Raw genomic sequence first — 70,488 nt, forward strand, 5'->3', positions numbered from 1 at the left:
CAACTCTGGGTTCCACCAGCTCCAAGGCTGGGGCGGCAGCGCCACCTGGTGGGTCCCGCTGAAACACCTCTACTACCCTTCTCGCCCCACTTCAGGGAGGCAAGTCCCCCACCGGCCCCTTCCTCTGCCTCCAGGGCCCCGTCCCGGAGAAGTTGGAGAGGAGGAGATGGCAGAGCAAGTGCCACCCTAGACTGGCCATTCTCCCAGCCTTCCCTACCCACCACACCGCCCCCCTCCACCCCAGGGAACTTCCTCCTCATATGTCCTAAAGCCGCCATGATGGCAGAGCATCTGAACACCTCCTCTGGGCTTTGTGATGCTGGCAGGGGGTGTGTGGGGCTCACCCCTGTGCACAAGTAAGAGCTTCCTTTAAAGTCTCATCTTGCGTCTTTAAAAACCTCCTGAACTCTGCACATCTTACTCCATCTCATTTCTTTAATATGAAAACGTTTCCTTCCTTTGTGAAAAACAGATGCTCTAGAAAGAGGCGGAGTTCATTCTGTGGCTTCACTGATGCACCCCCGCGGCCAGCCCAGGGGCACCTGTACCCTGGTCTAGGAGGCCGGAACCTAGGGGTACCATCTACACCTGTTTGAACACACAAATCAAACTCCAGCCACGCCGGCAGCCATGCAAATGGACAAGAGGCAGGCGTCACACTTCTCACGGTTCCAGCTTGAACAGGGGACCAGAGATGCCCCCAAAGGGCCCCCGGCCCTGGAGACAGCAGTCAGGCGCCCACAACTCTCTCCTGCAGACCCAGCCACTCTGTTAACATTACCTCTCCCCTGCGGTCCTCCCCCAACCCGGGGAAGCAGCATCCCCACCATGGCCGGCTGGATTGTTACAAATCTTCTTTAATAATCAGTCATCTATGTTTTACAGAACTGTACACAGGGCCCCTCCCCACTCCCCTACAAGGCACAGCCTTACCCACCCATCCCAGGGGACAGAGGACAGGAAAAAGCATCCTCTAGCTTCCCTGGACAGCTCAGGGTCCTGGAGAATGCAGGGCCAGCTCTGTGCCACACCCGGAGGGTTCACCCATCTGATTCCCTAGGCGGCCCAGGGCCAGTCCAGACCCTCTGGCCCAGGCAGTCCCGCTCCAGCCCAGCTCAACTAGGCACTGCTCCCACAGCACGGCCCAGACTGATCTGAGCTGCCCGGGTGGGGCTGGCTCAGGCTGGGGAAGGGGTGCTCTCCTCATGTCAGGTAAAGCCCCCCCACCCCGCTACCTCAACGAAAATGTGAAAATCGAGGACAGTGGAAACAAAGTAGTGGAAACAAAGTTGACCCACGCAGTGGGCAGTCACCCGACAGCCCAGGGCGCCTTATCCACCCCGCCCCCAAGTTTTTAATACACTTCCTCCCGTGCAATATACACAGCCCCCAAGGCAGGTAGAAGCCCAGCCCACCTGTGCAGGGAGCGTCTTCTCGGAGCTGCTAAGACAACCCTGGCAGACAGTGAGCGGAGGAGCCACAGAAGAGCTGGGGCTTAAGGCTGGCGGCAGAAAAGCAAAGGAGAGGGGTCCAGGCCCCAGGACGCCCCCCACTTCCAGCCAGCACAGGACGGACAAGGGGGCTTGGCAGTGAGGTGGGAGGCAGGCCTGGAGGGGGAGCCAGGGAGACCCCTAGGAGCCCTGAGGTTGGGGGACAGGCAGGGAGGTGGGGGCAGCGGCCACTTCAGTACTTGGGGACCTTGCTGTAGTCTTCGGAATGGATGTGCCGGCACAAGGATATGGAGAGGAGCACCCCCAGAAGCTGTCGAGGGAGGAGGCGAGAGTCAGAGTCAGGCCGGGCTGCCCAGGTCCCCAGAGGCCCCAGGTCAACACACGGGACTTGACCTGGATGAAGCTGATCCTCAGCTAGAGCCTCAGGACCAGCCTGTGATGCAGGCGGCAGAGGGGCCGGCGAGGGGCAGCGGGCAGGCCACGCTAGCCGCAGGGCCTCTAGAAGCTGAAGAGCCTCAACCCGCCCCTCCCCGCACTGGAGGCCTGCAGAGCAGGGACGACCCGGGAGGGCAGCATGGGGAGGGTTGGAGGGGATGGGACCCAGACCTCGATGACAGCGACGCCCACACACACGCCAAGGATGATGCCCAGGTTCTCCTGCAGCCAGGCCTGCACCTTCTCCATGCAGCCCTACAAGTGGAGAACACAGCCACGTCACCCCACGATGGGCCACTTCACCCCATCACTCAGAATCCCCAGGAGGGGCCACCCCCAGCCTGGAGGGCCAGCAGAGAGGGGTCTGGGTGTTCCTTGAACGGAGACATTGATGAATACATAGATGAGCGAGCCAGGGGGACTGAGGGTCTGAACCCACTGTGCACCGAGCCCAGCCCTACCCGACAGCCGTCCACGCACCTCCTTGTACACAGGCCACTCGTCGGGGTTGTTGCTGCTCTGGGTCCCATTGCCAGCGGGGGCCTCGCAGAAGCCCGTCTGCGGCGAAATGCTGCTGTCCTCGCTCTTGTTCTTGCAGGAACAGGGGTAGGTGATGTTGATGCGACTCATGAGCTCGGCATTTTCTGTCCAGTTGTAGAAGCTGGCCCAGCCGCAGCACTTCACCTGGGCAGAGGAGGGGACAGGTTGTTCGAGTCCATCGCCCACTCAGCTGGGGTCTTCCCGGACAGGAGCTCAGATCTGCCCCTTCCAGCTGCCCCCAAGCCCGGTCTCGGCCAAACCACCAGGATTAGAGTTTACGCTTCACTTTGGCATTTGTGAGCCACAAGGGATTTAAAGGGGCTCTCGGGATATACCGTAAACGATGAAAACAGGAGGAAACAAAATCAGCAAAAATATAAAGCAGAGCAGGAGGGACGGTCAAGTTGGAAGAAGATGGTCAAGGTATACGGCACGTGAGGCGGGCAGACGGCACACGGCTAAGAGTTTGGGGGCTGGAGTCAGGCTACCGGGTTCAAATCCCATTTCTGCCACCTACCAGCTACTCAACTCTGATCAAAGTGCTGACCTCAACTTCCCCATCTGCAAAATGGAGGGAACAAAGGTTCCTAACTCGGTCTGTTATAAGGACCAAATGAGACGAGGCAGGCAAGGCATCCAGCTCAGGTTGGAGAGCACGGTAATCGCCCGGGTAAGGCCAGTTCCACTTTTCGGCTCTGAGAACATGCTGGAGCTGAGGTTTGGCTCTGAGCTTCCTGGTTGCCAGAGTGAAAGGGGAAACACGGTACATCTACCTTTTTAGAGGAGAAAATGCTCTAGTTCCTGAGGCAAAGAGTCTTTCTGGGGGCTCATGAGGGGGACCCCGAGAGGCTTCAGATCACATGTGGGCTTGAATTCCCGACAGGACTGGGACCTCAGGGACTAAGCCTGTGCCGGGAAATGCCCGGGAAGGCAGAGCAGAGTCGGGGGAGGGTCCTTTCCATTTCTGGCCCTACCCTGTGCACAGGCAAGCCGCTGCACTTCTCTGAGCCCCAATTTCCTCACCGGAGAATGGGGTGATGACAGCCACTCTGCTAGGGCCCCCGGGAGGCTGAAGGGCTAGCATGGGAGAGCTGTGTGACACCTTGCCCAGCGCGAGGTCGCTTCCCCACCTGCTTCCTTCCTATCTCGGGTGGGAAGTGCCTGACCAGCAGCGCGGTGGCCAGCAGAGGGCGTGCCAGGCTCGCTCAGGCGTTCTCCGGCTCCAGGCAGTTTCTAGTCTAGGATTTATTCTTTATGTTGCAGGTGCCTGGCTGCCTCCTCTCCAGCAAGAAAGGCTGGCACCTCAGACCTCTGAGGGGCACCCACAGGCCCTCCCACACCCAAGCAAAATGAGGCAGCTTGCCTTGGTCCTTCGACTGCGCCAGGCAAAGCCCCGCTCACCAGGAGCCCCTGCACTGACGCCCCCGGTGTCTCAGTGGTTGTGCGTGATGATTAAACATCACCACCCACATGCCACATGATAAGTGCCTCGGGCTTTATAAACTCATCTCACGTAAGCATGGGTCAACAGTCCCATTTTATACATGAGGAAACAGGCTCAGAGAAGGCCTGGCCAGGAAGTAGCTGAGTTTTGTATTTCAGCCCTGGGAGCCTGACTCACCCTCTGTTTTCTTACCACCATCCCAAGCAGCATCTGACAGACGTCAAATCACCTAGAGGCCCTGCAAACTGCAGGAATCCCCAAGTCAGTCCACCACCTCCCATGACGGGGTGCTCATCACCTCCCCAGGGACCCGCCTCTGTCCCCAGGCTCCTTGAAGGGTGACACTTGTTCACCCTGGGACACCCCGCTCCCTCTAATCTTAGCAAAGCGTCTCAGCCACTGTGGATCAAACCAAAGGGGGCATGAAAAAGTTTCCCTGTGCTCCTGGAGCCCTCCAGATGCCACAGGCCCCCTGTGTCACCAAAACTCTGTGAAGCACGCAGGCTAGAATGTGTCACCCTCCCTTCTTCCCAGCTCAGATGATGGACATGCCCATGTTGCCGGGACAGAGACCCATCTCTAGTCTCCACGCTCTCCTGGTGTCAGGCTTTCTCGTGCTGTCCTGTCCCTGCCCCTCACATCCCACAGGTCTCCCCAAAGGCAGCCGGCAGGCAGTGCCTGTTGTGTGCAGGGCCCTCTGTGACAGAGGGGGAGCTGCAGCATGGAGAGGGCGGCTCCTGGTCAAGGGCACACATCTGGGACCACCAAAGCGGGGCAGCTGGGGTCCCATCACTGAGGGCGCTTTGCGTGTGTGCTGATTGGTCCATCATCGAGGCAGGCTGGGAACCCAGTCAGTCAGTCAGTCAGTCGTCAGTTGTTTCATCCATCAGTCCGTCATTCATTCATTTAGACAATTGGTCAGTCATTCTGTTAGTCAATCAGCCGGTTTGTCAGTCATTCTGTCAGTTAGTCTGCTTGTTAGTCAGTCAGCCAATCAGTCATTCTGTTAGTCAGTCAGTCATTCTATCAAGCAGTCAGTTAGGCTGTTATTTTGTCAGTCAGTCAGTCAGTCAGTCGTCAGTTGTTTCATCCATCAGTCTGTCATTCATTCATTTAGACAATCGGTCAGTCATTCTGTTAGTCATTCAGCTGGTTTGTCAGTCAGTCTGCTTGTTAGTCAGTCAGCCAATCAGTCATTCTGTTAGTCAGTCAGTCATTCTATCAAGCAGTCAGTCAGTCAGTCAGTCAGTCAGCCAGTCTCTCTCTTTCGCTTTGAGGTGGAACACACACACACACACACCAAAGTGTACAAATTCAGCTTGATGAACTTTGCCACCCATATTGGCATAACCACCACCTGGACCAAGATTTGAATAGAACATTCCTTTCACCCCTGAAGGTTCCCGCGGCTCCTCCCCAAAGGCAGCCTCCACTCGGACCTGCGTCAGCATCTCAGCTCTGGCACCCAGTTTCTTTTTTTTTTTTGATCAAATATTTTTATTTTAGGAATTTAAGGCTAATCAGTAGTAAGAAATCTGACAACATACTTTATTATATCAGCAAATCATAGAATCATTTTCATAGATATGGAAGCTTTCAATAAACGTTAACTTTCATTCCCAATTAAACTAGAAGTAAAATGGAAACAAGGGGATTCCTTGGGGCTGTGCATTTTAGCTGACAACCATTATTTAAAAACTTAAGCTTTCTAACCTTTATGATAAAATACAAGGATTCTGAACCTGCTAACCAGCTGATTGCAAACAGCTGGCCCGGTAACCACATAACTTTCCAGAGAACTAGTTAGCCAGACAAGTTATCCTTTAGCTATAACCACCAAACTCTCTTATGCTACAAAATGCTCAAGACATTCTGCAGACTGTCACGGCACCCGGTTTCTTAACCTCCAGGGGGAGCTGTCAGCACGCCCCAGTCCGGCTTCAGAGGAGAGAGTCGAGGGCTACCTCTGCTTCTGGCCACTTGGGGACAGCCCTGGAGCAGCCTCCAGCGCCCGGGGCCCCTGGGCGAGGAAATGCTGGGGGTGGCAGGAAGCGGGGCGGCTCAGGAGCCCTGCCCCCAACAGATACACACTGACACTCAAACCGCTAACATCGTCTGTCTGTCAGGCACACCCAGGCCCACAGACGACCAGCCACAGACACACAGACACACAGAGGCCAGTCTCCCACGTCCCCTCACCTGAGCCTGCACGTAGTCCCAGGCCTCCTGAAGGCTGTCCTCGTGACCATCCGTGTAGTTCTGAATGAGCTTGGTCACGATGCCGCCCATCTCCTGCTTCAGCTGCAGAGGGGAGAGTGAGGACCGAGGTCAGATTCCCCGAAACCCGCACCCCACCTCCGGTCATATGTGCTTAAGCTGCCTCTCCCCCACTCCCCCCAAACACTGGGGACACGCTCACAGCTCAAAAGCGTTTCGTCACCCATTCCAACCAATTTTCACTTTCCTGGTACTTCCTGGGCACCTTCTCCCCCGGTCACCACGCTAAGCCCAGAGTGGTCAGGGTCAAAAACTCCCACCTGGGCTTCCCTGGCGGCGCAGTGGCTGAGAGTCCGCCTGCCGATGCAGGGGACACGGGTTCGTGCCCCGGTCCGGGAAGATCCCACATGCCGCGGAGCGGCTGGGCCCGTGAGCCATGGCCGCCGAGCCTGCGTGTCCGGAGCCTGTGCTCCGCAACGGGAGAGGCCACAACAGTGAGAGGCCCGCGTACCACACAAAAAAAACAAAAAAAACAAAAAAACCCCTCCCACCTGGCCGTCTCCTCAGTACTCAGCAGCACATGAGCCTTTAGACGGGAATCTGTCCACGTCACTGCTGGAAACCAGCCAGGGCCCCTCACCACGCTCCGGAGGCACGCCGCTGTCTTCTCAACAGCCCACAAGGCCCTACGCCACTTGGCCCTGCTCTTTCCAGACTTCGTGTCCTCTCATTGTCCTCCCTCTATTTCAGTTACACAGGTCTTGCTGTCTTTGTGCGAGGCATACTCCTGCCTCAGGGCCTTTGCACTTGCTGTCCCCTCCGCCTAGGACGCTGTTTCCCCAAATATGAATGCAGCTGACTCTTCCACTTTCTTTACAGCTCTACTCAAATGGCACCTCCTCAGAAAGGCCTTCCTGGACCACCCAGGAAATGTCAGCCCTTCTCTGTCTCCTCCAAGACCCTCCTTATCCTACAAGGGGAAGCATGATATATTTTTCTTCATAGTCTCGTCATTACCTGCTCCCCTGTTTCCAGGATTTATGGTCTCTCTCCCCCACTGGAACATCAGCTCTGCGGGGGCAGGGACTGGGTCTGACCCAGCCTGGCCAGAGTAAGTGTGTGGCGAGCACGGGTAAGGGATGCGTGTGTAACCCCGCCACCTGCCCCACACCAGGGCCCCACAAAGTTTGCATCCCGCCTGTGCTGGGACTCCAGGGTCCCCCATGGAGGAAGAGAGAAGCACCTGCTTTTCACTAACCCCCCAGAGAAAACAGTCATTTACAGTGAAGGCAGGAGCGGGGTGCAGAGATCAAAGGGCTTCAGCCCCCAAGGCCTCTTACTGGGGCTCTGAATAGAGGATCTCACCACCGCAGCTTTTCAGGAGCAAGTCAGCTGTGCAAGGGAGGCAAACCCGAAACCAGCCTAAGAGCTGCGGACACGCTTCCCTCGGCCCAGAGGCCGGGCCCCACCTGCCGACTTTGCCCAGGGGCCTCCCCGGGTGCCCCAGCAGGGACAGGCTGGTCATGGTCACCTGCTGTCCCTGCAGAACCCTGGGGCAAGGTGCCCGAGAGGGGTAGGGGCACCGAAGGGACAGCCCCGCACCTGGTCCTCTGCTGCTGAGAAAGAGGAATTGGGGAGATGAGACAGGTGCCTCCAGGGGGGCGCTTACAGAGCCTGGCTCAGAAGCCCGTGAACAGGGCTTCCGCCAGCTCCTCACGAATGCAGCGCTCAGAGAACCCACATCCTCCAGACCGACCTTCGAGCTGCTGCGGGCCTTCACCAACCCTGCGAGACCAGCCCCACCCCCAGGCAGCCCCACCCTCTGGAACTGCTCTCTGCCCCCTCCCTTTCCATAAAACTCTTAGCGAAGCATCAGTACTTCTTTGGTATCACGCACACGGAGCTCTACAATTTGCAGAGCTTGCCTGTCAGTAATCACAGCAGCTGCAGCTAACTTTGATCTAATGCTTATTATTACCAGCGCCACGCTAAGGACTTTTAATGCAGTATTTCACTTGAATCCTCTGAGCAGACCTATGGCCCAGGTACTGACCTCGTTCCCTCATTATGGAGGCGCAGAAAACGAGGCCCAGAGAGGTTAATTAACTTGCCCAAGGACTCACAGCCAACATGTGAAGAGCTGGGGTTTGGACCCAGGCGCTTCTGATTCCGGAACCCAAGTTTTTACCCATTAAGCTCTATCGGCATTTAAACCACATGGCCGTACCTTGCAGCAGGTCAGAGCAGTTTTAAGGAGGGCCCAGAGAAGCTCAGTGGTTTGCCCATGTCACACAGCGGGGGTTGTCTGCCTGCAGAATCTCAGTCTTTTTGCCCCGACTGTCTCTGCTCCACCTCGACTCCCCGGTGAGCAGATGATCCCTGAGGCGTGGAAAGGAGGGGGTCCCCAGAGGCATGTGCATAGACAGCCATCTCCCCACATCCTCCCACCCACCCTTCCCCACCGACCTGGGCTCTATTTATACCCGGCATGGTTGCCGCAGCAGCACAGACTTCCCTGTTTCAGGCCCCAGAAATGAGAAGGTCATGGAAGCTGGGTGGTTTCCACTGAGGCTGGGTGGTTTCCATGGAAACACCACAACCATCCTCCAGCCCAGAATGGGGCTGAGGGACACAACTGGGCCACGAGGACCATGGCTGCAGGGGCTGGTTCAGCTTGGAGCTGAAGCAAATGCCCAAGAGGCGGTGTCAGGAGCCCAGGGAAGTTACCCTGGCAACCAGGCCATTCCTGAGACAAGAAGGAGCAGGGAGGGAGAGTGAGAAGACACTTGCCATCTCACTTCATCCCTGCTGCAACCTCTCTGTGGTTTCTGCCTGCCCCACAGCTACTCTCCCTTCTTGAAACAGCAGTTCCCTTGCTTAGCAGTAAGCACCCCTCAATCCCTCCATGTGGCTGGGAAGCCCTGCCCCCTTGCTGCCATGGGCAAAGATCCAGGCTGCCACTTAGTGCCTTCCATACCCTGACCACAGCAAGCGGTCTAGGGATGGGCATGTGACCCGAGGTCACACACATGGGCCCTCTATTTCTGCTAATCTGGTGGGATGAGGGCCTGAGCTGCTGGTGGCCACCCCAAGAGCCACTGGGGATAGCTGGCCTGAGGCGGGAGCCAATGGAGGGGAGCAGGGCCGAGCCTGGAGAGGGACAGTCTTGGTGGCAGCCTTTAGAAGCCTGATCCAGCTGAGCCTGCAGCCAGATCTGGCCAGATCTGGGTTGCTTTCACATGTAATAAAGAGTCTTGCCCAGGAATGGCCGCATAATTTACAACCCAGTGCAAAATGAAAATGCAGGACTCCTTATTTCAAAGCGATTACGAATTTCAAGACATCAAACCAAGCATGGCACCCGTCTAAGTGTGGGACACTGTGTGGCTGCTCGGGGTACACACCCAGGAAGCCAGCCCTGGTTCTGCCCAGTGCCATCCTCCCCACTTCCCAGAAGACAAAACCAGGGCTCAGACAGTGAGAACAACTTCCCAAGATTAGACAGCCAGCAAGCAGACGAGATATGACCATAACCTGCCATATGCAGCTCTGGAACCCTGAGATTCTAATCACAGCAGGCCACCCACCATCTCCACCTGGTCTGAGATCCTTCCATCCTCTGGCATGACTCTCTTTCCCCCCAACCCCATGCTGTGCTTTTATGTCACCTTGTAGTGTGACTTTTCTCAGAGAGGTAGAATTAGAAGACACCTTTGAGTCCAACATATCAACCAAACGTAAGAATCCTCCCCATACTTTTCCACGCTCTGCTTAAATGCTCCCTGTGATGGGGACCTCAGTATCACACAAAATAGCACATTGCAGGTTGGGGAGGCTCTTGATACAAGCAATTCATTTTAAGTTGAGCCTAAATGACTTCTACCCATTAGTTTTTATCCTCCCTCTCCCTCCCAAGTCCCAGCTGGGACCACAGAAAACAAATCAAATTGTTCTCTCCCAGGACAAACATCATTCAGATAGTTGAGACTCAACCATGTCCCCCTTTACCCCCTCCTCCCCAGGGTAAGTCTCCAGACTCCTTTGATGGCCCTTTGATGGCCCTTTGTTCAGCCCTCTCTCCATGCTCTAATGTGTCAAATTGCCTCTTACAATGAGGTACCCCCATGCAATGTAAGGGACCCACACCTTCCTGTCCCCTCCCCGGTTTCCCACAGAAGGTGTTGCCAATGCTTTGAGGCTTCATCCTGGGATCCTGGCAAGAAATGAGGACCCTTTGCCCTGGTGAATGTGGAGGGGGTGGCATGTTTACTTTCAGTGACCATCCAAGTCTTTTCTGAGAGTCCGGCTGCAATCTACATAACCAGTTACCCCAGATTTCAGCAGGAGGACGACGTCGTATGCTCCTGGCCCCGCCCCCATAGGCTCCCTGAGGGTGGGGCCTGAGTCAGGTATGGGAGCCATGCACGCAGGTGCTTGAGAGTCTCCGCCCATTGTTCTCCACATTCCTTTCCAGAAGGACAGCCTGGACGCCTTCTTCCCCCCTTCCCAAAAGGGAAGAGGAAGGTCACCATCGCCTCCCCCTGTCCTGGCTCCAGCTGCCTCCCTATGGCAGTAGAAACCCAAGCTAGTGGATCAGGAAGCTTCCATCGCAGGGAAACAGACATCTCAGATGTCTCACAGAGCGGCACTGTCCTCAAGGAACACGTTTCACCACGTGTGCACTCAGTCCTATGCGCATGGCTATTTGGCTACTTTGGGCTTCTTAGGTGGGAGAGGGAAGGAGGAGGGAGGGAATCACAGTTCTCCTGGCTGGCCACCCTCTCTGGGGAGCACACAGCAGTCCAGCCCAGCCAAGGTCACCACCCCCAACCCCCGGCTCCCATCCAGACCCTGCGAGCCCCTTCCCTCCACGCTCTCAGCCCTCAGACCTTCTGCACAAGCCCCTGATATAACCTGTCAGAGCCTCAGTGGTCTCACACGTGCAGGTCAGTGGTGCAGCCTGCGTGAGTGCACCAAACCCAGCTCCCAGCACATGCTGGGAAACAGCTACAAGTTCACCTCCTTCCTCACTGACCTCCCACCCTTCACTGCCTGGAGAGAACAAGTCAGAATCCCAGAGTGTCAGAGCTGGGAATGGCCCAAGAGGTCACCTGAGGCTCAGAGAGGCTGGGTAACATGTTCATGGTCACACAGCAAATAGCGGCGCCCCCCCACCTCAAACCCCGAACACAGGGCCCTGAATCCCAGACCTGTCCTTTTCCCACTAAACGGGGGCTAGATAGTGATCAGATGAGGAAACAGCCAGAGGAATCTTAACTCCACACCTAAATCCTGGTTCCCACAGCCCTTGCTAATACGAACATTAATACTGGTGACAACAGGAACAGCTGCCATTTACTGGGCCCTTACTAGGCATTAGTGAAGTTAGTAATGGTGACAGTAATAATAAACTCTTGCAACAATGCCAGCAAACATCTGCTCTGCACCAGGCGGACACTATGCCCTTCCCATCTGTCAACGCTCTCCAGCCTTGCCACCACGCTATCAGGTGGCCTTTGGGGCCAGTGGGCTCTGGCACTGAGAAACGTTCAGATTTTAGGAAGGGCTGGGAGCTATGTGTCACCCCCCCCCACAATCTCTCCCATTCATATTTCCCAAGGGGCACCTAAAGGGGGTAAACCATGGCCATCAACAAGCTCATTTCTGTTCCGGTTCCATTTTGCCACCAAATGAGTTGCAAATGGTATTTTTGTTTTTCAAAGTGTTTTTTGGACTTTGGAATCGCAGATAAATAGAGCAGACCTGTAGGATTACTGCCATTTGACAAAGGAGGGAACTGAGGCACAGAGAGGCTGAGTAACTTGCCGAGGGTGTCAGAGCAGGGCTCCAGCATGGGCAGTTTGGTTCCGGGGTCCAGGCCCTGGGCCACCACTCTATATTTTCTACAAGCCTTGCAGTCTGGGTTCCCTGCAACCCTGGCAGGGGTGGGGGCCAGCCAGGTCTATTCTCCTCCATTGACAGACACAGAACCCACGGCTTGGAAGGCCTGTGCTTTGCCCAAGGCATCCAGCCTCCCCTGTTGCTGCCCTGGGAACAGTGGCTGCTGGGAGGAAGGACAGATAACGGCCCTGGAGACCACCTCAGGGAGAGCCCAGAGGCTCAGTCCCTCCCACCCGCCCAGGAGCCTGGAGAGCGAAGGAAGATCGGACCCATCGCCTTCCAGAAAGCCTGCTTCCTTCAGCCTCACACAAGTCCCACCTCCCCAACTGGGCCTCATCTGCAGGAATAAACACCACCAGGGCATGTTTAGTCTTCCACTGGGATTTACAATGCGCTAGGAAAGAAAAAATAAATCATTCATTCCAACTCGGGCGATCGAGTGGCGCCAGCACTTCCCCAGCAAAGCCAGGAAATTTCCCCGCTTTCCAGAAAAGGAGGTGGGCCGAGGTGAGGCCAGCTGGGGCTGGGGGCGGGAGGTGTGAGGTGTGGAGCCTGGGGGTTGCGGGGAAGCACAGGAGGGGACGGTGAGGTACCACGACAGACACAGCCTGGACTGGAGTCAGGAGAGCTGATTCTCCAAACAAGCCCTGCTCTGGGGCCGGGGGGCGTCTCTAAGGCATGGCTCCCTGTCAGCGGCCAGGCAGATTATACCAGCTCGAGGGGAGGAGCATGGAGTAGAGGAAGGCGTGGCCTTGGGTCGGAGGGATGGAGATGGAAATCTCTGCTCTGATGCATCTGAGCTGAGTGTGACCGTGGCCCAAAGTCACTGTTTTTCTGGGCCTCAGTTTCTTAAACTTGAAAATGCTCTCAAAACTAAAACGTGCGCCAAGTGACTAGCTCAGCCCCTGGGACGTGGTTGGCGCTCACAGATGGGCACCGTCTTTATTACTGTGAGATGGGGAAACACAGGGGTGAAAAGGTGGACTGCCTGACACCCCTGCCATGTTGACCAGCTTCTGAGTCACAGGAACCGGCTCACTGGGGCCCAGTTCTTAACCACTCTCTTTGTAATGTACCAGTGACTGGGTCCCAGAGAAGCCCCAGGTGTCACAGGGTGGAAATGAAGACCTAATCCCATAGTGCTTGCACTGGAAAAGTAGTTTCCCTTCCCTAAACACTGGCTTTCTGTCTGGCACCAAGCGAACTTCCTTTCATCTACTAAACTGCTATTTCCCCTTTTGCCTTGGCTGCCAGGAAGCTCAGTGTTCAAGTTAGCTTTCAGCTGCTGTTGAGTATGCTGTCCCCTAGCTTCAGGAACAGTGGCCTTCTTCTGTCTCAGTGTGCATTCGGATCTTTCTCATACTGATTTTAGTTGCTCTATGCCTATGTTGGAAGCCAGCTCCAATTTTCCTGGGAAACAGGCTGGGTGGATTATAAATAAGTAAAGCAGATTCAGGTAGGAACCACTATAATGAACATTTCACCAGCATGAACCCAGAAGCCAGGCTGCCAGGGTTCAAATCCTGGTTTTGCCATTTACTAACTGTGTGACCTTTGGCCTGGTGACTTAACCTCTCTGTGCCTCAGCTTCCACATCTGAAAATGAGGGTATTCATACCCATGACCTCAAAGGCTTGCTGTGAGGAACGAATAATTAAATGCAGTACATGCAAAGCGTTTAGTGCCAGGCTTGTTCTAAATTCTATTAAGCATTAGTTGTTGATGTTGCTGTAATGTTTTCTCAGCTTCCTTCCAAGAGAGATCTGTGGCAACTTGACCTTCAAGTGGTAAAATGTACGAGATCACCTGGCCGCTGGCTCTGCCAGCCCAGTCAGTGGACAAGAACTGTAGCCTTGGAGGAAGGCAGGGTCCCAGCCTCAGCTGAGCTGTGGGTGAACTCCGACTGGCCTCAGGGAGCCTGGGCTCTCACCTGGCCTACCCACTGACCACTCTGTCCCCTCACCCCTCACCTGCAGGATGAGGAGGTGAGGCTCAGGGACAAGAAGGAACGTAAAGTGGCTAACACTCTGCCCAGTATCTGGTGTGTGCCGAAGAGGGATTAGGGATGAGGGGTTATCGTCACTACTACCGCTGCTGTCGTTGTTACTCATCTCTCTGGGCATCTGCTTCTCTGCCCATCAACGTAACACTTACACGGCAGAGCTGCTGGGAGGACGAGACAATGTGTATAAAGCTTCTAGAAAATACCACGTGCACGGAGTAGGTGCTCCACAATAACCGTGACAGCCACAATCGACTGGCAGGCCCAATAGTCATCGCCAGCTCCCGCCTCTCTTACGTCTCTGTCTTTAGAGCCTGAAGGCTGGTTACTCACTTTCTCAGCCCCCTTGAAGCTAGGGGTGTGTTAATAACCCAGACTGGGGGAGACTTTTGGGAGGCTTGCTTTTCTGATAAAAGGGGTGGCCGTGGCTGGCACTAGCCCACTCCCTTTCTTCAGGCCACAGCAGCACAGATGTTGTACCTGGTGCTGTGGCAGCCATCTCGTGGCCATGAGGTGAGTGGCAAGATGAAGGAAAGCCGTCACAATGAGGATGCTGAACAGACAGCCAGAACCAGGGCCTCCGAGCTTCCGAACCTGACTTCTGGTTCAGTCAACAACAAATGTCCTTAGAGCTGAAGCCCCAGCATGTCTGATTTTTTACTCCTCAACGCTGAGTGTCTTCCCGCTGACACGGGAATAATGTTTTCATGGACAGTCTCCTCCCTGGGCCTCATCTGTGGATGAGGTGCCGAGAACTGTGCTAAGTGTTTTGCTAAGATAAAGATCATCTCACTGAATCATCACAGAAACCCTGAGAGTTAAATTTATTAATGTCCCCAGTTTACAGAAGGTGAAACAGGCTCAGAGAGGAAAGCAGCTTGCCCACGGCCACACAGCTAGAAAGTAGTGGGATCGAGCCAAGATCTGGGCCCAGCAGCGCCTCCACCGACCTGTACTGTCCTCTCCTCTAAGCTTCTGCCATGTGGCCACAGGGGGCTGGAAGCCTGGGAGGCTGACCTGGCACCTGTGGGTTCCCGGTCTTTCTTTTCTCGGCTGCAACGCATGGCTTGCGGGATCCTAGTTCCCTGACCAGGGATTGAACCCGCACCCCTGGCCGTGAAAGTGTGGAGTCCTAACCACTGCACCGCCAGGAAATTCCCCACCTATGGGTTTCTCTGTGACAACTAAGAGGCCTCTTGTCTAGCCCCCGTCCCAGGCCAACCCTGCCCCCCACCCCACGTGGCTGGTCCAGCCCAGGTCGGGGGGTGGGGACGAGGAGGGTGCTTACCTTGCCCATGTTGAAGTAGAATAAGACCCCAGCAGTCACCTGGGCGATGAGAATCAGGAGGACGAAGGCAAAGTACTGGGAACACAGAGCAGGCACAGAGTCAGCTGGGGGCTCCCACCAAGTCCTACGCGCCGCAGACGCCCTCACCCAGGCTGGGCCGGGGCTCTACTCAGGCCCCTCTGGGCGGGATGAGGGGGGCTGGGCGGGCGGTGGTGGAGGACCGTACTCACCATCCCCAGCAGGCAGCGGACCTCGTTGACAGCACCAATGCAGCCCAGGAAGCCCATGAGCATGGTGAAGCCGCCCACGCCAATGAAGACATACGCCCCCGCCTTGAGCGAGGTGGACGAGGTTTCTGCGGGTGGACAAGAGCATCCGATTCAGCCTATCTCGCCCGTACTAAGTACAAAACCGGGGCAGGGCTGCTACCAAATCCCTGCCTTGGGGTCAGGCTCTGGGGTCGGCCATCCAGCCGGAAGCCTGTTCCTTCACCAGCTCTGGAAGCTGCCTCCCCTAGACGTGCGCCCCACCCCCCATCTATCCTATCCCCACCTCCCAACCGTCCCGCTTTCGTTTTTCTCCTTAGCGCTTACCAGGATTGAAAAGACTCTCGTTCTACCGGCCTATCTCGCTCATTGTCTGCTGCCTCCACAAGCCTGTGGAGGCCCTGCTGAACCCCCCGCCCCCAGAACTGCGTCTGGCACAGCAAAGCGCTGGATGAATAACTGTTGAATGAAAGAACCACAGACTGGCAGGTTCCGCTGAGGCCACAGACGCTGAGGGCCTGCCTCCCTCCTCGTCCGTGACCAAATGCCGGCCTCCCTTGCCCACTCCCTAGTCCTCAGGGGCTTCACATGTGCCGTCTCCTCTCTGCCAGAACTCTACCCAGTAGGTGCCCGCACGGCCATCTCACAGATGAGAAAACTGAGGCTCAGAGAGGCCCACCAGCATGGGCCAGAGCTGGGACTTGGAGACAGGCAACCCCCCAGCGCCACACTCTGCACTGAAGCACCGGGCACGTGTACGGACACAGGCGTGACGCTCATTCATGTGTTCAGCCCCCAAAGATTTACCCGGGGCCCACCGCATGCCAGGCTCTGTGCCACATGCTGGGGACACAGCCGTCAGCCTGCCGAGGTCCCCGCGCCATGAAGCTGATGGGGTGAGGAGTGTCTCTTCTGGCTGTGTGAAGGGTCGGGAAGCTACTGAAGCCGGCTAAGGTCCAGGACATGGGCAGGGAGGGGCCGGGGTGGTGGGGGAAGGCTGGTCTGAGCAGGTGACATGATCGCTCAGCTGAGAATGAAGCAGTCAGCCGAGGGAAGAGCTGAGGAAAAGCATTCCAGGCCGTGGGAACAGCAGGTGCAAAGGCCTGAGGAAGGAGTAAGCTCGGTGTGTTTGGAAAATAAAAAGAAGGTCAGAAAGAACGGATCAGTGTGAGTGAGAGAGGAGTCTGACAGGCGACACGCCTGAGGCGGAGAGACAGGGGCCTAAGGGCAGTGACAGAGCCCCTGGGGTAGGTGGAGGTCAGAAGTTTCGGGGCACTTGACCAGCATTTCCCAAGAATCCCAACGGATCACACAGGGAGAAGCTCATGTCCTTCTCCAGCTCCCTGGTGTGGGGTGCGTGGGGTCCCCTCTACCCTGAGGCTGTGACGCGCTAGGTGGACCAGGGTGGACGCGCCCCCCGGCAGGCAGGGCGCTGCGGGCTCTCTCCCCTGACAGCCCAGGCACTCCAGGGAGGCTGGCGCGGCACTCTCAGGGTGTGGGGTGTTTCCAGAAGGGGGCCTCAGCAGATCAGGAGGACCTCTCAGGGATGCAGACTCCCGGGTCTGTCAGAGCCAGGCAGACTTTCCAGGAGACCGTCTGGAATCTGCATGGTGAATGTGCTTCCCCGATGTCTCGGGCACAGCCAGGGCTGCCACAGTTGCCCGTCAATAGGCTGACTGACCACCATTCCCCGGGGGCACCTCAGAGGGGCTGAGATCCCCACCTTGACCACGGACGGGGCGTTAGGGCCCTTAAGGAATAACGACAAAGCTGGAGTGTGGGTGGGGAGGAAAGTGTGATCCAGCTCCATCCACTTCCTGGGCACAGACAGAATGTTCTGGAGCTCAGGAAAAGCCCTGGCCAGCCCACTCCACTCTCAGGCACCAGGGGAGGGAGGCCCCCCGCTCAGCTCCTCACAGGAGCCCCCAGGAGCCGGACAGAGGCCCCGAGGGGCTGAGTGAGGGGCTTCATTTTTGCTCCAGGCCCTCACCGCCCTGGCTGTCAGCCATCAACCACAGCAGGGGAAGGCCAGCAAAGTTTGCTTTTCTTAAACTTCCTGGGTTTGGGTTCCAACAAGCCCTCCCAGCGAATACTCTACATCAAAAGGCAAGTGGCACTGCCTGGAAATCCACTGTGTGCCGGCCCTGCGAAAGGCCCTTTATCCAAACCATCTTGCTGAATTTCTGCCGTGGCCCAATGAGGGTAGATTTGCACCCTGATCTGTCTGTAAGGGCCCAGAGGCCCAGAGCAGGCAAGAGGCCGCAGACGGGGCCCAAGGGGCAAGGCTGGAGGCTGAGACCCCCACTCGGGTCCTTCTCTTGGGAGGCCAGCCGAGCTGCGGTGTGGCGTCTCTCTTTTCTCAGAAAATTTCATCAATACCAGTCCCTGTCTTCCTCCTGGGTCTCAGGCTGGCCCTGATCTGAGCAACCTGACTTAGGAAGGAGTGGGGTAGCCCGCACACTGCACCAGGCCCTTGGTTTTATTGGGCCTCGGAGGTACCAGCGAGGTGGGGAGGAAGTGGCCCAAACTGAAAGGGACTGAGGAGCACGAGAAGAGGGTGCCACGTAACCCCAGGTTCGCTGCTAACAGGCTCTGACCCCGGGCAAGCCATTTTCTGGGCCTCTATTTTTGGCTCTGTGAAATAAAACTACTTCCTACTTCTTAAAGATGTTCTAAGGTTCAGATGGTGTTATAAACTCATTTAACAATCACTTATGTAGGGTTTACTATTTACTAGAAACTCTTATTAACTCGCCTCATTTCTCATGATAGCCTTATGATATACTGTCTGTTATTGTCCCCATTTCACAGATGAGGAGACACAGAGCGTGGAGTAACTTGCCCAGGGTCACATAGCTTGCAGACAGCAGAACCAGGATGGGAACCCTGGCTGCCCGGCTCCACGGTCTGTGCCCTTAACCACTGTGCTTGATTCCGCTCGTTACGGTGTGAATGCGGGGCGTGCTGCAGAGCCCTGTGGTACAGGGGATGGGGTCTCAGGAGCCATGCCCCCTGGTCCACATCCCAGCTCCCTCACCCTCTAGCTGTGTGTGTGCCCTTGGACAAGTTCCTTCCCTTCCCTTCAATTTCCTCCATTGTAAAATGGGGTTAGTAATGCCTAGCCCCATGGACTCACGGAGAGGATTCAGTTGGTAAGGGAAGAGCCGTGCCATGCAGGCCTGGCACACGATAGGCCCTGGGTTCCCAGATCTGACCTCACCTGCTGTGTGACTCTCAGCGAGTCTTTTTCTCCTCTTCTCTGAGCCTCAGTTTACCCAAGGGTATAGTGACCGGGCTAGCAGATTGGTGTTTTTGAACCCTGGCTGCCCTGGGAACCCCTGGGAAGATTCTTAAAAACCTCAGTGCTGATCTGAAGTCAGATCCCTTAGGGTGGGGCTAGGCCTTGGTATTTGTAAAGGCACTCGGGCGCCTCCAGGGGGCCTCTAAGGCTTGGCCAGCCTGAGGTTCTCAGCCCCGAACAGGGAGGAGCAGCAGGACGTCCCCGGAGCCCCAGTCGGGGTGCAGAGGGCACAAACGCCGTGGGCGGGCTGGGCCTTGAGACTTTGCCCCGAGATGCAGTGCCCGCTGGGTGTGGGCCACAGCCCAGGAAGCGGGAGCCTGGGCCGAGCAGGGCCAAGGGGGATGTGTCCCATGTGGGGAGGGCGTGGGGCTGGAAACCTAAACCTTAGCCCAGAATGGGGAGCAGTCCCAGCAGAAGTGAGGACTGACAGCCCCAGACGGCATCGGAAGTGGCTGGAGGGTGGATCTTCCTTGCCTCCCTTCATGTGTGAGGGGAGGCCTAGCCCCCAGGGCCCCTCCATCACCCATCCTAGCCTGGTTCCGTTTCATTCAAATCAAGCAGCTGTCACGGGCCTGAGTCCAGGGGAGGGCAGCTGCTGGGAGGGGAAGTGAGCCAAGGTCGCACTTGCTGAGGGGAGTGGCATGTCTGTGCTCTGCTCTGCTTCCCTCCCTCCTCAGGACGTCCACTAGACGCTAGCGCAGCAAGCCTGGCAGACTTCCTGGTGGTGACTGTGAGTAGATCGGAAAGGGCGCTCATCATCATCATTGGGCTTCTTTTCCTCCAGCTTCAAGAGTGAGACAAGGGGCTTCCCCTACCACGTGCAGCATTTAGGACCAAAGCTCTGGGGGTTCGAGTCCCACACCTATCACTCAGAGGCTGGGTGAACTCGAGCGAGGGACGTTACTTCTCTGAGCCTCATTTCTTCATTTGTAAGGCAGGAAGTTGCTACTGCACAGGGCTGTTGTGAGATTAAGACAGTTTATCTATGCCAAATGCTTGGCCCCATGCCTGGCACATCATGACCACAAACGACAGACAGTGGCCCGGCACCTCCTCGTCAGCACACTTGCCTGACCCACCTGGCTGGTGCCAGGCACACAGTAGGCGCTTCACGCATATCTGACGATCTGCCACTCCTGGCCCTTTTTCTGAACTAGGAAGGGGAGGGGCTGTTGGCCACGTTTTGCTGAGCCGGCAAATGGAAGAACTGAGGGTGTAAGAGGCTTTCTCAGGTCAGGGCAGAGGGAGGGGGCCAGGATGGAGAACAAGCCTCTCTCATCCCCCACCCAGTGTTCTCCAGACAACGGCAGCTTTGTTTGGGGAGGGAGAGAAAAATCCTTCTGGAAACCCCTGCAGAGAGGCCCAAGGCGGAGCGGTCAGCATGCAGGACCTGGGCGAGGCCCAAGGTGGAATGGTCAGCATGCAGGACCTAAGCGAGGCCCTGAGGGCAGCTGGAAAAGGGACGGCGTTGAGGTTCAAGTGCTCGTGGGAGCAGCCCTGCCTGCGGCCCCGGCCCCCTTTCAGAGGCAGCTGGGGCAGGCGGAGCAGAGGGGTCCTTACGCAGGACAGAGATGAAGCTGCTCCTGTCGGCCAGGATCCACACCCCGAAGCCCAGGATCACCGCGCCCAGGACCTGCAAGGAGAAAGGGGCAGTTAGTGGGGGCCGCTCCCAGCTGCCCCTGCAGCCTGGCCGGGGGGACACGGGGGAGCTGCCTACATCCTTGTCCAGCCAGGGATGTCAGGGTGGCCTCAGGCCCCGCACCTCAAGTCCAGCCAACTCCAGCAACCCAGACAGCAGGGCCATGAGTGGGGAGGCCCTCCTACCCCCACGTGTGGTCAACCTGAGCATACCGGCTCTGGGGGTGCAGCCTGTACCCTCCTACTTATCTCCTGGCCCTGCCCCAGCCTGGGGGCTGGGAGCTTCCCCAACAAGCCAGGCTCAGGGTGGGGAAACCCTCGGGGGACATGACTGTCGGAGCCCAACCCGTCTTCCAGATCTCTCAGCTCCAAGGCCACCTTCCGCAGGAGGCTTCCTGACCCCCAGGCAGACTAAGGGGCCTCTACTGTGTGGCAACCACCGTGGGACACTTCCTTAATAGCCTTTCCCTCTGGGTTTAACTCTGCCACTTGTCTCTCTGGCTAGACTGTGAGCTCCCTGAGGGCAGGGCTGGGTTGCATGCAGCTCTGTGGGCCTGGGCGCACCAGGTGCTGAGGGCCCCCCCGCGGATGAGTGAGTTCATGAACCCAACTGTGTAAAGGCAGGATTAGAAAAGCAAACGAATGGTGGTGGGGATGGGGTAGGGTGGCTGGCATAGGCCCAGGTATTCCCTGCCTCTCTTCCCTCCACCAGGGGGCAGACCCACAACCGGAGCCCACCTCCCCCAGCCAAGATCAGCCCAGCAAGACCCCATTAAGCCAGCCACGGCTGGGGAAGGGCCTGCAGTCCCGGCAAAAGCATAGGTTCCCTTGAGGGGATGGAGGCGGGGAGGCTTGCATCACCCCATAAGTCTGGCCTTTCCCTGGGGCCTGGCCTGGGTCTACCTGGGGGATAACCCACCTTCAGGGTCCCAGCATGTCCCCACCCACCTTTACTACCAGCCCTGGGTCCCCGCCTAAGCCACCATCCCGTAACCTCTGGTGCAAGAGCAGCAGCTACTGATAACGCCCTCAGCCTGCGATGAGCCGCTGGGTCCCAGGGATTTATCAGCCTTGCTCTACAGACCTTAACCACCAGAGCTGGGACGCTGGGTAAGGTGAATGGGGCATTTGCCGCACATGTGAAAATTCAGGGGACACCAAAAACACGCAGGAACCAAGATAAACGAGTTTATAGCAATCATTTTTAAGAAATGGACATTCATGGGGGGAAAAGAATCCATCATGATGAACAAAATATCAAGCTTTTCAATAAAGACAGGCTTGGTGTTCCTGATTTTTCCTTTTGAAAAGGAGCGGGGCCCCGATGTCATGCAGTGCCGCGCTGTTTCTGATCCCACAGTGAGTGCCTCACTCGTCTCGCCCTGGCCCAGGTTCCTTAAAGACAACAGCGGCTGACGACCAGGAAGAGGAAAGTACAAGGACCTCCCCACATTTGTCCCCAGCCACTCACTCGTCCCCTCCTCTCTCCTTGTCTGATGGGCCCTGTTATCGTCCTCACTTGACAGATGGGGAAACTGAGGTCCTAACCTCACCCGAGGTCACCCAATTCACTCATCAGGGGCTCCAAGTCAGGTCTGACTATACAGCGGTGCCAGATGTCGGCACATCAGCTGCAGGGGTACTTCGGGTCCGTCCCGGGCCTTAGCCTAGAAAGCCAGTCCCTGGGGAGAGGAAGTCCCCACCCGAAAGTGCGGGCACCTCAGACTGCACAGCTTGCGGGGAGGAAGGTGGGCTTTACAGGACCCGGCAGTCAGGTTCCCAAAGACTCCTGAAGCCCTGCTCACCCCAGCCTCACACCTCACAGCACAGCTGGCCCGTGGTCTGCCCCTGCCACCTCAGACCCACGTGGCGGAGCCCCTGTCCGCTCACCTCCTGCACTCACGGGGCAGGGCTGCAGGGGGAACAGTCCTCCCAAATAGAGAATTCAAGACAGGGCAGAAACTTCCCTCTGGCAAATATAATCCCAAAGAGAGTAAAATCCCAGACTGCCCAGCCAAGCTCCTCGGCTCGCCTCCCGGAACCCAGGGAGCGAAGTACCTGGCGCTGCCGTTTCAGCTCCCCTGCACGTCTGATGACTATGGCCTGAGCACCAGGTGTGCCTGGATCAGCGCCAGGCCACGGGACAGCCAGAAGCGAGGCCAGGGCAGGGGGCCGACCAGACTGGGGGAGGAACCACAAAACCCCCTTTCTCTGTGAACCACGACTGGGGCCGCGGGACACACCCCACATTAACCCACCCCACCCAGACCCACCAGAATCTCCCGACAGGAGCCAGGAGTCTCACAGCCAGCGTCCTACCCCCAGAACGGCCACGGCAGCTGCGGCCTCAGGGTCTCCTAGGATCTGAGAAAAGCTGACGACAGGGCAGTTTTCTGGGGAGTTTGGGGTCCGGAGGGAGTGAAGGCGAGGGGGTACATGTGTACCCGCGTGCATGCATGAGCACACACGGCAACCAGAGTGATTCTGCCAGACCACGAGTTCAATCGTGTAACCGCTTCCCACTGTGCATGAAACAAAGACCCAGGTCCTTCCTGGAAGAGCCATGCCGCCCAAGCCCCGGAGAGGCACCCGCTGGCCCACTCCCCCTGTGCTGGACTTCCGCTCCTGCTGCCGGGACCCTGCTCTCCCCAGCCTCACACAGAACTCCAGGCAGCTCTTGCTGACCACCCTGACAAGGTCAAGTGCCTTGTTATCTGCTCTCTCTTAGGGGCCATATCCATCTTTCCCAGGAGCGCCTACAACTGCAATTTTATCATCCATTGGAGTGAGCGTTTGATCGAAGCCCATCACCCCCCAGAACAGAAGCCCTGTGAGTGAAGAAGTCGCGGCTCTCCTGCTGGCGAATGTCTAGCCGGCACCCAGGACGGGGTCTGAATACACAGGGGTGTCAAAGACACATTTGGTGGAGAAGTATTTGTGAATGAACACACACACACACACACACACACACACACACACACACACACACACACAGTCTCCTCTCACTCTTTCCTTTCCCTCTCACCCTCCTGTGATAAAAGCTTCCCCTCTCCCCCATGACACCCCCTCCACCACCATCCTGATGGGCCCCGTCCTGGGCCCCAGCACACAGGGAGTGAACACCTGCCCCCCAGGACCCTGGAGTGGCTGGGAGGAGGCCAAGCGAGACCGGTCCCCAGAGCTCGGGCCCAAGGGAGGCTCTTCTAGGCTCTGGCTCCATAGGTGAGACTGGGAGCGGAAGGGACGCCTTGGCCCCAGACCATCAACCCCTCTCCCTTTCTCCATGAAGTCTCTACCTCCCTCCCTCCCACTGCATGGGGGGAGAGGGGGTGTCTGTGCCCTTGAACCCCAAGCCCTGCCACCTCCTAGGCTATAGCCCAGACTCCTCCCTCCAGTCCCTAGAGCCCCAGGGACAGAACCACAGGGCTCCCACTCTCCCCACCCAACCCTGGCCAGCTGGCCCTTAAAGCTGGGCCTCAGCCTGGGAGCCAAGTGCCTGCCAGGAAAGGCGTGCCTGTGTGGGCAGCCACTTTTTTCCAGAAGCCTGGCCCAGCTGGGAAGGACCTGACCGCCAAGCTGGGAAACCCAGGTGCCCAGGCCCGGCTGCCATCAGTGGAGGGCCAGAGCTGCAGTGGGGCCCCAGTGCCGTCCTTGAGAGGGGAGCTGGGGTCGGAGCCAAGGTGGACGACCAGTAGGGCAGGCAACACCAGGGCTGTCCACGTGCATGTGCGTGTGCGTGTGTGTGTGTGCACGTGGGTGTACTTGTGTGTGCCAGGAACACACTTGTAAGTAGCTGTGTTGGGTTAAAGTTATGAGGGGGAGTTTAGAAAGATTCTTTATTTTCCAAACTTTCTATAATCCTATGTAACTTGTAATGTAAAACTTTTTTTTTCTACAAGAAATTCATGTCTGTTGTAGAAAATTTGGAAACTGCAGAGAAGCAAAAAGAATAAAACCCAAATTCCCAGGAATCCCAACACTAACATTTGGAGGTATTTTCTTCTCCTCTCAAAAATATTCATGTATGTGTACATTTTAAAAACTAAAATTGAATCATAATAAATATCCTATTAAAAAATCTGATGTTTTTAACAGTATAGGGTGAACCAACACCATGAGAGGCCACAGTCCCCAGCAGCACTCCTTTGAAGGTCCCTCCAGGCCACTCTCCCCACAGCCCCACCCCCATCACACACACTCACACTCTCACACATGCACACTCATACACTCACACACACACTCGTTCACACACCCATATATACTCACACATACACACACTCACACACACATAACCTCACATATACTCACACACATATATACTTACACATAATCTCGCACACGCACACACACACACACACACACACACACACACACTCATTCCATCATCCTGGCAATTCCAAGGCAGGAGTCTGTCTTGCCAAACCAGAGAGGAAAATTGGGGCCCCAGGAAAAGCAGCCCCAGATGTGCACAGAGCTTATATCTGGGCGGCCCCGGGGCTCATGACCGGGTGACGCCTGCCAGGGTGGGTCTGGGGAAGGACCACTGTGACCTCACTCCGGCCCAGAGGCCAGCCTCCTCTTGCCCACTCTCTGGGAGCTCCAGGGACACCCCCCACCGTGTGGGTGGGAGTGTGATGGGGGCAGTTGAGACCCAGACGTGTTAACAGGCAAGTTCTTCGGAGCGGGCGGAGGAGGATGGAGAGTCGGGACAGGACGAGAAAGATCCCAGAGGCTCCCCTACAACTTCCCGATGAGGAGTCAGGGGATGCCCCAGGGGTTCTCCTCTCCCCACGCCCACCTCCGGCCCTGAGAGCCCGGGTGTGGCGGCCTCGGTGCTCCAGGAAGGGGGAAGGCTGGGGGAGCCATCCAGTGCTCTGCCATCCAGCCAGCTGGGAACGCTGGGAATCTCCTCACTGCTCCCACCTGCTTCCATTTCCAACAGTCTGGCCTCAGCCCCCTGGCCCCAGCCACACCCCACCACCATCCCCAGGCTGGAGGGTCTTGGACTGGGACGTGCCCGGGAGGAGCATCTCTTCTGGAGGCATCTGGGTAGCACGGGTCATACTTACAAAGAAGAGCAAGTTGAAGAGGAAGAGGAAGTATTTGGTGACTTTGATGCAGGATGACCCCATCCTGCTGGTCCGGGAGCTCCCTGTGGAGAAGGCAGGTCAGTCAGCGCGGGGCGGGACCTGGCTGGGGGCTGGGGAGAGGAGAGGGAATCAATGCTGGTGGGTACCCCAGACCCACCGGCCCCAGATCATCCCAGCTCACCCCCGCCAACTACCTCATGAGGTAGGTACTAAGGTCAGGTCCTGTTTCAGGGGACCCGGAGGCCCAGAGAGCTTAGATGACTGACCCAGAGCCATGCAGTAGGGTGTTGGGGGTAGGTGGCAGCTGGGGTCTGGGTCAGCGACTTCACCAGGGCTCAGCCTAGAGGAAAATTATGGAGGAGACCCTCAGGCTCCCTGAGGCCAGAAACCCCAGGAACAGCCACGGCCCTCAGGCCCCATGGGGCTAAGGGAGCCAGCACAGGCAGCTGGGGCCGAGACAGCTGGACTGGGACAGCTGTGTGGGCAGAGCTGGGCTGGGGGGTGGGGAGAAGCAGGCCACTGAGCAGAGGGAACAGAGGGCCCAAGGCATGGGCTTTATCCCTTCTTCCTCCTGCAAGGGTGCAAGGCAGTCCTAAGCCTTGTGACTCTCCCCGTCCACAGGGAGGTCCCCTCGCCCTTCTCGCATCATTTTTGCCAAGTGGGAGCCCAGCTTCGACACCTCCAGCGACCGGGGTCGGGGAGTTAAGGGGGAGATCCGGGCACAGCACGAAGCAAAGCCTCCAACGAAGCAAAAGACGGCCTGGCCACGAGCACCCCGTCACAAGTGGCATGGAAGCAACATCTGACTAAAGCCTTACGGGGAATCCAAGAGCTACGTGGGGAGATGAGACTGAACACTCCTCCAGGCTCCAGGGTCCAAGACCTGGGTCTGAGAAATGCGGGGACAGCAGTGACTCAGAACCAGGGAAGTCTGTCCTCAGCAACTCCACCTGGGGCTTCCCCCAGGCCCAGAGGGGGAGAAAACAAGGGCTTCCCCTCCGTGCCCTCCCCCCACCCCCGCCCCGTGTCAGGAGATCCAGAGATCTGAGATCCTGAACCCAGGCCTGGCCCCGGAACTGCTGGGGATGGTCCACATGAAGGAGAGCTTTGTTTCCTCTCTCCCTTCCCAGCGCAGCGCCTGACAACCACAGGCGCTTCGTAAACGGGCGCGGAGTGAAACGGCGAGAGGAAGGAGTCTCTCACCAAAGGAGGCCTGTTTTTCTTTCCTATCAGGGACCTGCTTGAGTCTCTCAGCCCCAAGCAGCTTATAGATAAATCATCATTTCCCCAGAAGAACTCCAGCACAGCATTTGAGCAGGCAGCAGCGGGAACGGGACGCTGGCTGCATTCTTGTGAAATTGGAGAAGTGTTGAAACAGTCCTTTGGTAACTGATGTCCGCCAGCCGTGTTGCACAGGCAAGGGAGTTTCTCCACTCTCCGGCTCCCACATCCTCCGCTCAGGCTGGGTGTCTGAGGCAGCCTCGCTGGGCGGCGGGTGTTCAGAAAGGGGCAGTTCTTGTTCACTGTTCACAACAGTGAACACCTGGCCTCCCCCTGAACAGCATCTGCTCTGGACAGCCATTGGCATGTGTCATCCCTTTAATCCTCACGACCTGCCCAGAAGGTGCGGAAGGTCTTCCTGTCCTGGGGAGCATGGGGTGGGGGGACAGCCTCAGAGAGATGAGGTAACTTGCCCGGGAAACATAGCTCGTTAGGCAGTGGTAACTCCCGAGGTCAAGATCTGTGAAGGGCTGCCTTCCGGGGAGCGGCCAAGGCTGTATAAAGGGGTCTCTGGGGATGGCTGGGATTCCATTGTCCAGGTAGGTGGTGAGCACCAAGGTCACTGCTCAAAGGAGCTCTGGCGTGTGGGCAAGGAGGCAGAGGCTGCTGGGCTGGTATCCCCCGATTCTCCGGGCAACCCCGCTGGCCTCTTGTCACTCACACAAACTGAAGCAGGCGTAGGGCAAAGAAAAGCCCTTCAGTATCCTACAAGCAAACTAAAGCTCAGAGTGGTGAAGCAGCTTGCCCAAGGCCACATGGACCAGCAAGGACAGAACCCAGTCCTCCCGGCCCCTTAGGCCGCCTCCTCCTCTCCAGGAGGCAGCTGGGTGGGTTCAGACACTAAAACAGGAGCCAGGCAGCCCCATGACTGGCAGGTGGGTTGGCCAATCAGGGCAGGCCCAGAGACTACCTGGGAATCGCCTGAGGGAAGAGAAGAGGCTGAGAATCAGAGCCCGGGGTGCGTGGCTCCAGGGCCTCTTGGCCAAGATCCAGGATACAAAGTGTTTCTGTCCCGCAAGTGTTGACATTCCCCGCTCACCGAAACAGGGAGCAGGAGATGAACACGGTCTCCATACTGGGCAGAAGCTGGGCGGTTCCACGAAGGGCTGGGAGTCAGCTCAGTCTGGGGACGTATCCAGGTTGCCCCGTGATGGGGTCTGGCATCAACCTCAGGGAACCCATAACCACCACCAAGCCCCGAGGAGACCCCAAAGTCGGATTCAGAGGGCCCGGGGTTACGCTCTAGCTCTGCCCGCCCACCCTGAGAGGCCTGAACCTGTTTCCTCATCCACAACAATAAGAATAAGGGTTGGTATAGGGCAGGGATTAGCCAGGTGGGGCCTGTGGATCAAATCCAACCCACCGCCTCTATTCTGTACGGCTTGCAAGCTAAGAACAGATTTTTCATTTTTCAATAGATGGGAAAAAATAAAAAGACTATTTTGTAACACGGAAAATTAAAATAAATAAGTTCAGTTGTATTGGCACCCAGCTGTATTGTCCACAGCTGCTGTCACAGGCAACGGCAGCGTGGGCCGGTTATGACAAGAGGCCACTGCCCCGCAAAGCCTAAAACATTTACTGCCTGGCCCTTTATGGAAGAAGTTTGCAGGCCCCTGGGGCAGAGGATCACATGGCACACACACAAGTGTCTGTAAAAGGTGGCAAGGATCAGGACTGCCATTAGCTCAGGATCTTCGGGGAGAACGAGCTGGGCGGCAGGAATCGAATAGACAAAGGTTCGAATCCTAGCTCTGCCAACGCACAGCCACAGAGAAAGGACTCACAGGGCCTCGTTTCCCAACTGAACCCCCTGTTATAAAGAAAAGTGAGATCAGCGCCTCGCACAGTCGGGGCTGGGTGAGCTGGAGCTGGGTAAGCGTCTTTATCGGCACTTGTGGAAGGAGTGAAGGGTGAGCGTTTCACTTGCTCGTGAAACTAAACGAAGAGAGAGTCTCCCAATATTGTGCTTTGCAGAAACACTAGAAGGTCTGCCCATGCTTTCCTGTGAGGATGTCTGGAAAGCCACAAAACAAGGGAACGAGATGCAAGTACATCTTATTTGGAAAATTCTGGAACAGGCACTGACAGCTCTGTGAGCAGTAGGAAGGAGGTGCTGATTTTATGTTATACTCTATACAGGTAAACTGACCATTTCTAAGCAACTCCAATTTAAATTGACCAAATATATAATTTTATGCCAAATCAGTTTATACAATGGAATTATTATGCTACTAATATTTTACTAACTCCTGCTCATCCTTTAATACAGACCCCAGACATCCACCTCCTCCAGGACACCTCCTACTCCAGCCACCCTTGTCACCACCATCAGGGCCACACGCTCCCCACCAACACATATGCTGGTTAGGAGCCCTCCCCCTCTGCTTCCTTCCAATGGCACTGGATACTAGAGCAGTTCCTGCGATGGGCTCTGGCATCAAACTGCCTGGGTTTGAATGATGTTCTATCACCTCCTAGCTGTGTGACCTTGGACAAGTGACTTAACCTCTCTGAATCCCAACTAACTTATCTGTGAGAAGAGGAAAATAAAACCTTTTTGGCAGATTTGCCCAGAGATTAAATTAGATAATGTGGGTAAATGCCTGGCATGGAGTAGGTTTTCAATAAGTGGAGGTTACTATTATAACTCATGATGCTGTACAGTAATTTTCTACTTACTTGCCCGTCTCCCCCGTGGACTGTGATAGCTTGAGGGGAGAGACTATGTATTATTTACGAGGTCAAAGTAGGCTCCCAACAAATTTGCTGAATGAAAGACTAGATGCATGGATGGAGGAAGGGATGGAGGGAGAGAAGGAGGGATGAGTACATGGATGAAGAGATAGATGGGGGATGGAGGGATGGGTGGATGGAAGGAGGGATGAGTGGAGGGATGGCTGGGTGGATAGATGGAGAGGTGAAGGGGAGGGGAAGGAACTTCCACATAGAACACCAAGACTTTCAAGTACTCAGTCACACAAAGGGAGTCTGAGCTCCACTGCCCCTAAATCAGCTGAGACTCTCTTTTCAGCCTTCTTCTGTCTTCCCCCAAGGGGTGGGGTGGGGGATGTGTAGGGTGAGCACCCTGAGCCACCTCTGCATGCCAGGGCCCACAAGCAAGGCTCCCTCGCCTTCCCCGGAGCCCCTGGGGAAGATCCCCTTCTTTAAGAGAACCTCTTGTCTGTGTTGGGGCTCTGTGAGTCCACCACTGCAGAGTAGGAGGTTGGTTTATCCTTCACTTGAGGTTGGGTGAGGAGCCCTCCAGCCTGACCCCAGAACCTGGGTGTCCCTGAATAGCCTTGGGGAAACCAAGTGGTGCGGTGGTGCAGCCCCTCAAGTCCAGGGTTCGTGCTCGGCGCCTGCTCTGATGGGACGTGCTGTTTGAGACCCAGCACAGGTGACTGTCCCCGGACTGTCCCCGGACCTCCCCACCCCCCGTCCCAGACCTGCCTCCTCAACGGTCAAACAACAGGCTGGGACCAGAGCAGCAGCATTTTCCACAGTAGTTCTTCCAAACACAAGTCCTAGAAGACACGCCCTTAAGAACAAGAGTCTTTTCTGTCACCAAGTTTGTGGAGTGCCAATTCTCCCCGAGTCACTGTACATGAGACACTTAGTGTCTCCAAGACACCTGGCAGTAAACACTGCTGACTTAAAACCATCTTTCACTCAACAGCCTAACATCACGTGGAATACACATTAGGCCCTTGAGAGTCCCTTGGGGGCCAGGGCTCCTGGACTCTAAGTGCTGCAGGATTCAAAGGAGGCGAGGAGATGCATGGCCCTTCGACCTACCAGCTGGCTCAGACCCAGCACCTGAGGGCCATGCTCAGGTCTCTTCCTCATTCCCCTCATCCCACAGCCCATATGCGTCTCTTCCAATCCACCACCTCTCCCGGCCCCATGCCTCACCTCCCCCTGGACCAGTGCAGCTCCCTGATTGGCCACAGGCTCCACTCCTGCCCTTGTCAAGCTGTTATGCACACTGCAGGGAGGGCTCTTTGAAAAATGCTAACTAGATCTTGTCACTCCCTTGCCTGCAACCCTCCAATGGCGATGTAGCTGACACTTTGCTATAAAATCCAGACTCTTATGTGGCCAGCGGGGCCCTGCCTGGTTGGCCCTGCCCCTCCTCGGTCCTCAGCACCTCCGTCCTCCCCATCCCACCTTCATCCCTAAGGCCGCTCTTTCTTATTGTTCTGTACACCAGGCCCCTGCCCACCTGAGCGCCTTTGCCCTCACGGTTCCTCTGCCAGGAGCATCTTCCCCCAAAGCCCCTGGCTGGCTCCTTCCCTTCCTGTAAGTAGACTGAGCTACTCCTCCCAGAGGCCCTACCCGAACACCTGATCTATACAGCGGGCCTCAACTCCAGCTGCGTGTTAGAACCAAAATATGCCCATGCACAGCCGCCTGTCCTTGCCCTACGCAAGTCATCAGACTCGGGTATGGGGGCTTCCCTGAGAACTGTAAGGAACAGCGGCTTTGACACCTGAGCCTGTCACATGACCCTGCTCATTGCAGTCATCCTACTGGTCCACTGGGGTATCCGGAGCCCCCATGAGAATATGGTTCCTTCAGGGGAGGGGCTGCGTCTGTCTCACTTGCCCCGTACCCCAGGGCCTAGGACAGTGCCTAGCACGTAGTAACCCCTGGATGTGTATTTGCAGGAAGAAGGAACAGAAAGGGGAGTCTGGGGAGGTCAGGAAAGGTTTCTTAGAGGAGATAAGAAAAACCAACTTTGATCCTGCAACTGGAGGATTCTGGGCCTTAAAAATGACATCATTGGCTTGTGGGGAGGGGTTGCTTCCTCCCAGGACTGGATTTTAATCTCCTTTGGGTCAGAAACGCCCGATAGAAGCCGTGAACCCTCTCTCTATAAAGATGCATGAAGACAGGCAGGCGCACGCGTTCATCCAGTTTCAGGGGGCCACTAACCCTGGAAAGCCAGGACTTACTTTCCCCGTCTCCCAGTTGCTTGAGAGCAGTGGCCCCCAGTCTTGGCCATACATTAGAATTATCCGGAGAGCTCTAAAACGTGCTGGTGCCTGCCCCGCCAATCCCCTGCCCCAAGCCCCTGAGATCCTGCTTTAATTGGCCTGGGGTGCAGCCTGGGCATAGGGTTTTCTTTTTTTAAGCTTCCCAGGGGATTCTCATGTATTGAGACCCAGCATGGCCTGGTCCCTCTGCTCTGAGTGGGATGCAGGAAGGCCTGGGGTCCCTGGTGCAGCAGGTCCTGGCCGGGGAGAATCTCACATGAAGCTTCCTGGACCGCTACTCCATCCTCCACTTCCTGAAGGCACATTCCCCGCATCCTTCATCAGAGAGCGATATCCACTGTGCAGAAGACTTTTGAGATCATTGCCTTTCTCAGAGGGGCCAGAGAAAGCAGGAGACCACAGGTCACAGAGCAAAATCAGGGCTGCACACACAGTGGAGGACCTGCAGATTCCTGGTCCAGGCTTTTCTCTTTCCATCTGCTGTCCTGCCCCAGCTCACCAGGCCTTCCGTATAGAGATTGAAGGAGAACTGGACTCAGAGTCACACAGCAGCCCTTGGTTCCCACCCCTGGATCTGCTCCATACGGGCCACGTAACCTACAGAGCTGCCTCCTTATCAGTGAATGGGGAGACTAAACCCACCCACCCCTCACAGGTGTGAAGGTGAACTGTAATCAGGCTAGCACCCAGCAGGGCTCGATCCATGCTGGCCCCCTGGCCCCCTCCTCCCTCCCACTCTCTCCGCCTGAAGATGCCAAATCTGCCACATCTTACCAGCTGTGTGGCTTTGGGCAATCGCTTCACCCCTCTGCCTCAACTTTCCCACTTGTAAAATGGACTTAATAATGGGCTATGGTGAGGCTTACACGAGTTAGTATCCATAAAATGCCTGGCACCCAGTAAGTGTCAAGTAAAAGCCACCAATTACGATGACGATGATTATTATCCGGAAGTTGTTGATTTCATGACCAACAGTCTGAAGCCCTCTGGGGGCCTAGATCCAGCCTCCAGATACATGCCCAGCCTGGAGGCTTCTATGCCAGAGAGTAACTACTGCTGCTCTCAGGCAGGGGGGTGGGGTGAAACAGGGCAGGGCTGGGCCCCCAAGGAAGGAGGCCTCTGCCCTCCACAGGGTGGGGGGGCCTCTGTCCCTAAGCCTCCGGGCTGTGCCTCAGGGGCCTGCCTGAGACCTGGACGTCCAGCCAGTTTGGTGAGTCAGACAACTGATCCCGTGGGAGCTCAGTCAGCTTGGATGGAAAGTGGAGTGAGAAAGCCTGGCCTGGCTGTTCTACTCTGGAAACCTGCCTGTCAGCAGACACTCCACCTGCAAGCTGGTTCTTGGCCACCCAGCTCTGCAGTTCTCTGGACTTTGTCCCGATTGCCCGTGAAAAGAGACTGGTCACAGGTGGCTGTGTTTGTTTTCATGTGTGACAGGTGATGTGTTTCCTGAAACCCATGCTGACTCCAGGGGCTGGCTTTTTGACCTTCCTACTACCTTATTTTTCCATCTTGGGTCTTACCTTTTCCCCTTGTTGTTAAAACAGAAAAATAAAAATAAAAAGCTGTTACCCGGGACCTCCCTGGTGGCACAGTGGTTAAGAATCTGCCTGCCAATGCAGGGGCCACGGGTTCGAGCCCTGGTCCGGGAAGATCCCACATGCCGCGGAGCAACTAAGCCCATACGCCACAACTACTAAGGCTGCTCTCTAGAGCCCGCAAGCTACAACTACTGAGCCTGCGTGCCACAACTACTGAAGCCTGTGCACCTAGAGCCCGTGGTGCTCCGCAACAAGAGAAGCCACCGCAATGAGAAGCCCACACACCACAACAAAGAGTAGCCCCTGCTCGCCGCAACTAGAGAAAGCCCGCGCGTGCAGCAATGAAAGACCGAACGCAGCCAAACATAAATTAAAAAAAAAAAAAAAAAAAAAAAGCTCTTACCCTGGCAACCAGAAAATCAGGAGGCCATAAAGCACGATTAGGATCTCACATTCCCTTCAAGACTTAGGTTTGAATCCCAGCTCTGCTTCCTCCTGTGTGACCTTAAGCAAGGGAGTTACTGAACCTCTCTCTGAGGCCAACGTCTCACCTCTAACATGGGGATACTAGCAGGATCCCCTGTCTCGTAGGGTTGTTGGGGGACTGAGATGGGGCAAATAAAGAGCTCTGGGGGCACTGTCAGCTGCTCACAATGCAAGTGAGCAAATGCCACCACCAACAACACCATGGGGCGGAAGAAACACATCCAGATCAGACGTCCCCAGGAATCGCAGGATTTTAGAGCCCAAGGCCTCCTGTTGGTCTTATAGGGGCTGAATCCAAGGAGCAATGATCCCAGGAGCCGGTGTGACAGGCTCCTGTTCTCCTGAGGACCTTAACAGCCTGAAGCTGGGACTGACCCCTGACATTTGGGGGAAGGAGGCCAGGGGTAGCAGAGGAATGCAGGCCACCAGCCACCCTGGCCAGACTATGGCTGTAGAGTGACAGCACTTTTTCATTTGTATAATGCCATTCCCACTGTCTCTCGTTTAATCTCTGTAACAACCCCCTGAGATATTACTACCCCTATTTAGCAGGTGAAGAAACTGAGACTCAGGTTCAGTGACTTGCCTAAGGTCACACAAGTAAGTGGCTAAGCCCTGATTGAACTTCAGGTCTGACCTGAGACAAGAGCTCCTTTCTCTTCACCTGCTGCCAAAGTGAATTAGGTCAATGGTGGAGCCTGCCCGCTCCACCCTGCCACACCTCAGTCTGCTTGCCTGACACCCCATCTTACCCCAGTTCTGAGGCCTGACTCTTGGCTTCCGTCAGGAAGGAAAAGATCGGCCCCACCAATCCTGGCCACACTGTTCCTTCACTGGCTGATGAGGCCAACAGATGTGGTCCTTCCTTGCTTTTCTCTGAAACCCAAGCAATGAGACCAGAGGGCTTTCAGCGTGAAGAAGGGGCCACTCTGACAGAGGGTGCAGTTTTGGGGAGAGCAGACACTTTGAAACCTGCAGCTTCCCCACCTGGCCCAATGCAGCCAAAGGTTCAAGTTGAGGTTGAGCCATAGTCTCTGACCTCTCCCTCTCCATGGCTCCCCTTCCTATTTTTTGCAGGCTGCTTGGGCCCCATGCAAACCCTGCTCCCTCTCAACCCCGGGTTCTAAGGCTTGTACACTCAGATTCACGGTGCTAGAAAGGCCTTGGACATCACCTACTTCAGTCTCCACTTGTAAGATGAAGAGACTGAGGCCCAGAGAGGACCACGAATCCCCCCCCCTTCTGGGGAGTGTATTTGTACAGGGCAGGGAGGGGACTGGTTAGAGCCGTCAGTACTTCCCAACGTGTTTCACATCATGATACACGTAGAGAAGTAAACATATTTGTTCAGCACCCTGATGTGGACAGACAACACTGGGCCTGGTCTGAGGTGACCCACCCAGAGCTCTGTTCCCAGGGCTGAGGAGATAACCAGCCATTCAGGTACATCAGTTGGGAAGCCCTAAGTTAGACAGATATTTAGGACTATATGAGAGGCTGCCCAGGAGCCCCACAGTCCAGGGGCCCTAACAAGAAGACCCAGATTCCCAGGTGGGCTCTCAGGGGTCAACTACCTTCTGAGGACCCCTCCCCAGCCCCATGGTGGGAGGGAGAATAATGAACCAGTTCACAGTATGGACTTTGAATTGAGAGAGACCTACATGCTAATCCCATTTCACAGAGCTGTGTAATCCTTGGCAAGCTGCCTACCCCACCGAGCCTCAGTGTCTTTATCTGTAAAATAGGGATATCAAGGCTTGTCCAGGAAGATGGTGGAATCGGCTTGCCAAAGCCTAGCAAGTAAGCATGACAGAGGCAGGAGTCTCTGAGAAGAGGTCATGTTAGGCAAAGAGTCCCTTCCTTACGTGGCAGGAGGAGGGTAGGCATAGAGACTCTCCCTTGAGATGTGGGACACACAAAGATTCCTACAAACTGACCCCGGAAAGTTATCGTCACCCAAGAACTTGAAAATAGATGTCAGGCAGAGGGAGGACTGATGAAATGAATGTTAATGAAAGCATCCCCATGTGAACGGTGCCTCACGGATCTTATCTTGTTTAACCCCACATCCCCCGCCATGTGGAGAGCATGGCTTCATCATCTCTGTTTTACAAGCTGGGCATCTGGGGCTCAGGAAGGAGGTGGCGCTTGCTCCAGTCACATGGAGGACAGTGGCCGAGCTGAACTTTGTCCTCCAGACCCTCTGACTCTGGAGTCCAACGTCCTACCTGCTTTGTGATACTGCTCCTTACTGCCAAGCCTTCTCACACGGGGTCACCCAGCATCAAAGCCCATGGAATCAGAGTACCCAGGAATGGGGCCAGGTGTCTGCAGGTGTAACAAGCACACAGGGGCTGTGGAACTCTTACCCTACACCAGCCAGCTATGGCAGTGGTGGGTGCAGAGGGCCAGTCTGAACCACCAGGATGTGAGTGAACCCAGGCCTAACCCTCAGAGGCGACCTCAAGGGGGTCAGAACCGCTCATGGGTCAGAAGGCCTGAGGGGCTGCCCTCCCAGAGGGCTCCCAAGAGGCCATCTCTGCTCAGTTTCCATCCTGAATCAATGCAGTTCTTTGACCCCCCCCAACTCTGGCTGGGCCGGAGCTGGACACAGGAAGTGGATGGATGAAACCCATCCCTGCCCTCAGGGAGTGCTCAGTCTGGAGAAGGCAGAGACAGGAGACTAAGCAATTACACACCAGCATCATCGTAAAGCAGCACGGGGATTCTACCCAGCCTCCAGCTCTTCCTCTGTGGGACAGGATGGGCCCTTCAGAACACAGCCCTCAGTATTCGACTCCAGCTCTTCCTCTGTGGGACAGGATGGGCTCTTCAGAACACAGCCCTCAGTATTCGATAATAACAAAAGTCAATGTTTTTACAGTTACTATTTGCCAGAGATTGTGCTAAGCACTTCACGTGGCTTACTTTGTCCTTGCAATGACCCTATGAGGTAAGCACTGCTTTTAACCCCATTTCACAGTTGAAGAAACTGAGACTCAGGGTGAAGGGACTTGCCCATGGTTACACAGACCACAGGGCTGGGAGCTGAACCCCAAAACCTGACCTAGAGCCCCTGAGCATTACTGTCATGCTGCACTGCCTGCAGAAATGAAGTTATAAATGATACGTAATTAAAATAACCTCACCAAGGCCCAACCTACATTAACTGGGTTTCACAACACAGCCTCCAGACCCAGCCAACTGAAGACACGCTGGGAAGGCACTAGGCATCCGGGACCAGCTCACACACCCATCCCGGGGCCTGGCCAGCTGGGCACAGGTGGCTAACAAAGGGTTACCCTCTGGGTCAGGGCTGCGGAGATGGAGGCTGGGAGCTGGGTGTGGGGAGGCTGGGAGCTGGGTGTGGGCCCTCCGCAGGGTGGCAGGGTGATTAGGGAGAAGGAGGGGGGCTCTAATCAGGGACCTCACATGGCAGCAGTCACAGCACACACCCTCCAGACCCTGGGTTCAGGAAGGAAGAGATGGGGCCCCTGAGATGCCACCTCCTCCGAGCAGCCTTCCCAGAGCATCCTCCTGCACAGACGCTCATGGAGCACCATCTGGCAGCCCCAATCATCTTGGCATGAGTAGTTAGGGTGGGCATCGGACGGATGTGGGTTCAAACCCTGGCTCTGTCTACCCATCACTGTCACTTAACTTTTCTGAGCCTCAGTTCCCTCATCTGTAAAATGGGCTAATACTTCCTACTTCCCAAGCTGTACTTCTCAGCACCTTTCTAGGCTTAAGAGCTATTTTGGCTTTGGGGACATTTGACGAGAGAGAGACAGACAGAGAGGGAGGTGAGTGAGACACAGTAAAGGCAAAGTGCTGCACACACAGGTATACACAGGTACGTTTTCTCTCATAGGTCCTGGGGGGAAAACACAGAAAAGATGGAGAGCGAGGAGGGCAAGGGCAGGTCTGTAACTCCAAGAATTTGGAGGTGCAGGGTAGGGGGTAGAGGGGGTCTTCCACCTGAGACCCAGCTAGAGGCCACTCGGCCAGGGGAGGAGGGGGCACTGCAGGGCCTCTGGGCCCTCCCCACTCTGTCCTTCAGTCCCTCCGCCTCCCCAGTCTCTTCCCCTCTGTACCTGTCCCTCTCTCTGCTGGTGGCCTCCTCCAGCCTTTCCCTCTGTCCGTCCCTCCCTGTTTCTGAGACCAGCTCTCAGGCCTCTCCCTCTCATATCCTGAGGGCCTCAGAGCACCCAGGGCACTCACTCCAGACACAGGGCCCGGACTCCAGCACGGCCAGTCCTCCCCGTGGCGGGCACCTGGCTCCAGCAAGGCGTGGCCCGGGGGCCCCATTTCCACAGTCAGCTGCAGGGGTCCAGGCCCTCCGGGGCTGGGAGGAAGGGCTGCACCTCCCACATGGCAGGCAGAGCCCAAGCCCCAAGTTCCCAGGCAGGGCGGCGGCCATTTAACCCGCCCGGACACCTGGCAGTTGGGGCAGGAAAGCGGGTCACAGAGGAGACCAGCACAGCCTGTCAGGGATCCCTGTCCAGGGCTCCCTGGGCCTCTTGGGTCCTCAGGGATTGCTAAGGAGCGGGGCTGGGACGGCTCCAGCTCCCCTAGACTGGGCTCAGCCAGGGTGGCCTTGGGCCTCAACACCTGCTACACCCTCCGGAGATGCTCTGGCTTCAGAGGCATGGGAGACTGAAGGGGGCATTGGCTGTGGGGCAGGTAAAAAGAGAGGCAGGGGAGAGTGAGAGAGGCAGAGGCAGAGATGAGGGAGGAGAGACAGAGAATGGCAGGCAGAGAAGGACAGACAGATCCCAGGTGAAGGGAGCCTCCCGTGCAGCCAGCGCTCCCGCCCACAGACCTCAGGCCCTCTCTGGTCTCCACGGGAAGCCCCCGGGGGGGCCTGAAGCAAAAGGTCACCTGGCGCGCAGGCCTCGCTGGCCCAGGCAGGACCCCACCCTGGGAGCCAGCCCAGCTCTGCCCTGCAGCCCACCGGGGCGCTCACCACCCTCCGCCCCCAGTCGGCAACAATGGCCCATCCCTTCCCCGGACCATTCTTCTTAGCCTTGGCCTCCCCCAGATTCTGGGAGCGCCAAGTGGTGCCTGGACAAACACACCCACCCCGTCACACACACACACACACGCGCGCACGCGCACGCGCGCACGCACGCACGCACGCACGCACGCACCCCTCCGGAGACTCGTGAGCAGGCTGGGTCCTCATCACCAGAAAGGTGCTGGAGCAACTCCCAGGCCCTACGGGAGCTGCGGCAGGGCGAGGGACTTGACCTCAGCCCGCAGCGCCTAAGGCACAATGAGCACCCAGGTCCCACACAGCCCCATGGAATCCCCCCAACTCAAGCCCTGGGGAGGAAAGAGCAAAGCCCAGCCAGGTCCTCACTATCTCATTCCTCTCCCTTAAACCTCAACTTCCCCCCCTCAGCAATGGGGACGGTCCCTACGCCAGCCCCAGAAGCAGGGATACTGCCCCTGCAACCCTGGAGACCTAGGACTCCGCCACCCTCGCCTTCTCTCAACCCACTTCCCACTCCCAACTCCAGGGGCCTGCCTCCACTGAGGGCTGGGGGATGGGGCTGGGCAGAGAGGTCGTGAGTCCCCACTGCGGGCTGTGAAAAGTCCTCTCCCCTCTCTGGGATGACAGCAACTCACTCCTACCTTACAGGGAGGAGACAGGCTTGATAATCAGAATGCTCCAGCACAACAAAGGGAACCATGGTGATTATTACCACCGTGAGAAGGTTCCAGGCCATAGAGAGGTAGGAGCGGTGTGTGCAGACAGAAACGGAAAGGCAAGGGGCTTGGTCCTACTGGAAGGGGCCTGTGCCCCCAGTGAGCCCCAGGGGCCAGGGGTGGGGTTCTGAGAGTTCTCAGCACAGGGACCTTGAGTCAGGCAGGCCTTCAGGCCTGGGCCGGCTCCCTGAGCTGCACAGGAAGAAACGAGTCCAGACGGATGGTGACCCCGTACGCCAGGCCCAGAGCCAAGAGCACAGCAGCCTGGTGAGCCTCCAGGTGGCCAGAGGGAAAGGGGGCTGTCTGTGCCGCAGCAGGAAAGCGGACATGGAAATGAACTGGGACTGGCCGGACTCCAGGCTCCTGCGAGGGAGCACGCAGCACTTCAGGTCACCTGGATTCCCACCCCCACTCCTCCAGCTCTCCCAGGAAGCCCTGTGTGACCCTGAGAACACAGGTCACAGGCGTATGCCCCCTCCACAGACCTGGAAACTGAGGCTCTGGAGGTACTGTGCCCAGGCTCACAACGTGAGGCTGGCAGAGCCTGTTTGGAGCTAATTCTGTCCCTCTGCCCAATCCTTCCCCTGTTATCTGCCTCGAATACCTCCCAGCTAGAGAAGATAGAGTTCAGGCCTGACACCAATGCCCAACCAGACACCCATCCCAGGGGATTGGGTGGGTGGAGGAGGAATGAAACCCAAGCTGACTGCAGGCAAGGGGAGGGAGCTGCACTTCCCGAGCACCTGGAACCCACGAGACCTCAGCGGCAGGTGCTTTGCATATTGCATCTCACGCCAGCCTCACAGTGGTTGGTGAGGAAGACAGCTTTCTTATTTTTATAAAGAAGCCAGTGGTTAGAGAAGAGAAGTGCCTTGCTCGGGTGGGGCGGGGGGGAGGGGGGCCAAAGTATGAGTCACAGGTCTGAGGCTAACCCTGAGGGACTCAGCTGTCCCCAGCCCAGGCAGACCCAGCGCCCTGAGCCCTGCCAGCCTGGCAGACCCCCCCAGGGCTTGGGCCCAATGGAACCACAGTCCCTGCTCTCATGGCCACCCTGGTGAGTTATCTAACCCTGTTAGCCAGTTTACTCATTGGACAGAACCCAAGACAGTTGAGTTGGCTTGGCCACAGGAAAGAAGGCGGCTAGAACTGGGTCTGGAGGGACAAGGAAGATGCAGATCAGGAGATAAGGGATGAGCTGAGGGCATTCAGGCTGAACCACAGGGCAGGGGCACCGAGGCCTGAGAGGCTGGAAAATTCTGTATCGTGTATCTGGAGGGCAGGCACAGTCCTCAGAGCAACCAGGAGCTGAGGTGGGAGGGGGACCGTGGCCAGACCCCCCTTCCCACCAGGGACCTCAAATGTCCGGGTCTGGGCAGGAACCGGTAACAGGGGCAGCCTGGACCACCCTATCTTCCTTCCCCAAGGTTTCTGGCCCAGAGTGAGGATCTCCGGCCAGCCTTTCCCGGGGTCCTGGGCCCCTGGCACCCAAGAGCTACCACCCCAACTAAGAGCCCTGGGATCCACAATCCTGAGCTGAGAATAGAGGAGCCCAGAGTTCTCCCTCCTTACTGAGGATGCAGCTTGGGGGGACGGACCAGCCTCAGGACGGGGAGCAAAGACAACACAGATTCAAGTCCTGGCTCTATCCCCTCCTCAGCTGTAGGATCCTGGGCAACTCACTCACAGCCTCTGTCGTGATCTGTAAAATGGGCTCAGTAATAATACCCTCCCTGCCTATTTCATAAGGTGCTGGGAGGCTTGCAGGAGTAAGTACGTGAGAAAATGTCCACTGCTAAAAGCTATAAAGCATAAGGTATCATTCTGAGGTGAATGAAGTATGATTTGAACTGGGTCTCCTGGTGGCTGGGCCAGGGTCCTCCCACTGCAAGACCCTGCGTCCCAGGGGAGCCCTGCCCCTCGGGCTGACCCTCTTTGCAGGGATGGTGGTGGAGCACAGGCTGAGTCCCCCACATCCCAGCTCCTTCCGTCCGGATCCGCTGCCACTCCAGACCAGGGGGCCCAGCCTTGGAGTTTGGAACTGAAAGCCCAGCTCTGCCTCCTTCAGCTGTGACGTTGGGCAAGTCATTTCAGCCCTGGCAGCCTCAGTTCCCTCATCTGTAAATGGGGGCTGATGATAACCTCTGCTGGGGGGAGGGTGCTGCTGGGAGGATGACCTGACATCACGGCTGCAAAGTGCCCAGGGCCGGGCCTGGCACACATCAGATGCTCAACAGGTGAGGGTTCTCTCCCCTCCCTCTGCTGTGCCCACCACACAGTGCCCAGGCTCAACCAGAGAAAGTTTCTAGCCTCCCGGAAAAGTGGCCCAGAACAATAACTGGGAACATGAACTGGCTGGAGAACACTGGATCTCAGAAGAAGATCACGTTGCTGAATGGTTAGTGGGGGTAAAAAGTAGAGCAAGACCCTGGCTCAGAGATGATGGGGAACCTGCCTTCCCAGCCCCCTCACTTGGAGTCCCCCAGGGCAGGCACAGGGTTCAGGGAAGGCACCTCTGCTCCTGCATCACACCTGCATGAGGTAAGCCCAGAGAGTGTGTGTGTGTGTGTTGGGGGGGGGGTGGGTGGGGAATGAGATTCAGGAGGAGCAGGGAGAGGTGACAAGGCCAGGGGTCCTGTATTAGCGCTCCTGCCGGCTTTCAGAGCATCCCTGGATCTATCAGATCGTCTGTCAGAGCCTCAGTTTTCCTTTCTGTAAAATGGGGATGGTGGTAATCATCTTATCCTCTTGCACATGGCTACTGGAGAGTGCATACTGGAGAAGGGGTGATGAAGTGGGGGTAGGGGGAAGGTGAGTTCAGATCTCACCCAAGCCTTTATTAAACAAGGCAAGGTTCCTACGGGCAGTAGCCCCAGGAGCTGAAATTCACTACACAGCCTCCCCTGCCCCAATCCACTACTCCATTGGTTCTCAAAGTGTGGTCCCACACCCAGAGCAGCAGCATCTCCTGGGAACATGTTAGCAACACACATTCCTAGGCTGCGCCCCAGACCAATGGAACCAGAAACTCTGGGGGTATGATCTGTGCTTTAACAAACCCTCCAGGAGACTCTGAGGTATATCACGGTTTGAGAACCACTGCGCCAGCCCATGACCCCCCCAGCCCTACTCCAGAGAAACCTCCTCCTACCGACTCATCTCACTTTCCCTGGCTCCCAGAAGGCTGTTGGGGAGGAAGGAGTCACCATGGAGAGAGGTCATTAAAGAGTAAAGATCCCATAATTAGTTAATGACACCGCAGGCTCCCGGAGAGGAGGAGGGTCCAAAGTCAGACTACAGTGGAGGAGGAACAGCTCCTCCATATCTGTCTTTCTCTTTCTGTCTGACTCCTGTGCACCCACACACGCCCCAAGAGCCTGCCCCCTTCCCTCCGTGAGCTTGCTAATCAGCACAGAGGGACGGACAGTGCCTCTCGCCCCAGGAGAGCTGGAGCGACATGCGCGGGTACACGCTGGTGCGTATCAGGGAAAGGGCTTTCTCCCAAGAATCTGGTCCTTGGACCTTGAGTTTAAAAACCACTTCGACAGCCACTTCGAAGAATTCAGTCTGTGAAGATCATTAAAGTTGAGAACAAAACAGACGTACGGACCAGCTGGTCACTATAGCAATGTGGGTACTAATGAAAAATTCTAAACAGCCTAAGTGTGCAACAGCAGGGGAATGCTTAACTGGGTCACGGCAGATCCACGTGGTATGATACTAGGGAGCCGGGAAACACGCTGTGGAAGAATATTGAATAACGTGGAAAAATCCTCCCTCTACAATGTTAACCTAAAAGTGGCAGCACAGGAAGTGGTTCATAGGGTATGATCCCAATCGTGTGTGTGTGTGTGTGTGTGTGTGTGTGTGTGTGTGTGTGTGTGTGTGAGAACACCAAACTGTTCACAGGACATCTCTGAGCGGTTATTTCCTCCTTTGCATCTGTTCTTCACCCTCCAACTTTTCCCACAAAACTATGTCTTCAATGGGCCTTTTTTTAAAGGGTCCATTGGTTCAGGTAGAGATGAAGGCTTTTTAAAAAAGTTGACAGAAATGGATTGGGATTGACATACACACACTACAATGTATAAAATAGATAACTCACAGGAACCTACTGTATTGCACAGGGAACAGTGCTCAACACTCTGTAATGACCAAAATGGCGAAAGAATCTAAAAAAGAGTGGGTATGTGTATAACTAATTCACTAACACAACATTGTAAATCAACTATGCTCCAATAAAAATTAGCAAAATAAACAACAACAGAAAGTTGACAGAAATGTCTCTTTCTGGCCTGAGGGTGGGGCGGGGCGCTACAAGGGAGGTCTGGTTACCCTCCCCCACACCCAGAGAGCCTTCGTACTCCACCTGGTCCCCAAGTGGTCCCCAAAGCATGATCAGGACCAACAAGTTAAGGGAGAGTGGGTTTGTTCAAATTCTACACAATATTTTTTAAGAGTCAGATATGTCCAGACATGAAGGGTAGTGAGCTCTCCAAGCCTTGAGGTGTGCGAGCAAAGGCTGAATGTTGTCCGTGGGATCGGACTGAGTAGGTAGGTTGACTCAATGAACTGTAATGCTGCTCACAAGACTACGATCTTGTGACTCTAGTCACGAGGCTCCATCTTTGCCCTCATGCTAAATCAAAAGCACCCAGGTTGAGGCTGGGCTCAGACTGTCTTATAGAGGACCAGGCCCATAGAGGCCTAAGGCCCTCCTGACCCCCAGATCTCCAAACGGCCCTGGAAAGCTCCTTTACTGCAGACCGGGGACCTCGGTCTTTGGGGAGGAGGACTCTGTCATTTCCTCAAAGGGGTGGAAGGCGCAGCGTTCGTTCATCCTATCACCCTAATCAACCTCTGGCTTGTATGGAAGGAGTTTTACGTGCTGGGCCCACCACTAAGCATGTTACCCAGAGCCATTATCTCATTTAATCCTCACCGAAATTGGTGAGAGAGGGGATCAGAGGGGCATTTGAGAGCCCCTGAATGACACAGCCTCCTGCCGCAGTTACTCCTCTGCTGTGAGTTCAGAGAGGTCAAAGCGTCAGGGAGGTGACTTGCTTACGTGACCGTCAGTGACCCAGGGCCTAGCTAGCCACCCACTCATTTGCGGTGGGATCTCAGACAAATCTGTCATCCCCCAGCCCCACTGAGTTTCTATTTCCTTTATAAATGAGGACGTCTCATCATGTCCCGTTGCAACAACATTCTAATGTTCCATATCCTAAGACAGTGGGTGGGAGAGTAATTTTCCAACTTCAGTAGTAGAATTACTCATTGCTACCATTATTGTTAGCAACGTCAAATTAACATTGAGTGTTTGCCTACCAGGCATCGCTGGAAGCGCCTTGTACTTATGAGGAGGAACACATATTTCTCTCTCCACTTGTTTCCCTGAGGAGGGACCTCTACAGGGAGAACACCTCTGGCCTCGCTCCACCCACTTCTTCACTTCAGGCCAGGACCCCAGCAGTGGGTTATCTGATTGGTTCATCTGGGAGACGTACCGGGCACGCTCGGCGGCTGCCCGCAGGCAGCGTCCATTCCGGGCTGCTCCTCTGCATAATACCAGCCCCTGCAGGGAGGCTGGCCCCTGTTCAGAGTTGCCTGTGACCGGACCGGAACTCTGCCAGTTCCAGGGCAGACGGTTAGCCAGTCCTCTGGGGACTGGATCTAAAGCCACGTTCTCGGGGCTTCCTTTGGAGCTCCATCTTTGTCGACTGTTCTTTTCACTTGGTTCCAAATTCAGAAGAAGAGGGCTTCCCTCACAACTTAAACAAGTGTGAAGCTCCTTTAACCTTCACAGCACCGCTCTGAATTATGTATTATTATTATCCCCATTTTACGCGTGGAGAAAGTAAGCCCGTCGGCGTCAAGGACTGTTGAAAAGCTTTCTAAACACCAGGCGGCACTTTGGGGTGTGTCCACCACAATGGAAGCAGGATTATGATCCCATTCAGAATCTGACTCTTGTCTCCCTCCAAAGACACTCCCTCAGTCTTCTGAGGCTTGACAAATTGACATTCACTTCAAACCAACACCCGACCCCCTTTTGAAATAAATATGATTTGTTAACAACAACAACAACTTCAATATGATCCCACATTCATATAATGCATTTTGTTTAAATATTTATAGTACGTTTTTTGATAGCTTTATTGTATAAGTGTGTTCTTTCTTTCTTTCTGGAGCATAAAAATAATATGGGCTTACTGCAGAAGATTCAGAAAATGGGGAAAAGTAAAAAAAAAAAAGGCTGTAATATGATCTAGATAATCCCATTATGTGTATATTTAAATGTTTCACCTACTTTTTAGCCTCGTTGAGTGCCATTGCGGGGGGCTGCCCTGTCGTTGTGACAGTGTGGACACCTGCCCACCTACTGTGGCTGTCTCAGGGCAGGAGAACAGGCTGGGCACCCAGAAGTCCTTTCCCTGAATAAAACCCTGCAGCTCCGCACTGTGATATCACATGTGCCTGTCTCACAATAGCCAAGTGCAGCAAATGCAGGATAATAGAGTTTTGCAGCCCAAAAAGGGCTGCAACTTGCCCAAGGTCACATGGCAAGTAAAGGATGAGCTGGGATCAGAACCCAGGTCTCCAAATTCCCAGACTCAAGCCATTCACCAAAGACTGCCCCCAAAGACTTAAATCCTGCTTCCTATTAATAATAGCAACGCTATCCAAAACATCTGGTCCATATAAAGCACTCACTGTGTGCCAGGCACATCTCACAGATGCTTCACGTACGCTGATTCGTATCATTTTCAAACAACCCTATGAAGTAAGTGTTATAACCAACTCCATGTTAGATGCTGAAACTGATGTACAGAGGGGTTAAGACACTTGCCTAAGGTCTCACCCAGCAGGTAAAGAGCAGAGGCAGAAATGAGCATCCCTGGGCAGTTTGATTCCAGAGTCCACGACATTGCCTATGGTTCGTCCTCCACTCTCCTGGGCCAGGGCCAGCTGGACCCCAGGCAGGCTTCCGGAGCATTTCTGCCTGAGGAGTAAGCAAACTGGCCTAGGAGGTCACTCCCCTGGAGCAGCTCACTCTGCAACGTCACAGCAGAGCCAGGAGCCGAACCCACGCTTCCTAATGCCCAGCTTCCGGCACTTCGTCCACTTTTCTGCATGGGTCCTATGAGCCTAGGTCCAGAATCTTCAGGAACTCCCACCCCAGATCACCTCTTGACACAGAAGGGAAAGTCAGGGGTGGGGCCCAAAGAAAGGCAGAAGCTCCCACTTCCAGGAAAGAAGCCAGAGGAGAGAGTGGCGGGGCCCCCCAGAGCTGCCCACCTGGTGGTCTCCAGGGATAATGTCAGGGGTGGGCCTCCTGGAGGGCATCCTCCCATCCCCCAGCCCTGCGCCCACGCCTCACGGGGCAGGAACACCTTCCACAAATAACTGCTGACTTGAACGTGCCTTTTCTGGCTGAGTCGGGCTTCACTAAGGGCCAGAGTGGCTCCCACAAGGCTGGGGCTGGAGGAAGTTGGGCTCTTCCCCTCTCAGGAGGGGAAAGGCTGGCCCTCATGAGGGAAGCCGGAGCCCGGGCTGAAGAAATCCCAGGCCAGCCACACCATTCCCACCTCCCTGGACCCCGGTTGCAGGCACGGGACGGGCAGGCCTGAAGGGCAAGGCAGGGGCATCCAGGCCCTGCTTCCCGGCTCCGCCTTTGCCAAAAGGAGCCACCGAGGATCTGGCTCTGAACTGGGTCCTACTGGGCCACCCTGAGGAAAATCACTTATTCATTCAACCAACATTTCCTGCGTGCCCGCTGTGGGCCAGGCCTTGTACCAGGAGTCAGGACGCAGAGATGGATGGGGCAGTCCCTGGCTGGGAGGGTTCACAGAGATACTCCATATGCCACCAAACAGCAGCAAAGAGGCAAGTACTCAGTGTAGGCAAGCGCAGAGGAAAGAGGGGAAGGGAAAGGAGGGGGTTTGGAGAAAGTCTGCCACTGACGTTCAGACCTACTTCCCCTCAGGAAGCTCAGAGTCACGGTGGGGAGACCCAGCCACCCCCAGGAAGAGCACCACGCAGGTGGAAATGACTGGTGTCTTGGAGCACGTACACACACGCTGGAGAGGCACAGAGGGCCCATACGGAAGGCTGGTGCTCTGGGGAATGTCTCTGGGGGCCTGAGAAGCAGCCTAGTATAAGCCTTGAAGACTGGCCAGGTGAAGAAAATAAGGGCAGCAGCAGCCCTCATTCATGGAGGATACACCATGTGTAGGTAGAAAATTGCAAAGCGCTTCACATGCACTGTTTTTTTTTGCAGTACGCGGGCCTCTCACTGTTGTGGCCTCTCCCGTTGCGGAGCACAGGCTCCGGATGCGCAGGCTCAGCGGCCATGGCTCACGGGCCCAGCCGCTCCGCGGCATGTGGGATCTTCCTGGCTCGGGGCACGAACCCGTGTCTCCTGCATCGGCAGGCGGACTCTCAACCACTGCGCCACCATGGAAGCCCCAACACATGCACTTTTTTGTTTTATCCTCACGTCACCCTATGAAGTAGTTACCATTATTATCCCCAATTTAGAGATTCAGAAACTGAGGCTCAGAAAGGGTCAGATAGCTAGGAATGGTCAGGGCCAAGAGTTTGCTCCAAGTCCAACTCTTCACCACCATGCTGTCCCATCTCCCTAATCTGTGGACAGGCAGAAGGTAGACAAGGGTGCTTCAGGTGGGGGGCAGGCAAGGTTAGGAGGTGGAATTGTCCAGTTCCACTCTGTATTGAGACCCTGTGTTGTATGTGTGTGTGTGTGTGGTGTGTGTGCACTCACATGTGCCCTACTTTACAAACGACAGAGTCCAGGTTACAGAATCCCCTGAGAGCCAAGTAAAGAACAGGCCATTAGCAGAGGAGGGAAGGAAAGCCCAGAGAGGAGAAGGAACTCATGAAAGGTCACACAGCCTGTAAACAGAAGAGCTGGAACTAACTCTAAGAACCAGAAGACAGGCCTCTTCCCTCACCTCAGCTGCGTCTCCATGTCAGCACAGAGTGTATCAGCTGCTGACAGGAAAACCACAGTGTAGGGGGAACCCCAGGGGTGAGTCAGGAACCAGACAGCCCCCAGACACCAGCGGGGCCGTCACAGAGGCCCTGGGCCTGTGGCTGGCCTCCTCACAGGCAGCATCAGGGGCCGAAGGGAAGAGGGAAGCAAGTGTAGCATGGAGCTCGGCCAATGTTTACCTCCAGGCTTCCCTCCCGGCCCCTCAGATCCAGGCTTAGAGGAGGGGAAGCTGGTGGGCAGGGCAGTTCCTGCTGAGATTAAACCGGACCCCCAACCCTGGCCCCGGCCTGTCGCACACAGGGGCCCAGGCTCTTCCCTCCCGCCCGCCTCTCACACAGCCAACTCCTGACTGTTTGATTCTTCCGTGAAATCATAACCGCCCCCTGAGTTTCCCGTGGGGTGGAGGAAGCGGGTTTAAAGAATTGGAGCAGAGGGTCAAAGCTGAGCCCAAACCAGGGGGTGTCCGCTGGCCCCAGATGCTCGAAATCGAAAGGAAGGCTCGGGGCTTGGGGCTGCTCTGCCCTGGGCCAGGAGGGGCTGTCTGGTCCTCAGGGTGAACAGGGGCTGCATCCCCAGGGTTGGAGGGTAAGAGAAGGGGGTGAGGCGCTTCCAGGAAGTGGTTCAAAAGTCTGAGGCCATAGAGAGAGGGGACTGCCCCACATTGCAGAAACTTCAGAGGAGCCCTGGAGGAACCCAAAATCCACCCCCCTGCCGCATGTGGGAACTTTGTGCCCCCGCTGGCTAACCTCTCACCCTGGCCTTCCCTGGGCTGGGACTGAGAGGGAAGAGCTGCAGGTACCTCTTTCCAGCCGCCCTGCTCTCCCGCCCCCCCAGCCCCTGCTGACTGGCTCAAGTTCCCTTCACTTGGCCCAGAGGCCTCCCCTTCATGGGCAAACACAGAGCCTTCTTGGGCGGCTCCCTCTCTATCACTCTGTAGCACTTGTCACCCTCCCCAGTGCCTCTACCCACCCAATCCAGCCACCTTCTTGAGCACCCGCTATGCACCAGGGTCTAGGCTCCATGGGGGATCGAAAGAAACAAAGGGCACCCACTGGGACACTTGCTCCCCCTCCCCTCCAACAGTGTCTTTCCTATCCCCCAGCTGCAGACATCCCCAAAGCCCCCCAGGCCCCTGCTTCTCCATCATCACAGCCATCGGTTCGTTATCCCTTGACCACTGGGTCCTGCACCCCAGAGCATCTGGCAAGACTATCTTTCCAAAAGTGCCACCCTGACTATGTCACTCCCCTGCTCAGAAACCTTCAGCGGCCCTCACTTTCTACAAATCAAATCCAAACATCTCACCTTGGCATTCAAGGTCCTCTACAAGTTGATCCAACCGACCATTCCCCCTTCGCATCCCTGCACAGTCCCAGCTCTTCAGCCAGACTGATCCATCTAGCAGTTTCCTAAAAATCCCCTGAACCCTCTGGTTCCCTTTCCCATCGGATCTGAACCCTGGTCTTGGTGGTTGTAAAAGTACCGAGCTGTGCTCATAGTGTCTGCTATATAGTATGTGGGCTACTTTCAAACAAGGTTGAAAAAAAAAAAAAACCCCTGAACACACTGACCTCCTTGCCTTCCCCTCGGCATCCTCCTCTTCCCAAAACACTATATTTGCTGTGGCTACTGAAACCTTTGCCATCTTTAGGGCCCACCCAAAACTCCACTTCCTCCATGAAGCTTTCCTAAAGATCCCTCTGACCCTTCATCTATCTCCTATCACAGTCCCCTTGTCTAAGTTCCTCACCACATGGTAAGCAACTAAGGATGGGGTCAGTGTGTCATCGTCCGTCATTCATCACATGGGGTGGAGGGGTGGTAGGAGGACTTTCCAGTAGATGTTTACTAAGCACTGTTTGAAATGAACATCTCCTCCCTGCCCCCCTCACAAGGCAACACCTACTGACCCCTCTCCCTCCCCACCAGACCAAACTCTAATCTTAAGCCACTCAAATGCTTGGAGAGGGGAGTCTGGGGCCCCAAGTTGATCCAAGCCCAACCAGGACTTGGGATCCCAGGCAGAAAGTCCTGTTCAAGTCTCACTACCTCCCTTTCTCCCGTGTCTCACCTGCCCTGAGCACCACCCTCCCATACATACACAAGCTGTTTCCTCCACATAGCACAGCCCTCAGTCCAACACTGTCCCATAGTGTTTTCCAGCTGGTTCCACAGTGTAGGGCTCATCTCCCCAGGAGATGCAGGGAGCCAGCCACCTTCAGTGCCCAACCCTGATCAAACAGATAAAAGGTGCCCACACTGGCCCTCACCGCCACCCTGAGCCAAGCATGCAATGGAAGAGCTGGATTCTGGCCACCAGACCAGTACAAACCCATGAGACCTCATCTGGCCTTGAGCTCTGGGTGTGAGTTATCCTCTCCAGCAGAGGCATGGTGGGGATGGGGACCTCACTGTCAGCAGCTCAAAATGAGGGCAGAACCCAGAGGCTAGTTCACCTCTGTATCACCTAGCTCCTTCTAATATATAGTAGGTGCTAAGTAAACATTTGGAGGTTTATTTAATGGGACACCTAACAACTGCAAGCAATATTACTGAAAACTCAGCTACTCTTTGGTCCAGATGACACATTCCCCAACCCCAAAATGGACAAAGTGATGCTGGTGGCAGGTGGCAAGTTTTGGCTCTCACAAGGTCAAGAGGAGCTGCAGCCAGCCCTCCAAAAACAGTCTCATTCCCAGGCAGGAAGCCAGTCTATCACCTGCCCATCCACATCAGAGCAGCTGTCATACAATGAGGCCTCACTGGGTGCCTGGCGCCTTGCTAAGCACTATACACACGTTATTCTATTAAGTCCTCACTACTACCGTTGAGTACCATCACTACCCCCATTTAACAGATGAGGAAACTGAAGTTTGAAGGGGGAGTGGAATCCAAATTTGGTCCCAAGTCCTTGACCACTGAACTAGGCTGCCCAACTACTATGGCCCCTGGCACAGAGCACCTACCGCCACCAGGGACAGAAACCTCCAGCCCAAGGAAGGGACCCTGGGCATGCAGCAAGAGCCCCGGCTCTGGGCTTGACTCTGGGCCCAATGTTTGCGGGGTTTTCCCTTGTCTTCCCCACTCACCCGGATAAGAACTTGTCCCCTAGTTTCCGCCAGGGGCCTCCCAAGCCAGCTCACTTGGAAAAGCCCTGGGAGGGGGACAAATGCCCTGCTGAGTTTCCCACCCCAAGTCTCACTAGGCTCTCAGAGCTGGGGGGAAGGGGAGGCTGAAACCTCCCTGACTTGGGCACCCACCCCACCCCCACCCCCACCCCCCACCCCCGGCTCTGCCCCCGGTTCCCAGGCCTGTGGGTTCAAGTCCCATGCGAGGAACTAGTGTGACCTTTAAAGCAATTCGCTTCACGCTCGCAGAGAGTTCGCTTTGCTCAGAGTCACTCTGCAGGGAGACAAACTGTAGTCTGGGCGACGCAATCCGAATACCTGTTGAGTCCGCTCTCACCTGCCAGCCTCACCTTCCGGGGTTTCAGTGAGAAAGGGCAGTAAGAACACGGAGTCCACCTAGTCCAACCTCCTCCTTTTACTGGAACCCGAGAGGTCCTGGGCAAGGTCGGAGGACGCGCCCGGGCTCACACAGCTGGAGCACGGAGGAGCCGGAGAACTCGGGGTCAGGACTTGGGAACTTAATTAAGCTCCTTCTCACCCACCAGCTGCCTTCTTGGCCCGACCTGTCACTTGTTGCGAGAAAACTGCCCGAGCGGCCTCTGGAAGTGGGGACGAAAACTAACTTTGCTCGTGGTTGCCGGCAGGCCTCCCCCGACCCCCTTCTCACCTGCTGGCTCTACTTTTTGCTCCGCGCTGCAAGCCTGGCGTCGCCCGCTCGCGCCCCAGTCAGCGTCCGACTGCGCAGCCCTGGGTTCAGTAGCTCGATCGTCCCCCTCCCGGCAGTCGTCGGGGAACGCAGAGGCTTCGGCCAGGCCCCGCCCTCCGGAGGCCACGCCCCAGACACACCCCCTCGGCCTCCTGACTTGGGCCCGCCAGCCCCGCCCCCAGACCCTGAAGGAATGTTGACTGGCTTCCAGCCGGATCGGGCTCTGTCCGCTACGGCCTCCCTGCTCTAACCGGCCAGCCCCGGCCCGGGTCCTGCGGGGGATGGAACTACGCCCCTCGCCCCGCCCCGCTACGGCCCAACTTCACCCTGTGGATGGGGCCTTCCCTGGGCCTGCCTCCTCGGCCGGGTCTTCTGCGCCCCTCCAGGCCCCGGGCCCTGCCCGGATAAAGCCTTGTCTGGGTGGGCATGAGCCTCAGCCCTGCCGGGTGGGAAACCTCACTCCCAGCGCTTCCTAATGGTCCCGCCCCTCCTCGGCCTCCCTCAGCCTTCCCACGCTCCTCCCAGGCCGCTGGCCACTTCCCTAGGCCCTCCCACCACCCCCGCCTCCGACTCCCTCTCCTCCGGGCTTATCCCCGCCCCCGGCCCTCCTAGCTTGAGGCCTCTCCCCAGGAACGCCCCTTCCTCGCTTCACCGCCTCCCTAATCTTGCCCTGCCCTACACTGGCAACCCTACCCGAGGCAGGCAGGCCTCCGGATCCCCACGCTGGCATTCCGGGGCGGGTGTATCCGGGTGCAACCGGGGAACGGCGTGGGAGCGGTTGGCGTTCCAAGTCCGGGCCTCTACCAGGAGGTGGCTTGGGCCCAGGCACTTTTTGAAAATACTAACAGCTACCACTGATTGAACTTTCGCCAGGGGCCAGGCTGTGTGCCAAGCTGTGGCTTAGAAAAGTACTTTAAAAGTACTGGCCGTTGAGTTTGCACAACTCTGTGCAGATGTTGCGCCCATGTTGCCAATGAGCAACTTGAGGCTTAGAGAAGGGAAGTCACGGCCTCTGAGTCTCACAAGGTTGGTGAGCAGGACCCAGTCCCAGGCCGTGAATCACAAGGCCTGATGCTGCACCAGCCTGCCTGGACTGGCCCCTGGAGGAGTAGCCCGGACCAGCCGTCTGCTGAGGCAGTGCTAGCAGGCTGCCAGAGGTAAGGGAGAAGGCATGGGGTGATGAGCTGGGGGGCAGCAGGGGCTGCTGGTCCATCCCTGAGAAAACGGCTTTCTCCCTTGAGAAGTGGCTCAGAATTAAGATGGGCTGCAAAAGATCTCCGGATGGCTGTGGTACCCCCACCTGCATCCCAGCCCTCCACACACCCAGACCCCAGGGACCAGCCTCAGGTCCCTGGGTTATGACCAGAGCCATTGAGCTGTGCAGCTGACAAAGCTCTTTCACTCCCATTATCTCACTGGCATTTCACAAGGACGTCATTGTGGGGAAGGTCTGATTGTGCCGGTCTTGCCTGGGTGGAGCAGGGCGGGGAGCTGGATCCCCGCCCAGCACGGTGGTTCCCGAAGCAGGTCCTTGGACCCGCAGCAGCAGCAGCATCTGGAAACTTGTTAGGAATGTGTGTTGGGGGCCCCATCCCAGATCTACTGAGTAAGAAACTCTGGGGGATGAGCCTAGCAGTTCGCTTTATCAAGGCTTCAAGGTGATTCTGAATCACACTTCAGTTTGAGAACCACTGTTTAGCATAAAGGTGAAGAAGTGTGCTCTGAGAATCACACAGACCAAGTAGCCTCCCGGGAGCCTTGTGACCCAAGGCGAGGCAAGGAAGGTACTTAACGCCTCTAGACTGAGCCGTTAAAAGGGATATCATGGGGCTTCCCTGGTGGCACAGTGGTTGAGAGTCCGCCTGCCGATGCGGGGCACACGGGTTCGTGCCCCGGTCCGGGAAGATCCCACGTGCCGCGGGGCGGCTAGGCCCGTGAGCCACGGCCGCTGAGCCTGCGCGTCCGGAGCCTGTGCTCCGCAACGGGAGAGGCCGCGGCGGTGAGAGGCCCGCGTACCGCAAAAAAAAAAAAGATATCATGATAATAAAAATAATAGCAATCTCGAGGGTGGCTGTTGAGGCTTAAATGTGGAAGTGCTCGTGAAGTGTTTCTCCACTCTTGCACACTGTGCATGCTCAGTAAATAAATGTTTTCTTTCCAGTAAAAAGTCCCTTTCATAGAATCTCCACACCAAGCCGGAGGAGTGGGGCTGGGGAGTTCTTTAAGCCCAGAAGTGTCCCATACTGTTGCCCTTCCTACAGAAGGACACCATCTTTCCTGCAAGGGGCCAAGAGCCTAAAAAGCTCTAGATGATGTCGATGCTACGGGTCCAGAGACCATACTCCGGGAACCACAGTGCTATTCTGTCTTGGCCTGGACTCCATCTCCCACCCTAGCCAATCTGTGCAAAATGGGCATGAAATACCTTCCTCTCCTACCTTGCTCCGGGTCCCCTCCCCTCAAGCTGGGGGTGTTGGTGATGGTGATTGGCAGGTGGCAAAACAGCTGGATTCCATCAGCAATGCCCCCCTTCCCCCAGGCAGGCATTAGATCACATGAGTCCCTTCTGCCACCCCTTCCTGTCTCTGTCACTCCAGATTAGAGATGGAGGCAGCTGGGGCAACATGGAGGGCAGTCTGCAGGCAGCTTCTGGAATCTCTGCCAGACTCTCCCACCATCCTTTGCAGCCCATAGAAGAGGGTTTCCCACAGAAGTTACAGCCTGGGGCACTGGTCCTGTACCACAGAGCTACTCTGACATGTTGATAGCGAAAACCGAGGCCCACATATATATCTAAACATTTAACAGACTGTAAAATAAAATATGTCTATTCTCCTGCCTTGAGAAGTATTCTTTATAATGACCAAGGAGGCCATGTTGAAATTTAGAATCCTTGTACTCTTTGTAATTTTATGCAGGGACATGGTGGGTGTCGGGGTGAGTCAGCCCTGACACTAGTCTTCAGCACACCCGCCCTAATTCTCTTCCTAGCACCATCTGTGTCCTGTGTCACAAGTAGCCTAGGACTCAGGCCTGTGAACACCTCAGCTCACATGCCCAAACTCTGTCCACACACCTTGCCTATAGCTACCACTCAAGTCACCCCTCTAGGGGTGCACACGGGGCCATGTTGTACCCTCAGACGGATGGACCTGGAGAAGTCGCTGTGTAAAAGCCCTAAAACTGGGCTTGGGCCGTTTCGGCAGAGATTTCTAGGTTTTTAGATACCTGAAGCATGATGGAGGAGGAGGGTGGGGTGCAGGCTTTGGGTGGACACAGGTGGATTTCCTGTCCAGGTCTGTGGGTGGCACTGCCATTCAGCTTTGTCTTCCCAGCACCCAGCGAAATGCTGGGCACACATTGGGAGCTTAACGGACAGTCAATGAATAGATGTGTGTCTCAGTTATTTACTGAAATGTCAAATTGGGTTGGTTTTTCAGCATTTCCTCTCTTCCAGCGGGAGTCAGGCTTCACCATGACTTACCTCGGTCACTTTTCTGGGCATAGAGCACAGCCACCTCTAGTGAGAGATTACTTCCATCTTTTGGGAAATTCTCCAGTCCATTCCAGAGGTGAAACCAGGAGTTTTGGAGGCAGGAAAAGGGGCAAGAAGAACCACTCTAGGGAGTTCCCTGGTTGCCTAGTGGTTAGGGTTACAGGATTTCACTGTTGTGGCCTGGGTTCAGTCGCTGGTCGGGGAACTGACATCCCTCAAGCCACATGGCATGGCCAAAACATGTCAAATGGCCAACTTGGAGGTAGGGGAGATGGTCGTTATAAGACCTCAAAAGGGTATGGCCATGGGGTTCCTAGCCTCCCAAAGATTCTCCACCCCAAAGTTGGCAAAGCAGGAGATCTGAAGGTCCTTGTGGACAAGAACATGGGTGTCAGGGTCTCATCAGTGTCTGGGCCTAGGAAAAGCCCCAAGGCTCTTGTACAGCTCTGGGAGGAAAGAGGAGGAGAGGGATGGGGGAGAGTGGTGCATCTGTTTCCTATGGTTATGTAACAAACCACCCAGTCATTTATTTAGCCCATAAATCTGTCATTTGGGGTACGTTCAGTGGGGAAGGCTTATCTCTGCTCTAGACAATATCAGCTGATTCAGCTGGAGGTTGAGGATCCACTTTCTTTTTTTTTTTACGGTACGCGGGCCTCTCACTGTTGTGGCCTCTCCCGTTGCGGAGCACAGGCTCCGGACGCGCAGGCTCGGCGGCCATGGCTCAAGGGCCCAGCCGCTCCGCGGCATGTGGGATCTTCCCGGACCGGGGCACGAACCCGTGTCCCCTGCATCGGCAGGCGGACTCTCAGCCACTGCGCCACCAGGGAAGCCCAAGGATCCACTTTCAAGATGGTGCACTCACTCAGCTGGCTAGCAAGTTGGTGCTGGCTGTCAGCTGGGAACTCAGCTAGAGCTGGCGCCCAAGGCCTCAGTTCCTCTCGATGAGGCCTCTCGGCAGGCTGCTGGGGCCTCTTCACAGCAAGATGGCTGGGTTTCAAGAGCTAACAGAGAACAAGATAGAAGCATATGGCGTTTTATGGCGTTTTATGACCTAGCCTCAGAAATCATGTAGTATCACTTCCTTTGTATTCTATGAGCGGAGGCAATTACGAAAGCCCACCTGGTTCAAGGGGAGGGGACATAGTCTCCTTCTCTCGATGAGGGGTGGCAAAGTTTTAGAAGCGCTTGCAGGGCAGACGATATAGTTGCAGGTATTCTAGTTGGTGGGAAACTCAATCTGGAAAACACAGTCTGTCCCAAGTGGGATCTCGGAATGACTGGAGTAGGTATTCCTCTGGTGGGAACTGAGAGTCTGAATTCAGCTGATTTAAAGAAAAAGGGGCCCAATATTTTCTTACACAACCATTTGTGCACAAATGAATCAGAGGCCTGGCAGCAGACACTTAGTCCTGAGTGTTTAGGTTACTTCGGTTCATCCTTCTTCAGAGAGTACTCAGAACAGATTTAGCACCTCCCTCCCTTCGACCTGCATGGTTTCCTTAAAATTATAAACTTAAATAGCACCCCTGGATCCTCATCACAACGACCCTAGGAGGTACGTACTATTACGATGCCCATTTCCAAGATGTGGGAATGGAGGCATTGAGAAGGTAAGTAACCAGCTCAAGGTCCTATAACTAGTAAGTAACAGAGGAAAGAGAAGTGATAGTTTATAGCCAACTTAGTTTTCGGTTGCAGAAATTGACCGTAACAGGAAAAGCCCAAGTTGCATAGGACCTAGGTACCCAGATTCTGACCACCAACACTAAGCCATGTGGTCTATTCCTAAAGGCTCACACTGTATCAAAGAGCACCCCCCAGGGCCTTGAAAGGACCCTGCTTCCCGCCTGAGAAGCAGAAAGAATGCTGGTCCCGGACGCTGGACATAAATCTGCTCTATACTCTGTCCTCTTGCTGCGTCTTGGGCCAGGAAATGGTTAATAGCAATTTATCAAGCCTGAGTCTGTTGCTAAGCACAGTAACTCCTGCATTTAAATGGGTTCAACAGGGCCAGGGCCTTTCTTCTGCAAAGAGCTGCATGAGGATCTAAACTCTGAGCCCCTTAGAGCTGGGTTGTAGCTGGGACAGGATCCAAGTTCCCACCAAAGAGGCTGAGCCGTTGATTTTTTTCCATCTCAGCCATTTAACAAAGATCATTTAGACCCCTGCTCAAATCCCACCCTGCCCGCTGCTACATCTGAAGTTCCAGGGGTTAATCTCACGCCGCCCTGGCCTCAGTGGGGCTTTCAGCACAGTGGGCAAGCTGACCCAGAAACCAGTGCAGTGGTGCCCCACGGTGTTACCATACCAAGAGCAATGGCAAAAATAATAACAGAGCCTCCATTTTTAAAGCAAACTCTTACCATGCTCCAGACAATTTAAAAATGACTGGGTATATTTGACTAATTTGATAACAAGCATTTGTGTAGTGCTTTACATATTATGAAGCTTTTTTTTTTTAACAACTGTGGCACTTGGGTAACTTTGAAACTATTGAGTGATGTCTCCGCATCCACAATTCCCTGTTATGCCTGTTGTTTTCCCCTTTCAGGCATCAGGTCAACCCCACGGCAGGAGTTGGGTACCCCAAGCAGTCATGAGCCCCCGTGCCAATGTATGTTAGTTTATTTATTTATAATCGAGATGTATGCACTAATTTGCTACCATCTGGCATATTCCGAGCCATACACAAAACAAAATTTGAAAAGACAAGATAAAAAATTATTTAAAATATTCAAGATATACAAAAATAAAAATCAACAAATATAAAGCAATCCTAATCATTTTCTCCTTGAACCCCAGTAGATCCCGTTAGAGACCATTTCTTGTGACCTCTGTGCCCACAGGGAAGAGTTGTTGGAGCAGAAAAGCAGAAAACAGAAAAGGCTTCTCTGGACAACCCTGTTTTGGTGTCTCCAGATACCCCTAAGTCCCTGAGATGGATGGGGAGCTGCTACCAAAAGGGGACTAGAAATGGCAGCTCTCACACCTGCCATTGGGTGGAGCTGCGCAAAACCAGCGTGAGATCCTTCCCTGAAACAGGCACAAGGCTAAAAAGAACATTCCTGTGGCCCAAGGAGCCAATGGTGTAGACAGTCTCCTCATTGTAAGGTTGAGAACGCCAAGGCTCAGAGAGTTGAGTTGAAAAAGTTTTGCATTTGTCACAGGTATTTCAACATTGGGGGATTTCATAACATTTAGACATACAGCTTCTGATAAAAAACAGAAAAACTCAAACACCCTGACGTGCATCCTGACAGGGCAAGAGCTGGTGGACCTGAGTGTGGTGTCCCCTTCATTTGTAACATACACCCTCCAGCTGGCCACAGTCCCCACCACTCCCCATTGCCCACCCGACCTGCTTTCCTCATTTTTGTGACCTGCCTAGTCCCCATGGGCAACTGAGGTTGCAGTCCTGGGCTCAACAGATGCTGGCTGAATTGGCATTTGTACTGAAAGCTCTCTGAGTGTCAGCGCTGCCACAGAGACCTCTGTAGGAAAACACCACAGTCTTTCCTTCCCTTCTCTCCATGACCCTCCCTAAGAAAACTACGGTGTTGGCACAGTCCTCCAGATGGTTTATGTTCAAGTTCCTGCCCTGATAACTTTCTAGCCATGTGACCTTAAGCTTGCATCTTCACCTGTCTGGGTCCGTTTCCTCACCTGTAAGTTGCAGGCAATGCACATACAACATTTGCTACATTAGGGTTATAAGACAGACTGGTTAGTTGTCTCCAAGTCCTTTCTTTCCCTAACAGAAATGTAGAGATTAAAACATACGCACACCAAAAAAAAAAAAAAAAAAAAAAAAAAAACCACACGCTTCCCTCCAAAATGAGCATTTAGCGCCCTCTGGTGTCCATACCACCCAGTGCAGCCAATCAAGAGAAACCTGGAGTGAGACCAGGAGAAGAAAGCCTGGAGGGACGGGAGGGACAGGGGAGGGTCCCCACCTCCCACCCTGAGCCTCAGGTCAATTCAGGCTCCCAGGAGCAGAGTGTAGGCCCCGCTTGAGAGCCAGGCGAGGGCAGACATGGAACTAGGTCTCCTTAACAGGTTCCAACTGCAGATTCCCCACCCAGCCCGGACAAGGAACTTGGTGTGGGATTTACCAGCCAATGCTAGTTGGCCTGCAGTCCCCCTGGGTATCTGGAGGCCTCGAAGACCGATGACTCTTGTTTAATAATGGTAATGAAATAATATTAATTCTAGTAAGCATTGTAAGCATACGAAATACAGTCTAGTTGTTCATGCAGAAAAATTTACTACAAGGTACTTGCAAAGCCCCCTGAATTGTTGAGTGGGGAACTGGGGTTGGCTGGAGAGTCAGGCTCGAGCTCAGTTTCCAGAAATAAGACCTCAGACTACGCTGAGCACCAGCCTAATAAGAAAACTGTCACTGTCACATCCTCCATCCGATGTCCCTCTACTCCAGGAAGTCAACTTTGCAAGCCCCTGGAATCCTACCACCAGGAGGTTACGTCCATCATGACAGCAAAACACGGAAGGTCCTCACAAAGCCTACTGCCTCTGAATCCAAACCTTGCAGCCAACTGTCAGACCCCAGGCACCGAGGTCACTGGCCTGCAGGCTGGCTGCCAGCGAGGCTGGGAGTTAGAGTTCTGATGCCTGCTCTGGGAGGTTGAACTTGTAATGTGGGAATTTCCTCAAACATAGAAAGACTGTTCCAAAGACGCAGGGCAGCTATGAATATGACAGATGTCCACCGCAACTCCTGCTGATGGAGGGTGTACCACATGCCAAGCACTGGGCATTATCTCATCTAATCCTCATACTGACCCTCAGAGGCAGAGAAATTACCATCCCCATTTTGTGGAGAAGGTAACTAAGGCTTGGGGAGTTTAAATAATTTGAATAAGATCTCGTGGCAGGTGAGTGGCAAAGCCAGGAGCAAGTCAGGACTGCCTGACTCTAGACCCTAAAAGATATGCTATATTGTTTTCCTAAAGTGTCTCTTTTTTCCTAAAGTGACTCATGTCCCATTTACTGAGAATGAGCCAGGGAGTCTAGAATGAGGGCCTAGAAGGGAATTCAAAGGTCATTTAACCTAACTACTTCTTTAGTGCTACTCCTTAGCCCTGTATCAGTCAGCTTTTGTGAGGTTATGCTGCAGTAACAAAGAACCCTGAAAATCTTGTCGACTTAAGAACAACCAAGTTTTAGTTCTCATTGATGTTAAGTGATTGCTGAAGATTGCCATGTGTCAGGTGAGGCTCTGCTCCTTGTGTCTTTGTCATTCCTACATTCAAGAGGAAAATTTGGCCCCTCTTTGGGATATGCTGCTCTCATGGGGGAAGGAAAAAGAGCAATGGCCAAGCCACGTGATGGTTCTCAAAGCATCTGCTCGGACGTGGCATCCGTCCCTTCTGCCCACATTCCGTTGGTTAAAGCTCCACGTCAGTGGGCAGAGACCTATCCTCCCTCAGGGAGGTGCCTCTAGTCATGTGACAATGTGCGGGGGCTGTCTAATCCTCTTATAGGGATGGGGAGTGGTTAATTGGGAACCAAAGTACACTCTACCACCAGCTCTTCTAGCTCCCATAGCTGCATTCCAGGTAGCCGAGTTACCATATGAACCAGTTGCAAAGCAACTGGATGCAAAAAATCGTGCTTAACACTAACTCACATTTAATGATCATGCATTCCTTCATCCCATAAATGTTTGTTGAGTGTCTAGTGTGTACTGGGCAATATTCTAGCATTGAGATGACAGCAGCAAACAGAACAGTCAAGGCCCTGCCTCTTGGAGCTTCTTACCTTCCAGTGAAGGACAGAAAATAATATATAGTATGGCAGGTGGCAACAAGTGGATTGGAGATATTGAAACAGGGTAGAGGGTAGGGAGTTTCTGGAAGAGGGAAGTTGTTTCATATAACAGATCAAAGAAGCCCATCTGAGGAGGTAACATGTGAGCGGAGACCTGAATGAAGTGAGGGAGTGAGACTACCTAGAGGAAGAGCATCCCAGGCAGAGCAGGTACACGTGCAAAGGCCCTGAGGTTGAAGCTATACTGGAATATGGTGTGTGAGGGGCAAGTAATAGGAAATGAGGCTGGAGAGGTGTCAGGGCCAGATGATGGGGGGCCTTCCCAGCTTGGGCTTTTACTCAGAGGGAAGCATTTGAGCTGGGAAATGGCATGATCTGACTCATGTTTTAATAGGATCCCTTAGGCTGCTGGGTTGTAAACAGACCTTAGGGAGGCAAGGCTAGAAGAGGGGAGACCAAGGAGGAGGCTACTGCAATAATCCAGGCAGGAGATGTTGACCTGGACCAAGGGGGCCCAGCGAGCATTCAGAAGTACACTCATCGATTTACTTATATCCCCAGGAGCAACCGGCAATCAGAGAGCAGACATTATCAACAAACGCAAAAATGATGGAGGTCATGATATAAAGGAAAAGAGAAATTATATCTATAAAAAGCCCAGTTGAGAAAAGCTCTAACAAGTGAGCACAAAATCGAGCCACTGCAGTGCTGTAAATATGAAAATAATCTAGTTCAGTGCTCTTCAAGCTTTGCGGTGATGTATATCTTCATATCTTTGTGGACGTGCCTGGAGTCCACTAGGGTGGTTCCAGGGGCGGGGCTTCGGGCTCCACTACCCTGTTCCTCGGGCAGCTCTGCGCTCCACTGTTTTGTATATATCACAATAAGACTTCTTCTGAAGAAAGGGTGACACACACACACACACACACACACACACACACACACACACACACTCTCAAAAGGACCTGAAAAAAATATTTGCCCCAAATTCACTCTCTGACTAAAGAACGAAACCCTGCTCTGATGAGTCTGCGGGAACACGGCGTAAAGACATTTACACCGCGGGGGGATCCGGTACAAAGATTGTGTGAGCGGCGGCAGCAGCTCAGCGGTTCTTCCCGGAGATCCACGTCCAGTGTCTACACTGTGTAACGGGCCATGAGCCGACACTGTCGTCTTCCCCACGTTATGAAGTGTAAATGTTTCCTACGAAAGGGAAAAAGCCTGAGAAGAAAGAAGGTGAGTCCGGAGACCTGGAATATCTAATCTACTTAATAGAAAAGCTTGGCAATGGAGGAAATGAGGGTATGAGACGGTGCATTTGCACATACGTGTGCCTCCAGCAGTAGCATTTTTTTTTCATGTGTAAGAAAGTAAAGATAATTATAAAGACGTTATTGGTTCTGGAATGCATTACCGCATTTCCTGAAGCGTGATGGGGTGCTTTTGAAAAACGTAGAGAAATGGTTGCGTGGCAGCCTGCAACCTTTATCCACCAAGGAGCCCGAGCTTCGTTTCCACACAGCTGCACCCTGAGGACAAACAGACCCGCTCGTGAGTCCAACAGAGGTTGAGTATTTAGGCAGTCGGTGTTTTAGCTGCTTCATGTTATGCAGAAATCCTTAGTCAATTATTATATATGTTTACATGATATTTGGGGAACCAGTTGGGAATTTTGAATGGGTTAAGAGTGCATTATTTGCATTCTTATTTTTTGCACTGAGAAAAAGAAGAATGTAGTCCCTCATGCAAAATTTACAATCTGATACTTTAGGCATGGATGAGATTTTTTTTTTTTTTTTTTTTTTTTTTTTTGCGGTACGCGGGCCTCTCACCATTGTGGCCTCTCCCGTTGTGGAGCACAGGCTCCGGACGTGCAGGCTCAGCGGCCACGGCTCACGGGCCCAGCTGCTCCACGGCATGTGGGATCTTCCCGGACCAGGGCACGAACCCGCGTCCCCTGCATCGGCAGGCGGACTCTCAACCACTGCGCCACCGGGGAAGCCCCAATGGATGAGATTTTTATACTGAGGCACACTTCTATATGTAAAATTAAAGACCTGGTCATAACGATATCTAATATTAATGAGTCTTCCCCATGTCCTGGGGCTGTGCTTAAGCCTTCAACATGCTGTAAATTATTTGACACTTAAAACAGGCCTATTGGTAAGATATGTTTATTATGATCAATGCTAGTTTACAAATGAAGAAAGAGAAGAGAGGAACGGAGGAACCATCCCAAGGTCACACTTCCTGGCTTGGGTAGACAAACATTTGATTTTAACATTGTCCTTGTAGTAGACACATTTTCATATACACTTGTGTTCTAAGTTTCATCATAAATAAAAGAAGATATTAATAGAAGTAAAGGGACTAATCCCTAACTCACTCTATGAAGCCAGCATTACCTTAACACCAAAAACAAAGATGTGACAAGAAAAGAAGACTACAGACCAACAGCTCTCACGAACATAGATGCAAAAATTATCAACGAAATATTAGCAAATCAAAGCCAACAATGCATTCTGGTTTCCCACTATATCCTCAGCATCTAGAACAATGGCTGACACATAGCAGTGATTCTATAAATACTTTTGAACGAATTGATTGGCTCCTGAGGCAAACTAGAAACATAGCCCACCCCCAACCTCCAAGTAAATTAAAAACTAGGGCTTCCCTGGTGGCGCAGTGGTTGAGAGTCCGCCTGACGATGCAGGGGATGCGGGTTCGTGCCCCGGTCCGGGAAGATCCCACATGCCACAGAGCGGCTGGGCCCGTGAGCCATGGCCGCTGAGCCTGCGTGTCCGGAGCCTGTGCTCCGCAGCGCGAGAGGCCACAACAGTGAGAGGCCCGCGTACCGCAAAAAAAAAACCAAAAAAAAAACTAGGCTTGTGGCCATATGTTCTCCATGGTGAAGACCAATCACTTTTTCACCTCTCCCCTCCTGCCCTCTGCTTCTGTGGCTGCTGGCCCAGTTCAGCCCCTTAACTCTGATCACAGTCTCCAGTCCTGAGCCCCTTGTTCCTGTCAACTGAAGAAAAATGCACAACCTAAAAGTTGCAAGTTAGGTTGTATTCGGAGACCTTACTGAGGACTATAGCCTGGGAAAGAGCCTCTCGGCTAGCTCTGAGGACATTCCCAAAAGGTAAGGGAGAAGCCAGGATATATAGGAGTTTTTGCTGAAAAAAAAAAAAATGTAGTCAAATATTAAAGATTACTGCTAATCATAAAAACCAGACATCTCAAGTTAATGATTTTAGTGCTTTTCTATGTATGGGAAGATGCAAGAGTCTGAGTTCAATGAAATTATTCCTTAGATACGCATCTTAACTATCTAGGGCCAGTATCCTGTTTTTCTTCATCTTGAATTCCCCTCAGGGCACACCACTGGGGGAGACTGCAGTGGCTGGTGGCTTGATGGCAGGCAACATTCGTTGTTTACTGGAATGGCAGGCAGTATTTTTTGTCCACAGCCCACCTTGGAGTAATCATTGCAAAATGCTTCTGTGCTTAAAATCTGTCAACATCTCCATGTCAGGTGTGCACTGATTTCCACACTGAGGTCAACAGCTGTTGATGACCCCTTGGGTGTCCAGAGGAGGTGAGGGATGGGCTGAACAAGCATGACTCCTCAGCCACCCCCCTTCCTTTCAGCCAGAGAAGCCTCACTTGTATAACCTGTACACAGAGGCAGTGTGACATTGAGATGAAGGGCAAGGCTTCTAGAGCCATCCTGCCTGAGTTCAAATCCTGACTCTGTCTCACAAGCTGTGTGACCCTGGCCAGGTTACTCAGCTTCTCTGATCACTCGTTTGCAAATGGAGTTAATATTCTTACCATGTACATGATATCACATGTTGCTAGTAATACACTTACTATCTGAAAATGGGGCTGATGACAGTGCCTGCCTCCTAAGGTTGTTGGGAGGATTAAATGAGTTTGTTCAGGTAAAGCACTTAGGACAGTTCCTGGCCTGTAGTAAATGTCCAGTAGTGTTGGATGTTACTGTAAAATTACACTTCCATATAGGATTTAATTTGCCCTGATTAAGAGGAAAAAATATGTGAAAATTTGGTTTTCATGCTTTGCATTGCAATTATTATTATATAACAATATTATATGCTTGAAGTTTTTTGAGGGAAACTTCTCGCATGCTGGAGGTTTCTTGAAGGAAAAGATCACATTTGGCTTTGTGTCCCTAACACCTTGGACTATGCCTGGCACAGAGCAGGCCTTCTATACAGGCACACTGAGCGGCGTCTGAGGAAAGGAGGGAGTGAGAGTTCCCTGGCGTCTTCCCGGGCTACTCCCAAAGCCCTTAGCAGCATGTCATACCCACGAGTTGCCACCAGGAGTCGCCCTTGTCTCTGAAATGGGGTCTTCTGGGCCTTGCCACTGTGGTCCAGGCTCATGCAAGGGCAAGTGACGCCCGAAGATGCTGCTGACCCAGTGGATGGGCCGGAGGGGAGTTGTTCAGCAACCAAGGGAAGGCACTGGGAGAGGCGTGGAAAGCCTCACCATAGCAAGCATCACGCACTGTAGAGTCCCCAGGCCTGGATTCTGGTCCCAGCTGGGAACACCAAGACAGTCCCTTCACCCCTCTAAGCCTCAGTTTCCCCGTCTGCCAAGTGGGGGCAATAGTGCTACGTCTGGACATAGGCATCCTATCCAGGCCCTACTGGATAGTCGATAAGGATTTGCTTTGCTTTCTTGTTTCCTTGCTTGTTTTTAGGTTTCCCCTGCATTTGCCTGCGAAGCCGGGAGCATTTGCAGATCTTCCCACCTTATCCCACCTCTCTGAGTGGAATGAAGTGAAAAATTTACCAGCCTGGCGTTCTGAGGAGGTAGGGACAAATAACGAAGAATAAATGAGATTGGGTTGCCCAAAGATGTCAGAAGAGCCAATGGCCTGGGTGCGCCTCTGGGTGACTCTTCTGTGCCTACATGAACCCACCTGGGTAGACTAAAGATCTTTCTTGAGAGGCAACCATGCTAGTGTTAAGGGGATAAGGGAGGTGGCGTGGATGCTCCTCTCTTACCTCCGTCCCTTCAGCCTTCTTTGCTGTGTGACTCAAGCTGGTCCCTTTCCATCTCTGGGCCGTTCTATCCGTGAAATGGGATGGGCCTAGGTCAGGAGTTTGCAAGCTGATCTTTAGCAGTAGAAGCTGCTTCGAGCCACATCCCCTGTGGAAGAAGGTAAAGCAACACCGTCAGGGTCTGGAGGGGCCAGGAGAGGAGCTGTGAGCCCTCTGACCCCCTCCCCTGCAGTCACCCTGAGCATCCCCAAAGATCCCCTCCAGGTGCAGCTTGATGACTCTGCAGGTCCTCCTCTCCCAGTCACCTCGCTGTCCTCCCACAGCCAGGCCTCCCCCACCCCTGAGACGTCTCATCCCCCCTGAACTTTCCCCACAGTCTCAGGCCTAGGGAATGTGAGGTTTGGAAGGGAGCCCCTGGAAGGGGGCCACCAGCTTCATCCACCACTTTTTGTAGATGGGGGAAGTGATTGAGAAGTGAGTTAGGGACTAGTCCAAGGTCACCAGGGCCTGGGGACAGAGCTGGGGCTGGAAGCCAGGTCCCCGGACTCCCAGGTCTGAGCCGAATCCTCCCCACCAACCTGCACCCCACCTCCGCCCCTCACCCTAGAGCTTCTTCCAGGTCTGCTTGAGAGGGGCCGGATGTCTGTGGGTGCCAGGCCTGGTGTCGGGGCCACTGGGACGCCAGCCTGCCTCTGAAGGTCAACATCCTCGCCCTCCCCTCCCGGCGGCTAATCAAGTCCAGGCCGGGCCTGGCCCGCCGCAGCGCCCTGGACGCTCCTGACTCCCCAGAGCTGGGGTGGGCCCAGCTTCCAGGGCCTGCTGAGGTCACGGCCCAGCCCCGCCCCCGCCCTCACTGCTCCTCCTGGCCCATCTCTCGCCACACTGTGCCGTCCTGAGGACATTTTAGGAGTTACCCGCGCTCTGCAGGTTATTTGCTTACCGTACCCACGGGGCCTGGCCTTCGAAGGGGCACAAAGCCCTGTAAGACCGGGCCCCGCCCTCGAGTTGCTCCCCAGGACGTCTGTCCACAGAGCACAGGCAGGTCCATTCAAAACTTCTCTCCACCCTCCCGGCAAACGGATGCCTGATCGGACCCTGCATCCCATCTGCCCTGCCTTCAGCCCAGACACCAGACCGTCTCACCCGGACAACCGCAGTTGCCACCCTGCTGCCTGTAGTGTGCCGTCCAGTCCGTTCTCAGCCAGCATCCGGAGCCATCTGTTGAAGAGGAAGATCCCATCCTGCTACAACCTGCCGAACTCCTTACCCAGACTCACCCAGCACGCCCTGGCCCTGCTCTCCTCACCCCCTTGTCAACTGGTCCTTCCCCACATAGCTCGCCATGTTCCAGCTGCACTGGCCTTCACTCTAGTGGGAGATTTGCACCTGCCCCAGGACCCTTGCACTGGCTGTTCCCACTGCCTGGAGTACCCTTCCTCCAGAGAGTCACATCAGCCAGGTGCCAGCTCAAATGTCCCTTCTCAGAGAGTCATCTTTACGGACCCAAAGGTGGCCCTGCCACTCCCCAAAGCTCCTGCCGCCATGTCTTTTCCTCACAGCTCTGACCATCTAAAATCATTGCGCCCTGTCTCTTGCCTCTCACCTCCCCATCAGCGTGTACGCCCATGATGCAGAACTGTGTCTGCCTCCTTTTCCTGGCTCTGGGCTTTCATTTCTTTGATTTTTTCCAGGCTGGCAGCCCCACTGAGCAAGGGTCCGGTGCCCAGCCATAACTGCGCGTTCAGCTCACCCTCAGAAACCCCGCACCTCATACCCTTGAGCCTCTCTTCTCACCCAGGAGCCTCTGCAGTCAGGGAACGTAACATATGTCCTTCTGGGTTTGCGGCTAGGATTAGCCGAGGAAGGACCTCCCTGGTCCAGGGCTATCCATGTTATCATCTGAGTGCTCGGCTCGGTGGCCTGGCCACAGGTCTGTGGGACAGAGAGCATCTCCAGATGCCTCCTTGGAATGAGGAAGTCTGGGAGCAGGCTGTCCAGGAACGTAGGAGATACAAAGTGCAGACATAGAAATACGAGTTGGAAGGGAAGCCTGCCGGGCATCTGTAGACCACCTCCTGAGCTTGGTGTCCATCCTGGAAACATGAAGAATAATGGACCGTGTGAGCAGGAAAGAACCCAGATTGCCCTGAGGTGAGCTCCCTGGGCAGTTGGGATGTGTGCCCTGGTGGGCCATCCCTGGAGTTCCAGAGGATAACTTTAAAAGGCTACAAAGACCCAACAGTACATAGCATTGAGTCACAGAACCAGAGAGCTGTTTGTTCTCTTTACTTCTTTTCCTCCTTCTGAGGAAACCCATGAGGAGGTCTCAGTTTGCTGCTTCTCCATCTTTAACACCCCTTCGATATTCCCAACTTCCCCAGCTAACAGCAGCCTCCCTGCTACCTTTCTGACCCTTCCCCCAGCTCACTCGGCTACAAGGTTCCTCAGATACAGGGGAACACTCCTGCCTCAGGGCCTTTGCACTTGCCGTTCTCTCTAACCTGGACGCTCTTTTTTTAAAAACTAAATTTATTTATTTTATTATTTTATTTATTTATTGTTTCTGGCTGTGTTTGGTCTTCGTTGCTGCACGTGGGCTTTTCTCTAGTTGTGGCGAGTGGGGGCTACTCTTCATTGCGGTTTCCAGGCTTCTCACCGTGGTGGCTTCTCTTGTTGTAGAGCACGGGCTCTAAGCGTGCAGGCTTCAGTAATTGTGGCACGTAGGCTCAGTAGTTGTGGCTCGTGGGCTCTAGAGCACAGGCTCAGTAGCTGTGGCGCACAGGCTTAGCTGCTCTGCAGCATGCGGGATCTTCCCGGATCAGGGATCGAACCCATGTCCCCTGCACTGGCAGGCGGATTATCAACCACTGCGCCACGAGGGAAGCCCTGTATGCTCTTTTCTTAAAGACCCACGTGGCTCTGTCTTCGCTCCCTTCAGAGCTTTGCTCAAATTCACATTGAGACCCTCCCCAACCCTCAGTGAGGTAGTGACCTGTCCTTCATCCGCTTTCTTTTCTTCCACAGCACGTGCCTCTACCATACTGCATTTTTTCCTTAATTCCTGTTTCCCTCCACTAGGACCTGAGCTCCATGCAAGCAGGGACTTTATCTATTTCTTTTTAATTGCTTTATTCCAGCACCAGAACAGTGCCTGGCGCATGGAAGGAGCTTCTGGAACAGTCGTCAGCTGAACGGGGAGGGGAGAGGGCGTTGGGACCACAGCCCTCGGCAGGGAACAGCTTCCAGTGAGGCTAATAACACTATTTTCCCTTCATTGAATTTATTTTTCTGGTTACCTTTTTTTTCTTACGGCAAACGATACTGAGTTTTTCCATTTGCAGAAGTGATTTAAAATTCCCTTCTAAAATAAATCCACTTAATTAGAAAAAGTACGTTTATTTCAAGAATAATATTCAGTTAATAGAGTTACGGGTGGTAGGCGGACGCGGCAAAAGCTGGGAAGGAGAGACAGGAGCGACCGCGGCTGTGTGATTGCTGGAGTCCAGGCCTCCCATTGGATAGATGGGGAAGCTTAGGCCCAGAGCCCAAGTTACTCATTCAAGGTCGTAGAATGAGTTAATGGCAAGGTGAGCACTTACACCCTGGTCTTCTGCTTCCAGGTGTGCCGTTTCCTTCTAAATTCTCTGTTTCATCTGTCAGTGGACACTTAAGGGGAGGTGGGGCTGTGGACAGCTTGTGCTGAAGATAATAGGACTGAGGACGTTT

The 70,488-nt window shown here is 54.7% G+C and overlaps 1 protein-coding gene across 1 annotated transcript; it reads right to left on the bottom strand.

The window, feature by feature from the left end:
* Positions 1 to 417: 417 nt before the first annotated feature.
* Positions 418 to 52,933, bottom strand: CD82 (CD82 molecule). Its single transcript, XM_060159350.1, has 9 exons — positions 52,402 to 52,933; positions 25,553 to 25,683; positions 20,406 to 20,478; positions 15,509 to 15,633; positions 15,279 to 15,353; positions 6,070 to 6,171; positions 2,367 to 2,570; positions 2,058 to 2,141; positions 418 to 1,761 (listed from the first exon to the last, which is right to left on the bottom strand). Exons 2-9 carry the CDS (start codon positions 25,613 to 25,615, stop codon positions 1,684 to 1,686), a joined length of 804 nt encoding a protein of 267 aa, XP_060015333.1. The 5' UTR covers positions 25,616 to 25,683; positions 52,402 to 52,933; the 3' UTR covers positions 418 to 1,683.
* Positions 52,934 to 70,488: the final 17,555 nt, after the last annotated feature.

This window comes from Lagenorhynchus albirostris, chromosome 9 (genome assembly GCF_949774975.1).
Source record: "Lagenorhynchus albirostris chromosome 9, mLagAlb1.1, whole genome shotgun sequence".
Taxonomy (NCBI): Eukaryota; Metazoa; Chordata; class Mammalia; order Artiodactyla; family Delphinidae; genus Lagenorhynchus; species Lagenorhynchus albirostris.

Excerpts from the sequence above, each read along its gene's own strand:
- CD82 (XM_060159350.1), bottom strand. The coding sequence starts at position 25,615 with ATGGGGTCATCCTGCATCAAAGTCACCAAATACTTCCTCTTCCTCTTC. Across the intron at positions 2,142-2,366 it reads AGTGGCCTGTGTACAAGGAG|GGCTGCATGGAGAAGGTGCA; the intron begins GTGCGTGGACGG and ends CTCCACTTGTAG. Across the intron at positions 1,762-2,057 it reads TGGGCGTCGCTGTCATCGAG|CTTCTGGGGGTGCTCCTCTC; the intron begins GTCTGGGTCCCA and ends CTCCCTCGACAG.